Raw genomic sequence first — 72,089 nt, forward strand, 5'->3', positions numbered from 1 at the left:
AAAACTGCACGAGTTGTCGGATGTTCGAGGAGCGGTGTGGTGAATAACTTCAACACGTGGCAAAACCAAGGTGAAATTACATTCAGACGTCATAGGGTTGGACGGCCTCCCCTCATTACAGAGATGGGATGTCATAGGCTTGGGTAGACTGGTAAAACAAAATAGGCTGCGAACTGTGGTCGAACTAACATCAGAATTTAATGCTGGGCGGAGTACAAGCGTGTCTGAGCACGCTGTGCACCGAACACTCCTGACGATGGGCCTCCACAGCCGTAGATCAATTCATGTGCCAATGTTAACACCACGACATCGGCAACTACGACTGAAATGGATCCGTGACCTTCAACACTGGACGTTGGCACAGTGGCAGAGTGTTGCGTGGTCTGATGAATCCCGATACCTTCTTCATCATGCCGATGGGATGCCGCGAATCCGTCGTCTTCCAGAGGAACAGCTCCTTGACACGTGTACTACAGGACGGAGACAAGCTGGCGGCGGGTCCATTATGCTCTGGGAAACATTCACGTGGGCGTCCATAGGTCCTGTGGAACTGATACAAGGCACCGTGAGGGCCAGGAAGTATTTTACACTAGTTGCAGATCACGTACATGACGATCATAGCCCGCATCTCGTGGTCGTGCGGTAGCGTTCTCGCTTCCCACGCCCGGGTTCCCGGGTTCGATTCCCGGCGGGGTCAGGGATTTTCTCTGCCTCGTGATGGCTGGGTGTTGTGTGCTGTCCTTAGGTTAGTTAGGTTTAAGTAGTTCTAAGTTCTAGGGGACTTATGACCACAGCAGTTGAGTCCCATAGTGCTCAGAGCCATTTGAACCATTTTTTGACGATCATATTTCCCAACGGCAGTAGCATTTTTCAACAGTTCAAAGAACTGTGACTGACGCCCGAACAACAGGCACTTCCATGCAATGAGAATAGAAAATAGTGCCTTGGTATGGCTAGCTACTAGCCGAAGTCTGGATTTGATTAATAAAATCTAAGAGAAGGACGACTGATTGCTGCACTCTATAGTTTATAAGTCACACGACAGTCGCTGAGTGCACCCACTTTCCGAATGGAAGGTAACCCGGTTTTTCAACAAGATAATGCGCCGTTTCAAGGCCGGGAGTGTGATGGCGTGGTTCAAGGAACATAGTGGCGAATTCCAATTGATGTGCCGGCCCACGTGCTAGCCAGATCTGAGCCCGATCGATCACATCTGGGATGCGATCGATTGGTCATAATGTTCTGGCTGATTAGTGTATGTGGACGAGAATTGTACAGGTGAAAAATGGCACCTCGACATGAGAGAAAACACATGAGGATACAGACTATCCGTGACACACCGCTGTGTCATGGTAATTCCCATCTATGATCTAAAACTTTCTCGATGGCTCCCCACACAACGTGAGGAACACTGCTATGCCTCCCCAAAACGTTGGAAGAATGGGATCTCTTCCCAGATCGCCTCCGTATTCGCCGACGACAGCCATCCGCCATAGTGCAGAACCGCAGTTCATCAGTAATTCGTGCTTCCCTGTCATGGCACTGCTCATAACGCACCCATTTTTGTGATATTAACAGCAGCTTAAACATAGTATGGTAATTCCTCAGTCCCTATGGTGTGGGATGAAACAGAATATTCAAGGAGTTCATTATTTGTTCGCAGACGGTAGACACAGATATAAAGGAGTTACTGTGGTATCGATAGCTAGCATACCACGGCGTAGCTAGCAGTTAAGCTGGCACTACGAGAGACAACGACAGCGCTCTCTAGCAAGCGCTGTTCAGCTCTACGAGCACCACTGTAGATTCAGCCCATTTGATCAAGAGCAAACGGCCGGGACACTTCGCACCTCATTGCAAAGTTATATAATATGTTTGCATATGTTTATACAATAATAAAGGTGCTTTAACTGTATTTGCAGTACCGACGTGTATTACCGTTTCCTGCTCCCACCCACGCGCCGCCTTCCAGGCGGGATACAAAAGTTACGATGTGCTTGATACAGAATACAGCGATCCTCCGTTGTCGTAATCACACGTGTTCGGCTAGAAGCTTCACAACGAGTGTGCCTGCCATGACCTTCCCACGCAGTCCTAGTACTGGGCCACTGTCAAATCCGAATGCGCAATAGATCAGAATACTCCACGATTAGAGCTGCTGGATAAATGGAGACCCACAACGAGCACCCTTGCAAACTCTCCTAGGTGCAGAAAACGCTGTATCATACGAATATGCGCCAAATTCAACTCCGTAACAGCCATCGTTCAACATCTCACTACGCTCAAATCCGTTTTATGCCCTATGAGGTCTGGTAACAGCACTAAACACGACACTAATGTACTGAAGTCTTTCTACCTGTCAAAGACGTGTAACTCTACAGTAACTAACATACCTGTTGATGGTGTTTACGCGTACGAAGTTACGTTGACATCCGACCATGCGTTCCGGATCCTACATTATTTTTGTTAGCCAGCGTATTTGTATTTCGATTTGATACATTTATACAGTCCTCAACGATTGATAGTTTCCAGAAAGAATTTTCAAAACCGCAGCGGAGTGTGCCCTGCTCTAAAACTTTCTGACATTTTAAAAGCGTGAGTATAAGTTGGGCACGAACCCTGAACCTTGCTTCCATGGACAGTGCTCTTACCGATTGAGCTAGCTAGGCAAGTTTCCATATCCGTGTTCTGTTCGTGTCCCTGTTCGGCACACATTTTTAATCTGTCAGGAAGGTTTATTAATGACAGTCGTTTTTTCCACCAGGAATTCTCTCTGTCAGCATAATGAAATACCGCAACGATAACTATTAATATTATTAATGTTGTCTGTAGCCATTTTACGAATTAAACGGCGAAAAGAGCAATGTGAGAAGCGTACAACAAATTCCACCATCTTACCTTAACGAAGAATGTTGTAGACAAACAGTGAATTCTAGTCCTGTGTAAGTCACTAAGCAGGTCAAAGGCTTCTATCCAGCCACATGTCAGCCAGTCCGGTGCAGCAAGCAAAGACGGGAAAAACGAAGGTTGTAGTTTTAAATTAGGTGTTTAAAATATAGTTCACGTAGGAGGATCATGCAGACATACCATCGTTTATCCGTCGCACAGTCTTCCCAGTCTTCCGTGTGGAGGACATAGAAATACGCATTCCTGGTGTTGGGAAGCAACTGAAAGACTTGAAAACAAACAAGCTGCCACATCCGGATGGGATCCCAATTCCGTCTTACGGAGACTACCATACAGCATTGCACCTTACTTAGCTTGCATTTATCGCGAATCTCTCGCTCAACGCAACATCCCAGGCGACTGGAAAGAACCTCAGGTGCCTCCCATGTATAAGTAAGGTTAAAGAACGAACCAGCAAAATTACAGACCAATATCCTTCACATCGGTATGCTGCAGAATTTTTTAATATACTCTGAGTTCGAATATAATATTCCCTTGAGACAGAAAAGTTTCGGCCGGCCGTTGTAGCCGAGTGGTTCTATGCGCTTCGGTCTGGAACCGCGTGACCGCTACGGTCGCATGTTCGAATCCTGGCTCGAGCATGGATCTGTGTGATGTCCTTAGATTAGTTAGATTTAAGTAGTTCTAAGTTCTAGGGGAATGATGACCTCAGATGTTGAGTCCCATAGTGCTCCGAGTCAGAAAAGCTTCTGTCCATATAACAGCAAGTGTACAGAAAGCATCGATCGTGCAAAACTCCGCTTCCACTTTCCTCACATGATATCCTATCAACCGTGGTTGGAGTGCCACAGGCAGATACCATGTTCCTTGACTTCCGAAAAGTGCGGCATTGCAGACAATTAACGAAGGTACTAGCACACGGAACAGGTTCCCAGATATGTGAGTGGCTCGAAGACTTCTTAAGTAACAGAATCCAGAAAGTTGTCTCCATGCGGGTGTTCACGGTAGTCAAGAGCTTCGTCAGGAGTGCCCAAGAAAGTGAGATCGGAGCGTCCTCGTTCTCTATACACATAAACCAAATGACGGATAGGATGAGCAGCAGCCTGTAGTGAACAGGAAAGTGTCGTTGAGTGACTGTAGGAAGATACAGGATGACTTAGACAAAATTTCTAGTTGGTCTGATGGATGGCAGCATGCTTTAAATGTAGAAAAATTTAAGTTACTTCAGATGAATAGGTAAACAAATCCACAATGTTCGAATACAGCACTAAGAGTGCGCTGCTTGACACAGTCATGTCAAAGTTCTAGACGTGACGTTGCAAAGCGATACGAAATGGAACCAACGCTTAAGGACGGTAGCAGGGCAGGAGAATGGTCGACTTCGATTTCTACTAAGTCGTGAGCGTTTCTCGAGTTTTTATGATCACTACCAGCTCGAATTATAGACATCGAAGCAGTTCAGAGACGGGCTGCTAAATCTGGATTTTCTTTTTTGTGGTAAGGTCTTATGGGGCCAAACTGCTGAGGTCATCGGTCCCTAAGCTTATACGCTACTTAATCTAACTTAAACCAACTTACGCTAAGGACAACACATACACCCATCCCCGAGGGAGGACTCGACGGGGGGAGCCGCGCGGACCGTGACATGACGCCTGAGACTACGCGGCGAGCGGTAGGTTCGATCAGTACACGAATTCAAATGGGAGTCCCTCGAAGGTCGCTAACCTTCTTTTCACGAGACACTATTGAAAAAAATTTAGAGAAGCGGCGTTTGCAGCTGAGTGCGGACCATACCCATTGCCACCATCGTGCATCGCGAAGGCAAAACAAGAGAAATTAGGGCTCGCACGAAGGCAAATCAGCCAGCCGCTGTGGTCTAGCGGTTCTAGGCGCTCAGTCCGGAACCGCGCGACTGCTACGGTCGCAGGTTCGAATCCTGCCTCGGGCATGGGTGTGTTTGATGTCCTTAGGTTAGTTAGGGTTAAGTAGTTCTAAGTTCTAGGGGACTGATGACCTCAGATGTTAAGTCCCATAGTGCTCGGAGCCATTTGAACCATTTTTTTTCGAAGGCATATCGACAATCGTTTATCCTTTGCTCTGTTTGCGAGAGGAACAGGAAATGAAGTGACTAATAGTGGTACAATGTAGCCTCAACGATGCGCTATACAGTGGCTTGCGGAACATGTACACTCATGCTCTTAAATTAAGGATAATTGCAGAACGTGGTGCCACATAACGTGGCACTACACAAAACTGGCGCTAATAGCATAGGCACATAGGGAACACACACGACACAGATGTGTAAGTCCACGGTATTTGTGACAAGTAGCGAAAAACGTCCCGCAACACTTGTGCTACAAAACGCCACTGTTTCCTTCGCATGCACCCCGACACCAATATGGTCTATGATCACCATGCACATGTACACAGGCCGCACAACGGGTTGGCATACTCTGGATAAGGTGGTCGAGCAGCTGCTGGGGTATAGCCTCCCATTCTTGCACCAGTGCCTGTCGGAGCTCCTGAAATGTCCTAGGGGTTTGAAGACGTGCAGCGATACGTTGACCGAGAGTATCCCTGACGTGCTCGATGGGGTTTAGGTCTGAAGAACAGGCAGGCCACTCCATTCGCCCGATATCTTCCGTTTCAAGGTACTCCTCCACGATGGCGGCTCAATGGGGCAGTGCGTTATCATCCATCAGGAGGAAGGTGGGACCCACTGCACGCCCGAAAAGGCGGACATACTGGTGCAAAATGACGTCCCGACACACCTGACCTGTTACAGTTCCTCTGTCAAAGACATGCAGGGGTGTACGTGCACCAATTATAATCTCACCCCACACCATCAAACCACGACCTCCATAGAGGTCCCTTTCAAGGACATTAAGGGGTTGGTATCTGGTTTCTGGTTCACGACAGATGAAAACCCGGCGAGAATCACTGTTCAGACTCGTCCGTGAACATAACCTGGGACCACTGTTCCAATGGGCATGTACTGTGTTCTTGGCACCAGGCTTTATGTGCTCTCCTGTGACGAGGGATCAGCGGAATGCACCTTTCAGGTCTCTGGGCGAATAAACCATGTCTGTTTAGTCGTCTGTAGACTGTGTGTCTGGAGACAACTGTTCCAGTGCCTGCGGTAACGTCCCGATCAAGGCTATCTGCAGTACTCCGTGGCCGTCTGCGGGCACTGATGGTGAGATACCGGTATTCTTGTGGGGTTGCAGCCTGTGGACGTCCCGTACTGTAGCGCCTGGACACGTTTCCTGTCTGCTGGAATTGTTGCCATCATCTTGAGACCACATTTTGTGGCACACGGAGGGCGTGTGCTACAACCTGCTGTGTTTGACCAGCCTTCAGTCGCCCTAGTATTCTACGTCTCGTAACGTCATCAATATGTGTTCTTTGAGCCATTTTCAACACACAGTCACCATTAGCACCTCTTAAAAGGTCTGCACACTTACTCGCTGCACCGTACTCTGACATGCACCAACACACCTCTGCGTATGTGGACTGCTGCCAGCACCATCGTGCGACGACCGCAGTTCAAATGCACCTCTTGGTCATACCCCGAGGTGATTTAAACCAGCAAACCGCCCACTAGAGCGTTGTTTCACCATGTATCAGCGTTATCCTTAGTTTATGAGCACGAGTGTATGTAGATGGATTAACGGATAACAGAGATTAGCACTGCGTTTATTTTCTTGCCGTGGGCCAAGGCACGTCCATGCGCTGCTATCACTGAAATGCAAAATGATTTAACATTCCTGACCCTGTCAAGAAGAAACTATCGACGACAAAAGGGTCTTCTGAAAAAACAAAAGTACAGAGATCACCTAATGAAGAACTTCGTCTGTTGGTTGGTTGGTTGGTTGGTTTGGGGGGAAGAGACCAAACAGCGAGGTCATCGGTCTCATCGGGTTAGGGAAGGACGGAGAAGGAAGTCGGCCGTGCCCTTTCAAAGGAACCATCCCGGCATTTGCCTGGAGTGATTTAGGGAAATCACGGAAAACCTAAATCAGGATGGCCGGACGCGGGATTGAACCGTCGTCCTTCCGAATGCGAGTCCAGTGTGCTAGCCACTGCGCCACCTCGCTCGGTGAACTTCGTCTGTCCCCAACTAAATGGCGAAGTATCAAATTATGGACACAGGGTGAATGCTTCTTTAGTAAGTGAAAAGATGGGTCCAATGTATCATATTTCCCTATTTGAGTGATATTGCGAATCAACCTGACCATAAAAACCTGCGACTACAGTGTTGACAGAGGAAGAAGAATCCCGCTGATGTGTGGTTCCCATCTCCAACAAAGAATTGTAGGCTTTCAGGGCCAGCATTGGTGGTGCCGGTTATCTTGGAACATACGGACATATCAAGAACCGGAAAGTATACAAAGGTGGTAAAAACAACTATGATCTTGAACTTTCAAACAGGAATCCTCGTTAAAATCACAATAAAGTTAGTCTGTCACGCGACTGTCAGATTTCGGAAAGGAAAGCACTGAAGTTCAGAGTAATTTCGATTCATTTAGGTTCCCTAAGAATTCAAGAGGTATCAGGCGAGCCATCACTTGACTGAAGAGAGAAAAATGCATGGTGCTAGGTGACTACAGTCAGTGAAATGAATGATTGGTATTGACAGCTCACACGGCTAGGTGGCAATATTGCCGTACGTGGCTTGCGGCATCCTGTGCCCAGTTCCCACTGTTGTAGCTGAGACGGCGTAAAAAGCTCACTGACAGCTAGCAGCACTTATTGCCAACATTGAATTTCCGCATACGCAAGGTCTTTTGAGGTTTTCCGTGGAAAAATAAACCACGTTAACATTTTGAGGAACCTCTCTTTCAGCCGAGAATTTGGAAGCAAACCATACATAACACAGCATTTCCTCAAATATCGGCACTGATAATTGATCATGCAATATCGAGTGTATTTTAATAGCGTCTTCACGAGAAGCAAATTATCGTTCTTTTTCGATTAAATACGAACGATTTTGAAGACACGGACAAGCATACATTTTCAGTATCACTTTATGAGTTTGGGCGTTTACTAGTCGACAGTTATGAATATTATATTATTTGTGATAATAAAAATTTGTATACTCTTAAATAACATTGTAAATGTAATAAAAGTTCATCCGATTACACGTATTTTTCCCATTATATCAATTATAATACAAATAGTAAAGAATATTACTGTGTTAGAAATTTTTAAAAAACCTGACGTACGGTATTCGATGCAGCGATCCAGCGGCTTGAACGCTACCCACTCGGCTGCCGCCGCTTCATGGTAAAAACGGCCACGCACGGGTATATATTTGACGACCGAAATTATCTTGCGATTTTATAAATAACGCTTGAGAAGTACGAGCTACTGCTTTCACATTTTGTTGTCCTTATGGAGTACTACGAGTGTGCGAAGTTTGCAGTAAATCCGCGTTCCAAACGTCGTGGCCTTCCCTTGTGAGTGATATGGGACATTGTCTGCGACAATAACTGATACCCTTTTGAGATTCGTCATGAGCGAGGTTTCGAAAAACTTCTCAAAAACTACAGAATTTATCACTACGTAGTAATTGCCTGTCTCTTTCTAACGAAACATTAACAGGTAATTTCGTTCAAAACTCTCCAGAGCACTTGTACTTGAAGGAATAATTAACCTTCCTTTCCTAACAGTCACTGGCATTGTGCCCCCGGTGAGTTCAATCACTCTACCTTTTACGTGATGAATGACTGGCATTAACCCAAGTTTCATCACGCTTCACATTCGAATGTCACAGGGGTAATCTTGCGCAGAAATCTGAAACGCCATGCAAAAACGCGTGTCGCTTCCATTAATAATTTACGTCCATTAATAACTGAATGGTTGAAGCCTATGCCTTTGAACACTGTACGTAATGAAACTTCGCTGTCTTTAAAAATATCGTCGTTCTGAAGCAACACGAGCAGCTTCAATAACTCGGGATGTTTCTTTCTCATATACTAGGACTACAACTTCGCTTCCGCCGTTTTCTCTCGAAGTTTATTTTGTGAAAAACGTACAAAAAATTTAATATTCAAAGTATTTACCATCGTTGGTAACTGCTTTCTCCTAGCTTTAGGGCAGTATATGACTCCCGCAGTGTACAAACCGGGCATCTTTTGAGGGGAGCCATGAATCGATTCAATTTTGCACTTGTTCAAATGACCGCAAGTGCTAGTCAGCTAGGTCGGTATCATAGATCGAGGAAGGTGGCAGTCAGAGAGAGGAATATCAGGAGAAAACAGCGGGTGGGTAGACCTTCCCATTTCAACTTTTCCAACTATGTTTGGACGGGGTTTTCGACAAGGGGTCGTGCACTGTCATGCTGAAAAAACCTATTTTCATGTCTATCGCTGTAGCGCGGCCGTTTGTCTTTCAGTGCTCGACTCAAACACATCAGTTGCTTTCGATAACGATCTTCTGTGATTGTTCCTGTCGGTTGTAGTAGCATCGAAAGCTTTCTCTCTTTCACAACCATGCCGGTCTTCAACGTCAAAATCGCCAGTCTTGAAGCATGGAAACAATTTTCTGCGAAGTTCTGTCACTAACAGGCATCTGATCATAGGTCTTACCCAGATTTTTATGAGCCTCCTCCGCAGATTTCTTCATATCAATGCAGAAAATTAAAACCTCCCGCAGATGACGAGAAATGGGCTCATAAGTTCAATCGAGAATAACTTTATGATGCAATCAAAAATCGACTGATATTTTTATGTTATGTTCTTAAATGCCTAAGCTTACTGTATGACACTTACGACGAACGACTTGCACCACTGCTTTCCACTACTGCCGTCTATTGTAAAACGGCGGAAGCAAAGTTGTAAACCTAATATACAACGACGAACAGCGGATTTTTCTTTCTCATATATGTAACGACGAACAGTGTCTTTCTGAATATCGTCCAAACTCGTCACTTGTTTCTTCTCTGTTCGCCCTTTTCTGCATCCTTGTTCTATCCGTCTCATCAAAATCTATACCGTATATTCTTTCCTTATCGTTACACCAGAGATTTTGCTTACTTTCAGGGCTGTTGCAGTCCTCTTTACAAACACGAAATAAGGACTCACTTTTTACTTTTTCTGAATGTAGTGCCTCAGCCAACATACGAATTCGCGGGCTTGGGTGTACAGCACTTACGCTTCTTCCGTTTGACTTCGTATGTTGAGCTTGTACCAACCGTTGCATTGGATACGGGTTCAGAAGAAATAGAAATGAGTAAAGGCTAAACACCAAACACAAAATTAACTACGAACTAGACATCTAGTTCGACGAAATAAGGTGACAGCATCAATTATACATAAAAAACATTGTTAAGTTTCACACAAGCCCGCGTTAGCTCTGCTGCGTGGCAACGTGGCTCGTGCTGCCTGTCATGGCTGGCTTTCTACAGTTGCTAGGAAATCAAATTACGCTGCTGAGCTGTCAGTAACTATGACTCGTGTTCGAGACTATATCTGGTTAATTGGCTACGGCACGTGAGTATGTAGCGCATCTGCCTCTAATCATGCCGTGTCTCGCATCGTTCGGTCGCCAAAATAACACGGCTGTCTCTGGCTATAGCCTATCTGCTGAAAGTACAGCTCTGATCGATAAGTCGAGGAGCCGGCCGAAGTGGCCGTGCGGTTAAAGGCGCTGCAGTCTGGAACCGCAAGACCGCTACGGTCGCAGGTTCGAATCCTGCTTCGGGCATGGATGTTTGTGATGTCCTTAGGTTAGTTAGGTTTAACTAGTTCTAAGTTCTAGGGGACTAATGACCTCAGCAGTTGAGTCCCATAGTGCTCAGAGCCATTTGATAAGTCGAGGATGGCGCATCTGCTTCGCACAGCTATCACGGCTAATACCCTAACGCAATGTTGTATTCGCCGCAAGACCGCTACGGTCGCAGGTTCGAATCCTGCCTCGGGCATGGATGTTTGTGATGTCCTTAGGTTAGTTAGGTTTAACTAGTTCTAAGTTCTAGGGGACTAATGACCTCAGCAGTTGAGTCCCATAGTGCTCAGAGCCATTTGAACCATTTGATGTTGTATTCGTCACTATAGCAACACATTAGTTTTCCCGTAGCTCTATATACAACTTTTAATAACGTGGCTTCTCCACCTCCAGTAGCCTTACCCGCTTCGCAGTTGAAAACAACAGCTCTAACTGCTGCCAGGGGTCTTCTTCCACCGTACGAAGTAGAGCACTGAGTAGCGTGTTACACCTTCTAAAGCAGAGCCGGCCAGAAATTCTGGACGCGTGCGGTGCTCCTGCACATGTGCAACTTCCGGGTCACAGCGTGCACGCCGCAGCCGTCAGCGTTCATGTAGTGCATGTTTCTACGCACAGATGTCGCTTTATCCACTTGCTGGGATACTCTGTACCGGTGCATTCTACGGTTCTTTCCACAGCTTGCAAGCCAACCGTGGGAAGGTATTTCGCGTATTAAACATTTAAAATACTGTCACAGTCTACTCATTGAGACGTCTACTTTTATGTTAACAGCTTAACCCAGTAAGACAAGTAATACAGTTAACAACCATGGGTTTTTATTAAGGCAGCTTGGCACGTAAATACGCGTAATGTTTTTGATCTAGTATTTAAGAAAGAGAGCAGTTAGCGACTTCCAACGCACCTTATTCATGATTTCAAATAACATTAAACTAATGCAAGGTTTCCTATAACTAATTCTCGGTGCCCTCAGTTACACCCACATAATTTCTGCCTCACTGACCTCTGAACAGAATGATCACCTGTTATTTCAATACCATTATTGCTATATCTTTCACCAGTTCCGCCTGAAATCTGCATAATAGCCGTCGATTAGATGAATGTTATGTTTTATCGACTTCAGCTGAGGGTAGCCCTTCACACATTAAAAAAAAACAAATGTAAGTTTACATTGGAACAATCGGTTCAATGACCAATTTTCCTGATAATAATGTAACATGGAGCACAATGAGGCAATAATGCACAGTTAGTAAACAATAATTGATTCAAATGGCTCTGAGCACTATGGGACTTAACATCTATGGTCATCAGTCCCCTAGAACTTAGAACTACTTAAACCTAACTAACCTAAGGACATCACACAACACCCAGCCATCACGAGGCAGAGAAAATCCCTGACCCCGCCGGGAAACAATAATTTTTAATTATGAAAGGAATAAATCCAAACACGTTTATCACTGGTCATGAGTAATGATACAGTTAATATCGGGCACAAAAGCACGCCTCATTGACAAACGCAAGCAATTGCGAAGATTTTCATCACTTATGCTTGATCGAAACCTTGATTTATTCATTTTCATCACCGAGAAAAATCTTTCACAAACATATGTCGACCCGAACATGGACATAACTCTCGCGGCTTCGCGGTACAGGCGTCGAAATTCTTGTTGTGAAAAATTTTCGTAGAATTCTTTTGTACTTCGCACTGTAAAGAACTTGTCCTTCAGTCTTGTATTGCACTGTAGGTCCATCAGTTCCATCTGTAGATCATTCGGAGCATCTTCAACTGACGACGAGAACGGCCGAGCAAAGAGGCGAATGACAGGAGAAAAACTCGTAACATCTGCAAATCGTGCTCAAAATTGTTCCCTAATTTTTACAATTATTGACACGTATTCTTGAAATCTAGCACTTTCATGGACCAGTCCAAAAGTGGGAAATGTGCAGTGTTATCTGTCAGTAGCTGGCTCTCCCAAAGCTCAAATTTCCTTTCAAAGGCATTTACTTTTTCAAACATGTCAGAAATTAAATTATTTTCACCTTGCAAACTGACGTTCAGGCTGTTCATGTGAGATGTAATGTCCACGAGAAATGCAAGGTCTGATACCCAACAAGGGTCTTCCAACATAGGTTCACTTTTTCCCTTCTCATGTAAGAATGTTACTATGACCAAACGTAAATCAAAAAATATTTTCAGCATTATACCTCGACCGAGCCAGCGTACTTCGGTATAGTAAGGTATGTCGCCGTACTCCACTCCTAATTCCTCCAAGAACCACCGAAACTGGCGATGCGTAAGCCCATGTGTCTTCAGATAGTTCACAGTACGCAGAACAATTTGCATGACGTTTGCTAACGTTACTGATTTTGCACAAAGCGCCTCTCAATGCAGAATGCAGTGAATTCCATACAACGTCTTCTCTGTGCGCCCTAGCTTTTTGCGCATCCGTGCTATGAGTCCTCTCTGATGGCCTTGAATTGATGGTGCTGCATCTGTGGTCACTGAGACTAACCGATTCCAGTCCATACCGACACCATCAATCGCTTGCTCGACAGGTTGGAGTAAGTCCGCACCTGTAGTAGTCCCTTTCAAAGTTACTAACTCCAAAACGGCCTCTGTTACACAAAGTGCATTATCGACACCTCGTATGTATACCACAACCTGGGCTGAATCTGTAAGATCTGTTGCTTCATCGAGCGCAACAGAGAAAGCAACAAAGTCTTTATCCTTATTTATTAGCTGCCTGTGCACATCGTCGCCTATAGCACTGATACGTCTTGTCAATGTTTGTTTGGATGGACTGATTTCTTGAAACCTGCTAACGTTCATGGGACACACAAGTTCTGCAGCATCAATCAGACACCCTTACACAACCCTTCGGAAAAGTGTCTCCCAAATGGTGCAATTCTTAATGCGTTTTTAAAACTTGCTCGCAGTGAAGATTTAGTGTGGTTGTCATTCTGGAAAATTGAAAACAGTACATTGTACAGCGTACAGTACAATAGACATAAATGTAACACAAGAAACCAAGAGTTCAAGAAGTATCAGTTACTTTGACGCACAGTAAAATTGAGTTGATGTGTCTCATCCATTTTCTTAAGGACATTTATTTTGCTTGCCGTTCTTCACTGTTGAGTACACTACACTCGTCTTTGTGATATATATTGTAGTGTCTTTAGCCGGCCACGGTGGCCGAGCGGTTCTAGCGCTTCAGTCCGGAACCGCGCGACTGCTACGGTCGCAGGTTCGAATCCTGCCTCGGGCATGGATGTGTGTGTTGTCCTTAGGTTAGTTAGGTTTAAGTAGTTCTACGATCTAGGGGACTGGTGACCTCAGATGTTAAGTCCCATAGTGCTCAGAGCCATTTGAACCATTTCTTGTAGTGTCTTTCAATTGAAAACTTACTCTGGCCGCCTATTATTCGGCGGAACAGCAAACACTGTGAGTTTTCGCCAACGGCTACAAAAAGAATTGCAGTTCCCAGTCATTTTTAAACGACTGAGAACATACATCTCCCGTCCTTCGATTTTCACAGTACCTGCCATTTCTCGGTATTTCTCTGTTACGGTTACGGTCACCAGGGGTAAACGAGACTGGATATGTTGCGCTCTTGCTTGTACCACATAAACAAGGCAGGGGAGCCGCCGCCGTTCATTTAGGACACATGTCTAATAACAGACGTCGCTGTCACTCGCTGTCACACACGTGCGCACATGTGCAGCACTTCCGCACGTCTGCACACTATGCAGCGTTTAGCCGGGCCTGTTCTAAAGATTACGCTGAGGTGACAAAGTCAGGGATGTCTCCTGATATCATGTCGGACTTTCATTTGCCCAGCGTAGTGCAACTCGACGTGGCATGGACTCAACAAATCGTTGGAAGTCCGAAAGTGTTCGGATGCATGATTTTGTGCACGAACTGACCTCTCGATTATGCCCCACTAATATTCGATGGGCTATCTGGGTGCCCAAATCATTCGCTCGAATTGTCCACAATGTTCTTCAAACCAATCGAGAACAATAATCACCTGTTAACGTGTAGCACTACAATCCATAAACATTCCATCGTTGTTTGGGAACATGAAGTCCATGAATGACTGGAGATGGTCTCCAAGTATCTGAACGAAACAATTTCCAGTCAATGATCGGTACAACTGGACGAGAGGATCCGGTCCATTCCAAACAAACACAGCCTACACTATTATGGAGTCACCACCAGCTTGCACAGTGCCTTGTTGACAAATTGTGTGCGTGGCTACGTGAGGTCTGGGCCACTGTTGAACCCTACCATAGCTCTTACCAACAGTAATCGGGATTCATCTGACCAGGCCACAGTTTTCCAGTAGTCTAGGGGCCAACCGATATGTTCACGGACTCAGCAGAGGCGCCACAGCCATATCGTGCTGTTGGAAACGGCATTCGTGTCGGTTGTCTGCTGCCATAGCCCATCTACGTCAAATTTCACTCCACTATCCTAACGGATACGTTCAAATGGTTCAAATGGCTCTGAGCACTATGAGACTTAACTTCTTAGGGCATGTCCCCTAGAACTTAGAACTACTTAAACCTAACTAACCTAAGGACATCATACACATCCATGCCCGAGGCAGGACTCGAACCTGCGACCGTAGCGGTTGTGCGGTTCCATACTTAGCGCCCAGAACCGCTCGGCCGAATACGTTCGTCGTACGTCCCACGCTGATTTCTGTGGTTATTTCATGCAGTGTTCTTTGTCTGTTACCACTGACAACTTTACGCAAACGCCGCTGCTCTCGGTCGGTAAGTGAAAGTCTTCGGCTGCTGCGTTGCCGTGGTGAGAGGTAATGCCTGAAATCTGGCATTCTCACCACACTCTTCACACTGTGGATCTCGCAATACTGAATTCACCAGCGATTTCCGAAATGCAAATCCGATACGTCTAACTCTAACTACCATTCCGCGTTCAAAGTCTGCTAATTATCGTCCGATGGCCACAATCACGCCAGAAACTTTTCACAATAATCACCGGAGTACAAACGACAGCTCCCCACCGTACTTTTATACTTTGTATACGCGATACTACTGACATCTGTCAATGTGTACATTGCTACCCCACGACTTTGTCACTGCAGTGTATGTACAAGGTTGGCCAGTGAGCTGAAGTGCAGAACTTAAAAAGACAGCGAGTGTTTACGACGAGGTAGATGTGTTACGTTTTACTGCCACCCTGCCCAGGGGGTACCATAAAACGGTCTCCCTCAAAAATCAATGCACTGATTCCTTTTAGGTTGTCCTGCTCTTTATTGCTTCACGCACTGAAACATTTCGCAGTAATGTATCCTTTCGCTAAAAACAGACAAGGAGGACGTTTTGAATGAAACAACCATTGTAGGTGTGAATGCAGGCTTTCCCGGTGTATTCTGCTGATGAAATCTTCTTAGGCTTCCCTTCTGGTAGCTGCGTCGAAAATACGCGACGTTTCGATGAGTGACATTCTCATCATCTTCTTCGTCAGAAGAAGTCCGAGAAGATTTCATCAACCATTGTAGGGTTTGGCAGCCATACAAATTAATACACAATTTAATAATCACTGATGGATACCTGTCTGAAATTCTGTACTACAATACCTAGCCATCACTTTAATAACTCCTTTTATTTTCTAAAGAGGTGACAATATACATAAGATTAAAATGAACGGTTATGAAGCAGTGAAAATCGTCTCACACTGAGCAAATGGACTGAGATCGGAAATAAGAAATAAGAAGGCTGAGGGTGTAGCCTGCTGTACACAGTGAAATTCCCACAGGTCATCGAAGTGACAGGGGTATCTTCAAGATCATTCAGTGTGCGACGTTAATGATTTCTAGATACCGGCAGCAGACCCAGTGGCAATAATGCCACAAGTCTAGTCCACAACAAATGGCTTAGAACTGAATGGAGTCTGGCATCCACGTGACGAAGCCATGGTGTCAGCTTTCGTATACCGCCACTCGCTTTTCATGCGTCGCGACTTCACTTGGCCGTCACGCCATTGAGCACCCGCCGAGTGAGACGCAGAAGGAGTGTGGAACTAGCACACGAACAAGAAAAATGGATGTTAGCTACGTCACGCCAGCTGCTGTGACCGAGCGGTTCTAGGCGCTTCAGTCGAGAACTGCTCTAAAGCTACGATCGCAGTTTCGAATTCTGCCTTGGGCATGAATGTGTGTGATGTCTTTAGGTTAGTTAGTTCCAAGTCTAGGGTAGTGATGACCTCAGATGTTAAGTCCCATAGTGCTTAGAGCCAGTTGAACCAGTTGAGCTTAATTTTCACTTGGTAAAACGACCGGTGTAGTACCCTGAAGCATTGGTCAACTGCAAGACGTTCATCATTGACTTTCTGAATGTGAATATTTCATCTACTGGCATATCACTTTATTCTACAATCACTTTATTACAGGCTACCTTTAAGAAATATCCCTTTTAGTGTCGTAAACCAAAGAATGATTGCATTGATACTCAGTGAACGGAAGTTTTCATAACTGAATTACTAGGAGTGGCAACCAAAATGTAATACATAAAAGTTATTGGATGTGCTAGCACCAAGGAATTTGATTATAATTTGAATGTGCTACGTCCAGGAGTTTTAGAAAACTGCAGGCTCATAACGTAATCGAATATTCATTCAGCTGAAGTGAGTGAGAGATAAGACAAGCATGAATCTTCACATACCTCGACGGATATCGCTGAAGATGGCAGATACTGCCTCGCTTAACAATAGACGTGTGCTCGGTACGTACAGGCATGGGGCGATCACTTGAGTGTGCCCACATGCACATAGCTGACTTCTAAATATAAAAAGGGTAAAAGAACTCTGTCTCAACAGGCCTTGGAAGGCCCAACGGACCGACCGGCCGCCGTGTCATTCTCCCAGCCCAGGGGCGTCACTGGATGCGGATATGGAGGTGCATATGGTCAGTACACCGCTCTCCCGGCCGTTGACAGTTTTCGTGATCGGAGTCGCTACTTCTCAGTCAAGTAGTTCCTCAGTTTACCTCACAAGGACTGAGTGCATCCCGCTTGCCAACAGCGCTCGGAAGACCAGATGGTCACCCATCCAAGTGCTAGCCCAGCCCGACAGTGCTTAACTGCGGTGATCTGACGGGAAACGGTGAGGGTAAAAGAACGGACCCACAAAATTCCAGACCGATCTCATTAACATCCATTGGCTGCAGAATTCTTGAACGAATATCATAAATTTCCTTGAGACCGAAATGCTTCTGTTCACGTATAAGCACGGTTGTAGAAGCATCGCTCGTGTGAAATTCAGCCTGCCATTTTATCACCTGATATACTGCCGACTATGGATGAAGAGCAACAGGCAGATTCCATATTTGAAGATTCCCGAAAGGCACTGGACGTGGTGCCACTGAAGTCTGTTAACAAAGGTAAGAGCATATGGAGAAGGTTGCCAGATATGTGAATCACTCGAAGGCTTCTTAAGTAGACCCAGTATGTTGTCCTCGACGGCGAGTGTCTCGTCAAAACTGCCCCAGGGAAGTGCGATAGCACCGCTTTTACATTTTATATGTATAAATGCTCTGACGGATAGCGTGGGCGGCAATCTGCGGTTGTTTGCTGATGATGCTGTAATGAATGAAGATAGTAACTGTTCCGAAAGAACAGATACCAATGATGATCATGCAGCTTCTCTAGAAAGATATGATAATTAATCGAAACCCTCAGCTACCAAGAGGTGTTGTTGATATACCTCAATGGGGACAGGTGAAAATGTGTACCCCGACTGGGACTCGAACCCGGGATCTCCTGCTTACATGGCAGACGTTCTATCCATCTGAGCCACCGAGGGCACGCAAGACAGCGCGACTGCAGGGACTTATCCCTTGCACGCTTCCCGCGCGACCCGAATTCCCAACTGCCCACAACCTACATTCGTGATGTTCCTAATGAATATTTGCCCATTCACTCATTACTCGAGCCAAGTAAGGTGACGATTCCCGTAAGAGTTCGGGCAAAGCGTGCGCATTCGCACAGAAGAAGGTCAACGGCCGGGTAGCCATTTTCAGCTGTCCCCGTTGAGGTATATCAACAACACCTTTTGGCAGCTAAGGGTTTAGATTAATTATCGTTTGTTTTGGTGCTGTAGTGTACGAGACTGTAAGCTAATCGAGTGACTGTAGGAGAATACAAGATGACTTAAATAAAATTCCTAGTCGGTTTGATGAATGGCAGCTGGCTCCAAATGCAGAAAAATGTCAGTTAATATGCATTAGGAAAAAACCGCAATGCTCGGATACAGAATTAGTAGTGTCCTGATTGATGTAGTCACATCGTTTAAATATTTGCGCACAACTTTGCAAAGCGATATGATAAGACACGAGAATGTGAGGATTTTGGTGGGGAAGGCGAATGGTCGACTTCGGCTTATTGGGAAAATTTTGGAACGTGAGGATCATCTGCTCTTTTATTTCCGACATTGCCTCTTCGATGTATAGACTGCACTACATCCCTGTCTTACAACCTTTCTAATCCGAGCACTTCGCCGCGCGAGATTAGCCGAGCGGTCTCAGGCGCTGCAGTCATGGACTGTGCGGCTGGTCCCAGCGGAGGTTCGAGTTCTCCCTCGGGCATGGGTGTGTGTGTTTGTCCTTAGGATAATTTAGGTTAAGTAGTGTGTAAGCTTAAGGACTGATGACCGTAGCATTTAAGTCCCATAAGATTTCACACACAATCCATTCCGAGCACTTCGTTCTTGGTCTTTCACTCTTATTCTTCCCTCTTATTGTTTATTACCCGTCTTTCCCTATGGCATATCTACTTTTCTCAGAATTTCAAACATCTTGCACCATTTGACATTGTCGAATGGTTTTTCCAGGTCGAGAAATCTTATGAACGGGTCTTGATTTTTCTGTAGTCTTCTGCTGTATGTTATTCTTGTCAGCAACTTGGATGTATGATCTGTAATGCTGACTGTGCGATTATTCTCGCACTTGACAGCTCTTGCGTTGGTTGTGCTGGCAAAAAGGGGATTCCTGGCCAAGATAAGTCTAATAGTATTAAATATAGGCCTTAATTTGAGGAAGAAATTTCTTAGAATGTACGTTTGGAGCACGTCGTTATACGATAGTGAAACATGGACTGTGGAAAAACCCGAAGAAAAAAGAATAGAAGCGTTTGATATATGGTGTTACAGAATGTCGGGAAGCAGGTGAGAAATGAGGAAGCTCTCCGCGGAATCGGCGAGGAAAGTAATGTATGGAAAACACTGACAAGAAGGAGGAATAGGATGGTAGGACATCTGTTAAGACATCACGGAATAGTTTCCATGGTAAAAGAGAGAGCGGTAGAGGGTAAAAATTGTAGAGCAAAACAGAGTCTGGAATACACCCATCAAATCACTGAGGACGTACGTTGCAAATGCTACTCTGAGATGAAGAGGTTGGCACATTAGTTATATTCGTGGCTGGGCGCATCAAACCAGTAGGAAGACTGATGACTAAAAAAAAGTCAATATTTTTCTCCTGAGTACCACTCAAGTATTTGGGGTCTATTCAAGTTCGAATTAAATGTAGATATCGAAGCAATTCAGAGGCAGGCTGCAAGATTTGTTACTGGAAAATTGGAGTAACATGCAAGTATTACGTAGATCCTTCGGGAACTCAAATGGGAACCCTTGCAGGAGAGGTGAAGCTCTTTCCGAGGAACTCTACTGGGAAGATTTAGAGAACCAGCGTTTGAAGCTAACTGCAGAGCGTTTCTACTGCCACCAAAATACATTTCGCGTAAGAGTCATGAAGACGACATACGAAAAATTTTGGCTCATATTGAGGCATAGAGACATTAGCTTTCCCCTCGCTCTGTTTGCGAGTGGAACAGGAAAAGAAATGACTAGCAGCGGTGCAGGATACCCTCCTCCAAGCACCGCATGGTGGCTTGTGGACTATGCATGTAGATGTAGACTCCCTAAAGCACGTCATCGCGTGTTCGTCTGCGTCTACAGATTTTTTCCGTGAATGTTGCGTTGGCTCGTGTCATCGTCCGTTATCGCACACTCATATGACCGGTCGCAAGTTGAATTGTAAATGTCTATACGCGCGATATGAAAACACATGTCAAATGTTCGTCATCTGAACTGAGCCTTAGTCAGCACTAGACGTCGCATTGCGTTGTGACGTAGCTTTAAATGGTGCATATAGCTCTAAGCACTATGGGACTTAACATCTGAGGTCATCAGTCCCCTAGACTTAGAATTACTTAAACTTAACTAAGCTAAGGACATCACACACATCCATGCCCGAGGCAGGATTCGAACCTGCGACCGTAGCAGCGGCGCGGTTCCGGACTGAACCGCTCTGTCACAGCTGCCGGCGTGACGTAGCTAACATCAATTTTTCTTGTTCGTGTGCTAGTTCCACACGCTTTCTGCGTCTCACTCGGCGGATACTCAATGGCATGACGTCCACCTGAACTCACGACGCATGAAAAGTGAATGGCGGGGTACAAAAGCTGACACCGCGGCTTTGTCACGTAGATGCAAGACTCCATTCTGTTCTACGCCATTTGTTGTGGGCCAGACCGGTGGCATTATTGCCACTGGGTCTGCTGCCGGTATCTAAAAATCACTAACGTCGCACACTGAATGATCTTGCGGTGACCGTCGCTACTTTACAAAGAGGTAAACTGTACTCTCTCTTCAAACTGCTCGACAGCGATAGCTGCATGTGTGTTAGATACTACATTTCCGATCTGACAGCCTGCATTGATAACCCAAATAGTGGACAAACGCTTAGCTTAAAGCTTGTGATGTCGCTTACTGATCAGCCAAAACATTGTGAGCACTGTCCATCGCGACGTTGGATGCTGCCTCGTGGCGTTGCGGGCACATAACACGGGTACAAAGTTATGTAAGCGGAGCAGACACAGAAGAGGTATCACCCTAGGGAATATATGGTCTGCCAGTGGGGAAATCCATTGAGATAAGCGACTCTGACGAAGGGTAGATTATTATTACGCAGAGCCTGTGAACATCTCGAAAATGGCGAGGCTGGTCAATTGTTCACATGCTACTGTCGTGAGCGTCAATGGAAAGAGGTAGAAGGAGAGTGGAGCTACCACCAGGCCTAAATGGTTGGACGTCAACGACTCATCACAAAAAGTTGGGTTCGGAGGCGTGTCTGATCTGTAAAGTACGATAGACGGTGATCTGCGGTATCTCTGCCGAAACAGCACAGTGCTGGTGCACGCACAAGTATTTCGGAGCACACCGTGCATAGTACTTTGTTGAAAACGGAGCTGTGCAGCAGACCACCCTTAACTGTTTACATGTTGACACAACGACATCGTCAGTTAGGACTACAGTGGGCACGAGACAACAAACTGTCGGATTCCTGATATGCATCATCAGTGATCTATTTTGTTCCTCTAGCGGTTCAGGCGCTCAGTCCGGAACCGCGGGACTGCTACGGTCGCAGGTTCGAATCCTGCCTCGGGCATGGATGTGTGTGATGTCCTTAGGTCAGTTAGGTTTAAGTAGTTCTAAGTTCTACGGAACTGATGACCACAGATGTTAAGTCCCATAGTGCTCAGAGCCATTTGAACCATTTTTTTGTTCCAAAGAAGGACAAACAAGCTATTAAGCAGGTGAACATAATATTTTGGCTCATCAGTGTACATGATATACGCCCTTCCCCACATGTACTGATGGTAATGTGAACAACAATAATTCCATCACGGTAGTTTTATAACTATAGGTTTTCTGGTTTATTTTTGGTATTCAAGGAATGTGTTGTGAGCTCTATTTTTCATTCTATGTGTCTTACTTCATGTTTCTTCTCTGGACATTTTTGAAACAATTGTCTGCAATAATCGATATATTACGCCACAGAGGTTCTAATTACAAGCATCGTGGTCTTTGGCAACCCGTAGTGCTGTCGTTGCAGCAGCATTCCTTAAGATCTAAGAGAGGGATTAGCCGGCCGAAGTGGCCGTGCGGTTAAAGGCGCTGCAGTCTGGAACCGCAAGACCGCTACGGTCGCAGGTTCGAATCCTGCCTCGGGCATGGATGTTTGTGATGTCCTTAGGTTAGTTAGGTTTAACTAGTTCTAAGTTCTAGGGGACTAATGACCTCAGCAGTTGAGTCCCATAGTGCTCAGAGCCATTTTTTTAAGAGAGGGATTCGGGTGCTGCGTACACTACTGTACAGACTGGAAATAGCTTGAAGAGCATAGAGATAAAGATATAGAAAATATTGAATTTCGGAAGTGTGATTTGGTAAAGATTAATTTGAGAAGTGTGAAGATATACAGGTAATATTGTTGCCTGTGACTGATGTAGGATGTGTGTGGAAAACGGAAAGTTATATTGGGCTTTTCGTTATTGATTACGGTTGGTTAGTTTCATTGTTCAGACCTCAATAAGTAAAGTTCTCTATTCACATGGCTTGCACTCACCAGTTAAAGACTTACAGCTTCTTTACCAGACTACTAATTTATTTCATGGTAGTCAAAATTTTTAGAAGTAATTTTTTAAAGATGATTTTAAGCGTTAAGAGAGAAATTAGACTTTCAAAAAGATTTTTAAATGTCATTCACCTTTCAGTGATTTAGTAAACGCAGTATCCTCCATCGCCAAGCCAAGAAAGTTTGGATTTTTAATAGTGTGTCGCCGCATTGTACTCTCCGGAACACGGCGGTCAGAAACGAAGCATGATCTGCTTAGAATGGCTGCATTTCCTTGCATTACACTGCACAGCGCTTTCTTTTCTTTTAAATAGTTTGCTACTCCGCTGTATTTTTGTGTTCGTGATTTTCAGAAGTACCGAGTATCCGTTGCCACAGATAACCCATGAAAATTTGCTAGGGCCAGTTTTACATCACAGTCATGACAATATGATCATTCATAGTTAGGTGTTGCATTTCTAAATTAATATCAGTTTCAGATTAAATAACGTTGAGTTTAAATTACATTTTTTTGTCAGATAATCTCATTTTTGCAGTGCAATGTTACATTTGCGTGTGTATGAGCTAGCGTTCGGAAATTCTTTTACTCAGTTGCGAACACAGAATTATATGGCATGTTTTAGGACAATTCGTTGTGTAATTTTATGAAGCATATTTCTTCAGTTAGTTCTGTGTGTTTAAACTGCAAGTCACGTACTGTGACGTCACGCATTGTAATGCTGTTTGACTGCAGCGCACAATGAAGAATTTTACAGGACCATTTGTTTAATTTACACTTTTATGTTTCTGATCATTTTGGTAAACGTTTATTCAAATACAATTATACAGTTTCAGGTAGTTTTGGCGACTTATTGTATCAGATAACGTTTCGTAATTACATCACTTGCATTCTTTAGCATTACAACACACACACACACAAAGTTAAAGGCAGGAAACTAGTTCAGTCCAGTACAGTTACAGCTTTCAATATGCAACTTACTGTAATATTTATTTATATTCGGAAAAGTTAAATAGCTCGACATACAGTCTCCCCCCCCCCCTCCTCCTCCCACTGAGGCAGCTGCACATCTCACACTTAAGTGGGCCACTGGCTTGTCACATGTCTGATCGCTTCTGTGGCCTGCAAGTTTCTTAGAGACCGACTTCTCGACCATCATGGCGTTTCCCAACTCTAACTTTGTGTGCTGCCTTACTGCAGGTCTTGTCATGGGGTAAACCTCGTCAGAGGGGTCCACCGTAAGAGCGCCTAGGGAAGTGATTCCAGTGGTGGTTTTCCGTTGCCTTCTACTGATGATGAAGAAATGATCATGAGGACAACACAACAGTCCCTGAGCGCAGAAAAATCTCTGACCCAGCAGGGAATCGAACCCTGGCCCCTTGGCGTGACAGACCGCCTCGCTCACCACTCAGCTATCGGGACGGACTTCCCAACTCTAAACCACAATTAAATTAACTTTTCTTTCGGATCATGAACGACCAAATGCGTATGAAGCATAACAGTTTATAAGAGACAAAATGCGTCTTCCGCCGCAAGATGTTAACGGAATTCACTTTTCCATTCTCAGTACTACTGTTTACATAAAGCTGGCGAATGAAGAGCTGTGCGCCGACGTTCCAATGCTCTGAGGGCCATATAGGAACTGTCGTAGTTGATCACGCCGGTTTTGACATCTGAACGCTGAGGACTATCGAACTCCTGTTTGAGGCGCCGTCGGACGTTGTGGTGTCCGCCTTTAAACCTTCCGTCAGCGTCGCCAGTCACGTTGCTGACAGCGACACCTGCCGTGTCCCCCTGGTGTCCGTCAGATAAAAATAAGAAACACGTGCCTTCCTACTTAGTTATTGCCGGCTCCAGGATTGGCGTCATATACGATGACCAGCTGCGCACTTGTTCAGGTTGTGGTAGATTGGTTCAGACGCCGATCGGAGACCTCGCTCCCCCTGCAGTGCCCACTATATCTTATGCGTCCGCGACAGTGCTGCCTGCTGCTCACACTCTGAATCAGACGGCACCGGCGTCGACTCCTCTCAGCAGCGCGATGAAAGTTCTGCCTGTCTCCCATACACTGCCGCCGAAGGCAGTATCAACGTACGATGGCCGTTAGCAGACGCAAGCCGTCTGTTCCGACTTCATGGTTGTTGATCGTGGAGCTATACCGACCTCCGCTTTCCTGCCACCTGGCCGCTTGTCGGTTGACAGCCGCCTACCATCGGACACGGAACCTGTTAGGAAGCAGCAGCTGCTGAGGAAACAAGAGAGGTAACGTATCACCCTTCCTGATGACTGCCACCATCGGATATGTGCACAGGATACGACCCTCCTACTAATAATGCGCTGTCCTCCGACGCCCTGGCACCGTCGACCCGACCTCTCTCCCCACTTCCGTTCAAATGGTTCAAATGGCTCTGAGCACTATGGGACTCAACTGCTGAGGTCATCTGTCCCCTAGAACTTAGAACTACTTAAACCTAACTAACCTAAGGACATCACACACATCCATGCCCGAGGCAGGATTCGAACCTGCGACCGTAGCGGTCGTGCGGTTCCAGACTGTAGCGCCTTTAACCGCTCGGCCACTCCGGCCGGCCCCACTTCAGTCCCCAATGAGCATCCACCTATGGTCACCGACCTTCTCTCGCCTGTTTCTGGTGCGGTTACCTCACTTCTGTGTCTAACTATGGGCTCACCTCTGATAGTGTTCCACGGAACCAACTCAGTAAGACGGATGTCTCCTGGACGGACGACGTCGACGCTGAGGATGAACATTCTGGAGATTTACAAAGCGATGGAACCCACTGGTGGCGTCGGCTCCCTCCCTGTCACAGTGATGTGCCCTTCCACAGGAACCTGACAAGGAGATCACTTATCGCATAGCCGGCTGGGGTGGCCGAGCGGTTCTACGCGCTACAGTCTGGAACCGCGCGACCGCTACGGTCGCAGGTTCGAATCCTGCCTCGGCCATGGGTGTCTATGATGTCCTTAGGTTAGTTAGGTTTAAGTAGTTCTAAGTTCTGGGCGACTGATGACCTCAGATTTTAAGTCCCATAGCGCTCAGAACCATTTGAGGAGTCACGCCTCTCTTCCTGGATTATCAGGATGCACTGATCGTGGGAGGCGACTTCAACTCCAATCAGATGCCCAAAGACCAACTGCTGCATCACTCTCTGTGTGGGATGCTAGCGGCAATGCTCCAGCATCTTAATCTTTTGGACTCTTGGGAGCATGTTCATGGTGATCATTTAGCGATTCTTCCAGTTGCCGCAATCGTGTTTATACCTCCCACGATATTGTCGGTGGGGTGCGGGCTGCTGAAGAGTGGCCCATTGTGTTCTCTGACAATGACACATATATCTGTGCCATCAGTCTCTGCTGCCAAGGAGTGCGGCTCGCTCGGGGAGCACAGGAACTTAACATGGTCCATCTTACTTTACTTGACTGAAGGCAGCCCATTGAGACAACGTGGACAGCTTGTCGTCGACACCATGATGTATATCAGTGTGATTTGTCATGGGCCCTGCCAGTGCAAAGTCTGACCTCCGCTAGGCCTTGATTGGTTACGGAAAAGAGGTGGTAGTATGGTGGTGACGAATCCAGGATTTTTAATTCGATTCTCCGGGAATGTACTACGATACCGTATTTGCCAGAGCCTCGGGCGATAGTGAACCATGCGAAGGCAGAGCTCACATCCATCTCTCGACGTCACTTGAAGGAGCTATGGTCATGGCATGCACACACGACAGGTTAAGCATCTGTGTATATACCACGTGACAGTGGGGTGGCGCAGTCGTCGGAGGACTTCGGTCGATATTCTTGTGAGTAATGACCGACAGCACTTAGATACCCAATGTGATACAGGGTTTGCCCTCCATGAGCAATATGTAATACTGTACTTTACACAGCAAATGGTTGAAATGGCTCTAAGCACTATGGGACTTAACATCTGAGGTCTTCAGTACCCTAGACTTAGAACTACTTTCTACCTTCCGAGGTAGGAGACGAGGTACTGGTAGAAGTAAGGCTGTGAGGAGGGGACGTGAGTCGTGCTTGGGCAGCTCAGTTGGTAGAGCACTTGCCCGAGAAAGGCAAGTATTTCAGTATCCCGCTTCTTTGCATATTGACTCTTCCTAACTAGTCTCTTAAACTTCAGCCTACTCTTCATCACCACTATATTGTGATCTGAGTCTATATTGGCTCCTGGGTACGCCTTACAATCCAGTTTCTGATTTCGTACTCTCTCTGACTGATACAATCTAACTGAAATCTTCCTGAATGAAATTTTCCATGTGTACCTGTTTCTCCTGTGATTGATGACCAGAGCATTCGCTATGACTAACTGTAATTTATTGCAGAACTCAATTAGTCTTCCTCCTTTCCCATTCTTAATACCAGGCCCATATTCTCACGTAACTCTTTCTTGTACTCATTTCAATCCCACATAACTGTTAGATTTTCATCTTCCTTTACGTACTGAATTACCCGTTCTGTATCCTGTTTTCTCTGTCTCTTCATCTTAGGCTTGCGACGTCGGCATGTATACTTGAACCATCGTCGTCGGAGTTAGTCTGGAGTCATTCTGATGAGTACAAATCTATCACCGAAATGTTGATAGTAATTCGCTCTCTGCCCTAGCTTCCTATTCATAACGAATTCTACTCCAGTTATACCATTTTCTGTCGCTGTTGATATTACCCTATCTCATTTGATCAGAAATCTTTTCGTCTTTCTTCTTTCCATTTCCCTTCACTGTCCCCAGATTTAGCCTTACCATTTCTCTTTACAGACCTTCTAGCTTCCCTATCAAGACCTCAGACTTTCCCTCCCCGACTGGTAGAACGTTATCTTCCCGTTGGTTATACTGTCTTTTTCTCATGGTCACCTACCCCTTGGCAGTCCGCTCCCGGATATACGAATTGGGGACGGTCCGAAATCTTTTACTACTGGAAAGATCATGATGACACTTTTTCAGTTACAGGTCACATGTCCTGTAGATACACATGATGTGTCTTTAATGCTCTGGTATCCATTGCCTTCTGCATCCTCACGCCGTCGATAATTGCTGATTCTTCTGCCTTTAGGGACGAATTCCCTCCCCAAGGGCAACAGAATGCCCTGAACTGTTCGCCCCTCCGGCTTCTTTCATAAGGCCGTTGAATGCGGGGAACTTCTTATGCCGGAAGTCTTCGGCCGGCGTTGATGGTTTAAAAATTTAAGCGGTGGCCGGGTCAGAATCCGAGACCGAGGATGCTTTGATTACAAATCAGAAACACTTCCTCCGCACTTTTTTTTTATCTCATTCTTTGTACATCATTCTTCGCTGCATTTGTTCGGAGCGGCCACACAGGGACATCCGTTCACGTTCACCGTTGATCTATGTAGTGTTTCTTATTACAGAGCGCAGCTTACCCTCCGACCGAACACGCTGGCTACCGTGCCGGCTCCGCCGGAACCGCGAGTCTCCGTGCTCTCATTCTCAAACTGGATGAACACAGTGTGGCTATTTGCGCGTCGTGGTCTACGTTTTCTTTTTCACTCCCTCCGCCAACTCGTTCAGAGGTATGTGTTTCTTACCCCACAGTCGTTCTTTCCAGTCAGTAAGTAATATGTACGCCATGTTTGGCTGAAATCTATAGAGTGGTTCACGATGAGATTTGAAAAATATATACATGGATCCACTTTTATAATATGTATGGATTTAGCACAAGGCATGTACACTACTGGCCATTAAACGCGAAATATAACCAACAGAAAGAAGATGCCGTGATATGCAAATGATTAGCTTCTCAGAGCACTCACACAAGGTTGGCGCCTGTGGCAACACCAAGGTGCTGACATCAGGAAAGTTTACAACCGATTTCTCATACAAATACAACAGTTGACCGGCGTTGCCTGGTGAAACGTTGTTGTGATGCCTCGTGTAAGGAGTAGAAATGCGTACCATCACGTTTCCGACTTTGATAAAGGTCGGATTGTAGCCTATCGCGATTGCGGTCTATCGTATCGCGACATTGCTGTCGCGTTGGTCGAGATCCAATGACAGTTAGCAGAATATGGGATCGGTGGGTTCAAGAGGGTAATACGGAACCTTTGTGCTGGATCCCAACGACCTCGTATCACTAGCAGTCGAGATGACAGGCATCTTATCCGCATGGCTGTAACGGATCGTGCAGCCACGTCTCGATCCCTGAGTCAACAGATGGGGACGTTTGCAAGACAACGACCATCTGCACGAACAGTTCGACGACGTTTGCAGCAGCATGGACTATCAGCTCGGATACCATGGCTGTGGTTACCCTTGACGCTGCATCACAGACAATAGCGCCTGCGATGGTGTACTCAACGACGAACCTGGGCGCACGAATGGCAAAACGTCATTTTTTCGGATGAATCCAGGTTCTGTTTACAGCATCATGATGGTCGCATCCGTGTTTGGTGTCATCGCGGTGAACGCACATTGGAAGCGTGTATTCGTCATCGCCATACTGGTGTATCACCCAGCGTGATGGTATGGGATGCCATTGGTTACACGTCTCAGTCACCTCTTGTTCGCATTGACGGCACTTTGAACAGTGGAAGTTACATTTCAGATGTGTTACGACCCGTGGCTCTACCCTTCATTCCCAGCGAAACCCTACATTCCAGCAGGACAATGCACGACCTCTGGTTGCAAGTCGTGTACGGGCCTTTCTGGATACAGAAAATGTTCGACTGCTGCCCTGTCCAGCATATTCTCCAGATGTCTCACCAATTGAAAACGTCTGGTCAATGGTGGCCGAGCAACTGGCTCGTCATAATACGCCAGTCACCACTCTTGATGAACTGTGGTATCGTGTTGAAGCTGCATGGGCAGCTGTACCTGTACACGACATGCAAGCTCTGTTCAACTCAATGCCCAGGCGTATGAAGGCCGTTATTACGGCCAGAGGTGGTTGTTCTGGGTACTGATTTATCAGGATCCATGCAGCCAAATTGCGTGAAAATGTAATCACATGTCAGTTCCAGTATAGTATATTTGTCCAATGAATACCCCCGTTTATCGTCTGCGTTTCTTCTTGGTGTAGCAATTTTAATGATCAGTAGCGTACTTACTAAGGAGAGAAACTATCTAGACGTTAGCCATTTAAAAGACCTAAGAAAACTAATAGAAGCACTCTAAATCTAGGCAATGTATAAACGGTAAAATACAATCTAATGAAATTTTCAATGCCTCAGGATCTTTAAACAAAGATCTTCGAAGAAGCCCTTGCTCACGCAAGCGTTGCAAAGCTGTACAAAGCTGTACAAAGGCTCGAGACTTGATACTTGGAACACTGGATCAGTCAGCTTTCTGCGTGATTGGACAATGACGGCAAAACAACAGAAATTCTCACAGATTCAAAGCCATGTGCGGGAGTCACTTACCCATTCAGATGCTGTTTCGGACACTCGGAGCAATTTCCAAAAGTGTTAGTCCTTCGAAAGTAGTAAATGAAACACTAAATGAATGTTTTTAGCGAATGTACGGGGCTTGTGTTTAAGGCCATCCAGTAGCGACCTTTTAGTTACGAGCACACCAACAGTGAAACTGGCATCTATGTCTCCAGACATGCTTACCCCCCTTGAGGCACATCAGACATACTAATTTGCAAGTGAATCAAAGTATGCTACATCTAACAGAGGTAACTGACTCATTAGGTACTGCACTACGTTGATGTGTTATTAAAACAATAAATTCTTATGAAGAAATGAAATAAATTCTGACATCGGCCGCAATTGGGCTCTTAAAGGAAATTCAAAGGTAACAAGTGAGATTTTATGCCGGACTGGGGCTCTAACCCGGATTTCTCTCTTTAAACGAGCGGTCGAATTAAATGCTTCGGCTATCCGAGCAACTTGCTGCACACTACTTACGTTGCGCACTCTCTGACCACTCTCATTGCTCGCAACCTCGCGCTGATTCCCGCGAGAGTTCTGGAGCAACACTTTATCAGCCTGGAAATGATCTTAAATGCCGTCAAGGCGTATATTTTTATACATCTGTGGTGCATGTTCTTCCGGATATGCCCGAAAGAACTAAAACCACACATATACATTGAGGCGACAAAAACCTTGGGATGGCGATATGCACATATAGAGATGACGCTAGTATGCCGTACACAAGGTATAAAAGGGTAGCATCTACATCTACATCTACATTTATACTCCGCAAGCCATCCAACGGTGTGTGGCGGAGGGCACTTTACGTGCCACTGTCATTACCTCCCTTTCCTGTTCCAGTCGCGTATGGTTCGCGGGAAGAACGACTGTCTGAAAGCCTCCGTGCGCGCTCTAATCTCTCTAATTTCACATTCGTGATCCCCTCGGGAGGTATAAGTAGGGGGAAGCAATATATTCGATACCTCATCCAGAAACGCACCCTCTCGAAACCTAGCGAGCAAGCTACACCGCGATGCAGAGCGCCTCTCTTGCAGAGTCTGCCACTTGAGTTCGTTAAACATCTCCGTAACGCTATCACGGTTACCAAATAACCCTGTGACGAAACGCGCCGCTCTTCTTTGGATCTTCTCTATCTCCTCCGTCAACCCGATCTGGTACGGATCCCACACTGATGAGCAATACTCAAGTATAGGTCGAACGAGTGTTTTGTAAGCCACCTCCTTTGTTGATGGACTACACTTTCTAAGGACTCTCCCAATGAATCTCAACCTGGTACCCGCCTTACCAACAATTAATTTTATATGATCATTCCACTTCAAATCGTTCCGCACGCATACTCCCAGATATTTTACAGAAGTAACTGCGACCAGTGTTTGTTCCGCTATCATATAATCATACAATAAAGGATCCTTCTTTCTATGTATTCACAATACATTACATTTGTCTATGTTAAGGGTCAGTTGCCACTCCCTGCACCAAGTGCCTATCCGCTGCAGATCTTCCTGCATTTCGCTACAATTTTCTAATGCTGCAACTTCTCTGTATACTACGGCATCATCCGCGAAAAGCCGCATGGGACTTCCGACACTATCTACTAGGTCATTTATATGTATTGTGAAAAGCAATGGTCCCATAACACTCCCCTGTGGCACGCCAGAGGTTACTTTAACGTCTGTAGACGTCTCTCCATTGATAATAACATGCTGTGTTCTGTTTGCTAAAAACTCTTCAATCCAGCCACACAGCTAGTCTGATATTCCGTAGGCTCTTACTTTGTTTATCAGGCGACAGTGCGGAACTGTATCGAACGCCTTCCGGAAGTCAAGAAAAATAGCATCTACCTGGGAGCCTGTATCTAATATTGGCGGACATGTCATTTGACTCAAGTAATTCATGTGAATAGGTTTCCTACGTGATTACGGCCACGCAACGCGAAATGATTGTTGGAGGTAGACACATGGGACATTCCATTTCGGAAATCGTTAGGGAATTCAACATTTTGACATCCGTCATTAGTGTGTCGAGAATACCACATTCCAGGCATTACGACGGGCAACGAAGTAACCGACGGACATCTCTTAACGACCGGGAGCAGCGGCGTTCGTATCGAGCTGTCAGTGCTAACACAGAAGAGACACTGCGTAAAATAAGCAAAGAAATCAATGTGGGATGTACGGCGAATGTACCTGTTAGGACAGTGCGGCGAAATTTGGCATTATTGGGCTAGGGCAGCGGACTACCGAGACGAATAACTTTGCTAACATCTCTACACCATCCGTAGCGGCTCTCCTGGGCTCTCTGTTGGGTCCTAGACGACTGAAAAACCATAGCCTGGTGAGACAAGTCTCATATTTTTTTTTTTTTTTTTTTTAGTGGACTGGGTACTCCAACTGAACCGATAATTGACTAGCAGTGGTTATGTTTGGCTACCTGAAAACCATTTGCGGCCATTCATGGACTTCATATTCGCAAAAAACGATGGAATCTTTGTGACTGATAATGCGCGATTTTAACGGGGCACAATTGTTCGCAGTTGGTTTAAAGCACATTTTCGACAATACAATCGAAAGATTTGGCCTCCCAGGCCGCCCAAAATAAATCCCATCGATCAATTTTGGGACTTAATCGAGAGATTAGTTCGTGCACAAAATCCTGTACTGGCACCAGTTTCGCAATTGCGAATGCCTGTAGAGCCACCGTCTAAGCCGGGCTAGAGGAGATCCGACACGATATTAGAAGATATCCCATAACTTTTGTCAATTCAGTGTAGAAGTAGTTCCTAACCTGATGGGTTAAGGAACTGTAGGGATGGTTCAGATGGCTCTGAGCGCTATGGGACTTAACATCTGAGGTCATCAGTCCCCTAGACTTAGAACTACTTAAACCTGACTAACCTAAGGAACCTAAGGACATCACACACATCCATGCCCGAGGCAGGATTCGAACCTGCGACCGTAGCAGCAGCGCGGTTCCAGACTGAAGCGCCTAGAACCGCTCGGCCACAACGGCCGGCGAACTATAGGGACTATTTTACGATCCTTGCGATATATGGAGGTCTCGCATAGCAGACCAGTATGGGATTCGTCTTAGACATAGCCGTTCCGCGCACTTTTTAGCTCTCGGAAAGTCTGCGAAGATTGTTCACAAAAATTCTAGTTACTCCCTGATTTCCCGCGCAAATGACCCACCTATATAATTTTCGGCCACGTTAACTATCGAGCCTTGTAATCGGTGGCGACGTGTGTCCTGCTACACATGATGACCCAGTGTCCAACTGTCTAACTTCACTTCGTGTGCTGCCTCTTACATGAGTACTGTAGTTTCAGCCAGCACCGAGTTATGAAATAATTAATTAAATGGGTTTACCTTAGAGGTGACATTATTTCTTCCCTTTAAATGTATGTGAAGCCATTTGCATTATTATTATTGCCAGAAATTGTTATTGGATTTTAAATAAATTAGAAAGGAGGAGGAGTAGACATTTATACAATGAGTAGTTGCTCCGTTACCAAGGCTTTTTGTATCAGTGGCAGTGGTTTAGGTACGCTTCAGGGGTCAGTCTTGACCATGTTCAGAGTGTCGTGGAAGATGTTGTCAACTGACCCATGACTGATTTTAACTTCCGCCACTATCTGCTCGATTATGCTATGCCGGTTTCCAAGCACGACTCCAGCCCTCTTGTTATTCCCAGTTCTTCACAGACAGATGCTCAGCCACTTCGTTGTTTGTCATTCTGATTTTCCTGACCACACTGGAAGTATCTGCTCCACCTAGTCACATCACTCCACCACATGGTGATTCGTTGTTGCCACACACAGTAACCAACTCCTCACGGACTGTCTTTCCCTTTAAAAAGCAGCAAAGGAATTATCTCACGATACTTGAGTCGATCAGTATCAGCCTCGAAGCAAATATAAATTTACTGCATAATTCCACTTTTTGTTGGTGATGATTGAAACTGTAGCTATTCTCGGATTCTGTCCTTCGATGTAAGTAATACAACACTTCTCTTTCTGAGAGCAGCTTGGTTCTGTTCGGGATTCCAATACACAACGCTAATGGGAGGGCCTGCGCGCCCGTAAGATACCACTCTAATGGTCGACGTCGGAACCAATGTCTTGCTGCATCAATAACGTCCCCAATACCCACGCACTGCTTCCCGTGAGCGCATCCTTCAATGGGACAAACACATGCAAGTTGGAAGGTGCGAGATCCAGGCTGTAAGGTGAAAGAGGAAGAACACTCCACTTAAGTCCTGCGAGCTCCACTCGGGTACGCAGGCTTGGTGAGGATCAGCTTTGTCATGAAGAAGTAGACGTTCATTTGGATTTTTGTGGCGCTGAAGCTGTTTCTTCAATTTTCTTAGGGTAGCGTAATACACTTACGAGTTGATCGTTGCACCATGAGGGAGGACATGTAACAGAACAACCGATTCAAATTCCTAGAAGAGCGCCGCGACGACTTTACCGGCTGAGAAAAAGGCTTTGACTCTTTCCTTCGGGAGAGATGTGGTGTGGCACTTCTCTATGATGATGATGATGATTGGTATTGTTGGGCGCTCAACTGGGCGGTCATCAGCACCCATAAAAAGTCCCAATTTTTCACACAGTCCAATTCCCTTACTCATTCCAATTTAGCTACTTTCAAGAATGGTGGTGATGATGAAATGATGAGGATAACACAAACACCCAGTCCCCGGACAGAGAAAATCCCCAACCGGCCGAGAATCGAACCCGGGACGCGCCTCTCTAGAGATTTCCGTTTTGTTTCCCGTTCGAAGTGATGAACCTATGTTTCTTCGCCTGTGACGATCTTCGACAAAAAATTGCCTCGTAACGTGCAAGCAATTTCGTACAGATGGTCCTTAGTTGTTCTTAATGGTCTTTGGTAAGGTGGTGAGGAGCCCAGGGAGCAGACACTTTTGAGTACTCCAAGTGTTGGGCGATTGTGCCAGCACTACCAACAGAGACGTTCAGTTATGCAGCGAGGCGTTGGTTGTGACTCGTCGGTCAAATGGTTCAAATGGCTCTGAGCACTATGGGACTTAACTTCTAAGGTCATTAGTCCGCTAGAACTTAGAACTACTTAAACCTAACTAACCTAAGGACACCACACACATACATGCCCGAGGCAGGATTCGAACCTGCGACCGTAGCGGTCGCGCGGTTCCAGACTGTAGCGCCTAGAACCGCTCGGCCACGCCGGCCGGCCTCGTCGGTCACCTGGAATGAGTGTCCGCACATAGCAGGAGTCACAGCTGTGCTCAACTGGCCAGCGCGGGAGATCGGACAGGTTTCCGTGAACTTGTGATGATGGCAGATGCCTCGCTCAACGACTCACCGCGCTTTTGTTCACTGCCAAGTCTCCGTAGACATTCTGCTAGCGCCTTTGAATATCTATGATGCTCTGGTTTTCTGCTAAAAGAAACTCAATGACAGCTCTCTGCTTGGAGCGCACCTCCGTTACAGACACCATTTTGAGGGTGTCTCTCCCAGATTCGTGAAACTGTAGGGGTTGAACCAGGAATATTCCACGATGTCTCACAACAAATTCCGCATTTTTTCAAGCAAAATCGGCCGAGAAGAAATGTGTAGCATTAGTTATTGGTCGCCCCTCGTAAAAGGGAGATATGTCACGGGTCCGTTACAGCAGCAGGCAGCCACCTGAAGCGCTCTGGAGTTGCCGGAGCCGAAAAATTCGCTGCCCTCTCCTGGCAGTCGGCGGGCCGCATCAGTGTCGGTGCGCTGGGCTGAGAAATACGAGCGCCCAGAATAAACACGGGGCGGCAGGTGGCGGGGGCGCAGGGCGCAGGGCGTGGCGAGGCCCTCAAAGGGCGGCACGGCGGGCCGCGGGACGCGTTAGCGGCCGGGGCACAAAGTGCCCGCTGCCACACGCCCGCTATTTCTGACGGCCGCCACGCGCTCGATACGCTACAGCGGCGCCGCGGGCTCACAACTCCTCGAGTGCCGTCGCCCGTCGCTTCACTGGTACTGCATTAACGTATGGCACGCCGAACCAGAGTAATTAAACTGCCCTGAAACTCTGGGCTAGCCCTAGCTACAATAGTTTACTAGCGCAATGCCCCGTCGCAGCTGCCCTGGGAAGCAAGTCCTATACTTCATGTCCCATCTCATTTCTGAGAATCCTAATGTACCAATGTCTGAACAGGACCAGCTAATTAATAACAGATCGCTGCACGACTGTGCACGGTACCAACACACTGGGATGTCAAAAGTGTGGGGATAGCAATATGGGCAAGTACACGCAGCGCTTATGTCGCTTGCACGAAGTATTAAACGGCAGCGCATTGGCGCAGCTGTCATTTGTACTCAGGTGATCCATGTGAAAAAATTTTCGGCTTGATTCTGCTCGGGAATTAACAGACTTTGAACACTGGCTGGTAGTTGGAGCTAGACACACAGGACATTCCATTTGGGAAACGATATTCCGAGATCCACAGTATCGAGAGTGTGCCGATAATACCAAATTTCGGGCATTACCTCTCACCAAGGACAATGCAGTGGCCGACGGCCTTCACTCAAACATTATGGAGAGTGGTAAGTGCTAGCAGACAAGCAACATAGCGTGAAATAACCTCAGAAATCAATATGGGACCTACGACTAACGTATGTATTAGGACACTGCGGCGAAATTTGGCATTAATGGGAGGTTTACTATATTTTGGTTCAACAAATCGATTTTTTAAAAATTTCATTTTTGGATCCATAAAAGTGTTTAGAATCCACCCCTGAAACGGTTTTTCCGAATACGGAATCCAAATGTTTGTTATTCGCAGTTGAACAAAAATTGCACCTGTTTTTATTATTATTATTATTATTATTATTATTATTATTATTTCGGAGGACGAGTTATTGTACCGTTGCTTGCGAGGAAACACACAAAATTCAGATGAAAGTTTGAACGCGTGTGTTTGGAAGTTAGCCCTCAAGGATTTGCATTCTTATGCGAAGACTGTGGAGATGGCGACTTTCCTGGCAGTGAGCAGCTTCAACGAAGGGTATTCAGCAGTTCTGAAGACCATGACAACGATGGACGTCACTCTGGGACTCTATTCGACGCAGTTTGCCAAGCATTCGGACGACCACCTGATTCAAGCGGCCGAAAACCGCTTGTCACCGGCCCTACGACCGGCTCTGGAGCAGCGCAGGATGGGCCAGTTCGAGCAGAACGCGCTCTTTGAGGACCTGGAATAGCAGATTGAACGTGGATTGCATAATATTCAAACGCGTTTTTCTCGAAATGTCATTCTTTTTATCGAGCGGTATGGTAACTTCAAATCTACTGAACCGATTGGCATAATTCTTTGTTTACGACGAAGCTAACTAAATTGTTTAGAAGTTTTACCACTTTTATTCCGATCCATCAACTATAAATATTTTTATTTGGGCGACTAAGTCGAAAAATCGATGAAAAAACCCTATTTTCTTCAAATGACCGCTATTTTGTTTCCTATGGTCCAAATAACTTAAGCGAGGTACAACTCCTAAAGAATTTTATATACTTCGCTACCGTAAACTTAATTTTGATTTCAGAAGAGCCGGATGACCTGTGGCATACCACGCGCGAAGGTCTACATCGAAATTTTGTTTCGTTCCGACGGCACTTCCGCCTTTGCTCTTCGACATTACCGGTCGAAAATATTCCAGTTTGTAGAGGGAATATCAATAAACATTTTGACCAAATTCGACATTGATGTATATAACACACCACGAGAAACAAATTCTCAAAGAACATGCTTTTTTCGGGCCAAAGATAATAAACCTCTTCTTCATCGTCTGTGGCAGCAGTCGACCGACGCGAGTGCCTTTGCTTACAGTATGACATCGCCTGCAGCGCCTCTCCTGGGCTGGTGACCTTGTCTGTTGAGCTGTAGAAGACTGGAAAACCGTTGTCTGGTCAGATGAGTCCCGATGTCAGTTGGTAAAAGCTGATGGTAGGATTCGAGTGTGATGCACACCCGATGAAGCCATGGACTCTGGTTGTCAACAAGGATTTGTGCAAGCTGGTAGCGATCCTCTGGTCCGACTGAACCGATCATTGGCTGGAAATTGTTAAGCTCGGCTACGTGGAGACCATTTGCAGTTTCTCATGGGCTTCATCTTCCCAGACTACGATGTCATGTCACTCTGTCACAATTGTTCGCAATTACATTCTGGAGAATTAGAGTAAATGATTTCGCCACCCAGATCGCCTTACATGAATCCCATCGAACACTTGAGGGACATAATTGAGAAGTCAGTTCGTGTACTACATCATGCACCGGCAACGCTTTTGCAATTATGGGCGCCTACGGAGGCAGTGTGGCTCAATGTTTCTGCAGGGGACTTCGAGTTGTTGAGTCTATTCCATCGAGTTGTTGCACTACGCCGGGGAAAAGAAGATCCAAGACGATAGGAGGAGGTATCCAGTGACTTTTGACACCTCAGTGTAGAGTGTTCTGTATTAAAAGAATTCGAATATTTTTGCATGCCAATATGCCAGTTTCCTTTTTTTTTTTTTTTTTTTTTTAAAAAAAAGAGGAACACATCCACCTTTTCGTGCTCCAACGGGAGAATTTTTCCGCTAGTCGTAATTTATGCCTAAAACTGATGTGACTGAAAGTATACACTGATAGAAGAAAAAACATACCAGCCTTCCAATGAGCCATTTGCGAGACAATCTGTCGCTAGAAACCGCCCCTGACTTTAGCATAAAACATTTTCCGTGTTAGCATTTGAGATGAAAACATTTAGATTAAGGCTGAATCTAAAAGCGCTCAAATTTCACCTACGCCTATAAAATGACTTTTATCTTAATAAGATGAATATTTATATATGTGTTTGGAGAGAGAGAGAGAGAGAGAGAGAGAGAGAGAGAGAGAGAGACATTGATTTTTGATTGAATTTTGGTTGCTGCCTCCTTGAATGACCAGCTTCTGTACCAGTCGGTGACGTATTACAATTTGGAGGAAGTTATTGTTCTTTAAGGTTTAAAATACGGCTTTGTTAGTTTCTTGGCCGTATTGCGGATATCTTTGAGCCCAAGTTTTCGTAGCTTTTCATACCTAAGGGACCACTGTTGTAAGTAAATAAGATCAAACAGCAATCTGCTTTTAGTGAGAAAAGGAGATTGCTTGGCACACAAACTTCCTTCAAACTACACGTCCTGCTACATCAGAATTGGTCAGTGGAGCTCAGCACCATACTATTGTACAAGATTACTGTAATTAAGAAATTATGAGAGGTTGTACTTATTGAATGAAAACTATAGAGAATGCATTTACTTTTCTGAATTTTAGTGAACTTTGTACACTTACAATTCTGTCGATTGATAGACGGCGACGACAATGAAGTTCACCTCCTTTTCCAAAAACAAGATATTTCTATTCCTCACTTCCAGAAAATTTGTATACATAAATGTTTGGCAACTCACACATACATTACTCGGTTTTATCACTAAAATATCAAGTTTCGCCCGCATCTCGTGGTCGTGCGGTAGCGTTCTCGCTTCCCATGCCCGGGTTCCCGGGTTCGATTCCCGGCGGGGTCAGGGATTTTCTCTGCCTCGTGATGGCTGGGTGTTGTGTGCTGTCCTTAGGTTAGTTAGGTTTAAGTAGTTCTAAGTTCTAGGGAACTGACGACCATAGACGTTAAGTCCCATAGTGCTCAGAGCCATTTGAACCATCAATTTTCATTAAATGTAACAATACATTCTGAGCGACGGCCTAGCAACACGTCCTCTTTCCACAAGATACAGATTAACAGTCCTATTTTTTTTAATAAATCGATAGTCTTTTTGCTTTTATAGTGCATACTCAAAGATTCACAACTACTATCGTTGCGAGGATTGCGCGCTAAAGCGTTTCTTGCTGTCCAGCTGCGCTGCGCTTCACTTCACTTCAAGTACTTTTTGAATCACATTTACATTTACGGTATTTACATACATTTCTGAGATTCTCACAATAAAATCAGGCCCAAATGAGTTAAAAAAGCAGTGAGGCACGCACTACATTACACGCCCTTGCTTGACATGAAATAAAATACTGCTTCAGCAGCAAAAATGAAACTACTTACTGTACAGCCGTGCCTGTTAAGGATATTCATTATGCCCATCTCAGATTTACATGCAATACATTAATCATCTGTGCAGTGGTTTAAGAATTCTTCCAGACACCACAGAACCATCTCATAAATCTTAGCAAAACTGCGAAATTCACTGCTCCAGTTCTTCAGTTATGACAACGGGAGTATGTGCAAATCATTTTTAGATGATTCTACACAGAAAGATTCAGAGGATTCAAATCACCTGCCATCGTGGAACGTACTGGCATCTTGGTAACCAAATGTGTCAGTATCCTATCGTCTATGTACCATATTCCGCAACTACAGGTTTTGGTCAAATTTGAGCCCAAGTATATGACACTCGTTTGTGACCCATGTTTACTGGAACCATTCCGCTAAAATTACCGTATACATTCATCCGATCCGTGTTAAGTCGCACTATTAATTACGAGACACACCCTAAAACATGGGGGAAGTGGAATGGATGACTATTATCCTGCGTAGTGGATGGGCAAGAAGCTAAGAAGAATGTGTCGCCCTGTAGTGGGGTGAGCAAATCGTCTACCACACAGAGATTCTGCTGAGATCCGCGAGTGACAAAGGGTTCGATTACATCACACAGATTTATTTGGAGGTCTGATTTTTTATTTCCACAAACGTTTTGTGTGTTTACTGCAAATGACTGCAACAAAACAAACTCTTATGTTTAGAACCTAAAAAGAGATTAAGATCAATACTAGGAGGGCTTTTGAGCAGTTAGAGCACTGAAACTGTAAATCTCATGCAGATAGCTTTTCCTGTATAAGGTGTGATCAAAAAGTTTCTTTTTGAGAGTGTTACTGCAGTGTATACGCAACGTAGCGCGAGTCTGGTGTGGTCATATATACTCATGCTCATAAATTAAGGATAATTGCAGAATGTGGTTGAAATGAAATGGCTCTAACCACTATGGGACTTAACTTCTGAGGTCATGAGTCCCCTAGACTTAGAACTACTTAAACCTAACTAACCTAAGGACATCACACGCATCCATGCCCCAGGCAGGATTCGAACCTGCGACCGTAGCAGCAGCGCGGTTCCGGACAGAAGCGCCTAGAACCGCTCGGCCACCACGGCCGGCCAGAATGTGGTGCCACAAAACGTGACACTACACAAAAAAGGCGCTAATAGCATAGGCACATAGGGAACACACGACACAGATCCGTAAGTCCACAGTATTGGTGATAAGTTGAGAAAACCGCCGCGAAACACATGTGCTAGAAAATGCCACTATTTCCTGCGCATGTACCCCGACATCAGTATGGGAAATGATCACCATGCACACGAACACAGGCCGCACAACGGGTTGGCATACTCTGGATCAGGTGGTCGAGCAGCTGCTGGGGTATAGCCTCCCATTCTTGCACCAGTGCCTGTCGGAGCTGTTGAAGTGTCGTAAGGGTTTGAAGGCGTGCAGCGATACGTCGACCGACAGCATCCCAGACGTGCTCGATGGGGTTTAGGTCTGGAGAACAGGCAGGCCACTCCATTCGCCTGATATCTTCTGTTTCAAGTTACTCCTCCACGACTGGTGCAAAATGGCGTCACGATACACCTGACTTGTTACAGTTCCTCTGTCAAAGACATGCAGGGGTGTACGTCCACCAATCATAATCCCACCCCACACCATCAAACCACGACCTCCAAACAGTTTCCCTTTCAAGGACATTAAGGGTTGGTATCAGGTTCCTGGTTCACGCCAGATGAAAACCCGGCGATAATCACTGTTCAGACAATACCTGGACTCGCCCGTGAACATATCCTGGGACCACTGTTCCAATGAACATGTACTGTGTTCTTGACACCAGGTTTTACGGTCTCTCCTGTGACCAGGGGTCTGTGGAATGCACCTCGCAGGTTGCCGGGCGAATAAACCATGTCTGTTCAGTCGTCTGTAGACTGTGTCTGGAGACAGCTGTTCCAGTGGCTGCTGTAAGGTCCCGAGCAAGGCTACCTGCAGCACTCCGTGGGCGTTTGCGGTCACCGATGGTGACGGGCGTAAACAGGGACACATATAGTTTTCAGAAAAACGGCACGTACTGAAGATGGCTGACACTGACAAGTGCGCATTTCGACAGGGCATAGAATTTTTGGTTACTAGAGAAAGTGTAATTAAAGATAAGGCTAGAATATTCTCAGACAGGCATTTCCTGTGCATTTCCCATCGATATTTGGGACTCAATCAGAGTCTCGATCGGCACAGTTTCCGGACATAGTGATGCCGAGTGTTTTTGGGATTGCCATTGAGTGGTCCTAATATGTATACGGGCTATTAGGGATAGGCAGCGTTAGTAGTTTTTTCTCTGCGTCTAACAGTCTTCCCAAAAACACATAACATAATTTACTACCTGATGTTTTCCACGCGGTCGTAACAATGCCGCAAAGTGGACTATGCCTGTCAGTATAGGCTGTCCATTTTGCGTCCACGTGTCCACAGTACAGTACCTGTCGTGCTGCCCAGAGGAAAATAAACATTAATGGCATACTCGAGCCACACGTTCTGGTAGATATTAATCAACCTAAAAACATGCTACTCGCAATTACTGTAATTATTATTAGTTTTCCAATGAAGTAAATACTGACGTAATGTTGTTCAGCATACTGCTGTCAGTTATGAACAGAAATATATGTACTTATACCCGCAACACACTGTATTCCGGTAGTAAGGGACAAACCATCACAGGAGCATACTGCCCAAATCTCCTGTCAAGATAAAGCGCTGTGGAAAGCCGTCCAAGGGCGTGCTACCATTCTTCTTGGATGAAGACACCACTGCTTGGTAGGCATTTCCAGAATCAAAACGAGGTAACCTTCGAGGTGGATCGTTTCTTGAACCGCGAAAGTGCGGACCCCTTCAACTAATTATACCGGGATGGTTTCTTTGACAGGGTACCGCCGAATTCCTACCCCATCTTTGAAGCAATCCGAACTAGTGCCCCATCCCTAATAACCTTGGTGTCTATGGGACGTTAGACTCTAATTCTCTGCGGCTGGTCCCGGCGGAGGTTCGAGTCCTCCATCGGGCATGGGTGTGTGTGTGTGTGTTTGCCCTAAGGATAATTTAGGTTAAGTAGTGTGTAAGCTTAGGGACTGATAACCTTAGCAGTTAAGTCCCATTGGATTTCACACACACACACACACACACACACACACACACACACACACTCTAATCCCCCTTCCTCTTTACAACCAATTCTCCGCCAAGCCAGCCATAGTTTGAAAAATTTGTTGCATTATCCTCTTCAATCCCGGTGGCAAAATAAGTAAAGAAAATGTGCAGTCCTAAAGTATCAAATGCACGCCGACCAGCATAGACCCGCGAAACGGCATCAAGAAGACGCTGACCCGCGCGCCAATGGAAAGAGCGGGCAGCGCCACAAATTCAGGAAGAGAGAGTTCAGCGCCCCCTGTCAACGCTGATTTAACCAGCTGCCCATCGCTGGTCGGTGCTAGTTCGGCCGCAGACTTCGAGATCATCAGTACTGAGTAATATCAAGACGACACTTAGCCTGCGTCCTGCGAATAGTTATAAAATACAGGGTGATTCAAAAAGAATACCACAACTTTAAAAATGTGTATTTAATGAAAGAAACATAATATAACCTTCTGTTATACATCATTACATAGAGTATTTAAAAAGGTTTTTTTTCACTCAAAAACAAGTTCAGAGATGTTCAATATGGCCCCCTCCAGACATTCGAGCAATATCAACCCGATACTCCAACTCGTTCCACACTCTCTGTAGCATATCAGGCGTAACAGTTTGGATAGCTGCTGTTATTTCTCGTTTCAAATCATCAGTGGTGGCTCGGAGAGGTGGCCGAAACACCATATCCTTAACATACCCCCATAAGAAAAAATCGCAGGGGGTAAGATCAGGGCTTCTTGGAGGCCATCCAGAACTTTTCCCTTTGCACAAACACCCATTCTCTGTAAACTGTTTATACCAACGTTTAATACACCACCTATCAGGAGGTTTAACACCATACTTCGTTCGAAATGCACGCTGAACAACTGTCGTCGATTCACTTCTGCCGTACTCAATAACACAAAAAGCTTTCTGTTGAGCGGTCGCCATCTTAGCATCAACTGACGCTGACGCCTAGTCAACAGCGCCTCAAGCGAACAAATGTACAACTAAATGAAACTTTATAGCTCCCTTAATTCGCCGACAGATAGTGCTTAGCTCTACCTTTTGTCGTTGCAGAGTTTTAAATTCCTAAAGTTGTGGTATTCTTTTTGAATCACACTGTACTTGTATGTCGGAGGTATATGAAGCACAGAAAGTTAAGTTTCTTTCCTTAGTAGAAATAAAGGATCCAGTCAATCTTCAAGTGTTCTGTACAGATGATTTTGGGATTCCTGCAACCAGCCATTGCAAATTCTCTGCTTCCCTGTTTGTGTCGGTGCTGACTCCCATAGTTGCCGACACAACAGAAAATGGTTTTCATCTTGTCCTTTTTTGTTGATACATATAGTTGCACACTAAATTACAGTGTTTTAATTTATATTTTTCGTAATTTCCGAAATATTTAAGGTAACAAATGTATACTTGAGGTCTTAACTAGTAGAACAAAAATTATTTTATAACGCGTATTAAAAATTTTGTTAATCGAATATTAAAAAAAAGTTTTCTGAAAACTTCGTAACGACACTTAAAGGCATTTTTCGCCTCTATGTAGAGAGCAAGTGATCAGCCTAATCATATTGGCTTGGATTTCATTGAGTGCAACATTTCTTCGTATGTTATCAACCGATCCAGAGGTGTCAGATCTCTCCCGTTCATTCCTCTGGAGAGCCGTAAGGAACTTTTCATATGAGAACATTTCATTAGCTCATTAGCGAAGTACAATATTAAATTTATTAGGGACTATCTGTTAAGTTTTGGTACTCCTTCCTTTGTACAAGATTTTTGGTACATAATCCAAAAATTAATAATAGCTAAATCAGTACAATGGTTAAACAATTTAACTAGACAATTTTTTGTTGCGGTATTGAAGTTGTATTTTTTTTTTTTTTTTTCGAGCAGTTGACCGCCACTTATAAGTACCCTCTGGCTCATTTGCAACACAGATGAACAACAGAAAGAGAGAGCGAAATCACAATCTTCCAGCAAGCGAAGTATTATTCCATGGTTGATAACTGAAAATAGTGACTTTAATTAAGGACTTACTTTATAACAAGCAAGTTTCGTGCGACCGAAGCATAGTACAATCGCAAGATTTTCCTCGTTCAAAATAAAAGGTACTATTTACACCATATAGGAAATAAAGAGAAAGCTTTGAGGATGGAACCCTTAGGTACGAGAATGTGTACCTCGAATTTCGAAGCCGGCCGCGGTGGCCGAGCGGTTCTGGACTCTTCAGTCCGGAACCGTGCGACTGCTACGGTCGCAGGTTCGAATCCAGTCTTGGGCATGGATGTGTGTGATGTCAGAAATGTTTCAAATGGCACTGAGCACTATGAGACTTAACTTCTGAAGTCATCAGTCCCCTAGAACTTAGAACTACTTAAACCTAACTAACCTAAGGACATCACACACATCCATGTCCAAGGCAGGATTCGAACCTGCGACCGTAGCGGTTTCGTGGTTCCAGACTGTAGCGCCTAGAACCGCTCGGCCACTCCGGCCGGCTGCGTGATGTCCTTAGGTTTGTTAGATTTAAGTAATTCTAAGTTCTAGGGGGCTGATGACCTCAGATGTTATGGCACATAGTGCTCAGAGCCATTTGAACCATTCGAATTTCGACGTGTACCGTAGGCAACATAAAAAATAAATCTACCATAAACATATGCTAATAAAAATGTGACTCTCTTCCCCTGCTGAAGGCAACATATAAACTACACATAATGTGGTGTCACCGCCAGACACCACACTTGCTAGGTGGTAGCCTTTAAATCGGCCGCGGTCCGTTAGTATACGTCGGACCCGCGTGTCGCCACTATCAGTGATTGCAGACCGAGCGCCGCCACACGGCAGGTCTAGAGAGACTTCCTAGCACTCACCCCAGTTGTACAGCCGACTTTGCTAGCGATGGTTCACTGACAAATTACGCTCTCATTTGCCGAGACGATAGTTAGCGTAGCCTTCAGCTACGTCATTTGCTACGACCTAGCAAGGCGCCATTACCAGTTACTATTGATGCTGTAAAACATGTACCGTCAAGACCGATTTTCACCAATTATGGATTAAAGTTAAGTATTCCAGCAGCTACGTACGTTTTTTGTTAGTCTCATTTCCTTGACCTGTTCCAGACCTCACGCCAGCCTGCGCGAGCTAAAACGCGTGCCTTTCGGCTTCCTCTCATAGTGGGTTGGCTGTCTTGCCAATCCACAACACATAATGTGCAGAATAAGGTATTATTTCGAAATACCTTTAGAGCGCTAGCTGTGGTCAGCCGTTCTACTGAGTCGTATCTTCAAAACATGGTGGGTGGCACTGCAAACGGAGTATGATGCTATCGAGGACCAGAAAATGAAACTGCGCAACCCACACGAACGTCACATACAGGGCGTGAATTAGTAAAAAACCAAATATTAATTTTACAAAGTGAAAACTCAAAGTACACATACATGTACTCACGGAATGAAGAGGTTAATGAGTAAATGGCTAATACTGTCAGGAAGTGTCCTGGTCGTCAACTGAGTTTTTCGAGGTGAGAAGTAAGACAGTATTACAACCCATCACGCCGTGTTAACCTGCCCAGCAGTCTTCCAGTAGTCGCCTAGGCAGCGGTGACTCTGAGCAGGTGGAAGCCTTTTGCGCAAGAGCCTACAGCTGCAGTCAATCAATCAGGCGGGCGCGCTATACGAATAAACAAGAGCCTCCAAGAGCCGCGAGCGGAGAGCCGGTAAGTTGGGATCTGACCGCCGTCTGCAGCGGCCACCGGTCTGCCACTCGCCTTCTCCGACTTTGCAGCGCCGTGTCTCGGAAGGTTCTCGCGTGTCCGCGGTCTTCATCAAGCCAGGGCGAAGGGTCTAGCTCTGCCTGCAAGCTGGGCGTCAAACATCACACGGTAAGTGCGTACACGGTCAGTCAACTCACCCCATTACCAGGTTTTCAGCCATCCACCTGTTACAGTCTAAGGTCAAAAGGCACTGCTCCCTTATTGTTCTGAAGCTAACCATGCCAACATTCAACTTGTCAGAGAAACAGATGAAGAGTACTGTTTAATCTATCAATAGACTACTGCAGTAGTGCCCAAAGATAGTAAACGGTCATAAACAATGGCCCCAGTTATGAATGTAGCAGCTGATTATGAACAGTGAAGATGACTGTAAGGCTTACTGATGAGGCAGAAGGAGTAAAGTATCTTTTACAACCTCGGGATATTCCGCAACACGTGCAACTCCCCTAAAAAAATTTTTCACACTTTCTTCTAGTACAAAATCTTGATATGTGTACTTGATGGGGATGTTCATATTTATTTATCAGCTTGAAAAAATGAAGTTACGTAATTACTTTTTTGTTGTTTGTAGGTATGTGTCTTTAGCCCTGGTACAGGCGAGAGCTTCATCGTGTACCAGAACTGCAGACACTTACCTGCAAACAAAAAATCAAATGGCTCTGAGCACTATGGGACTTAACATATGAGGTCATCAGTCCCCTAGAACTTAGAACTACTTAAACCTAACTAACCTAAGGACATCACACACATACCCGAGGCAGGATTCGATTTTGCGACCGTAGTGTCACGCGGTTCCAGACTGAAGCGCCTAGAACCGCTCGGCCACACATGCCGGCGCCTGCAAATAAACGAAATTTATTACATAACTTGAAGTTTGTCGAGGTGGTAAATTAAACATTATTGCAAGATAATTACCCAAATTAGGAATTCGGTGAGTATGCAGACTGTAGATAACAGTACGGAGTACTTAATAAACGTACAGAAAGAAGGAAAAGAATGTATCAGTCACATGCTTGTGTCTTATCTGCCGCTGCAGCTCTTGTAAAATTGTTTGACACAGTTTCTGCTAAGACAATAAATTCGTCGACACACTATACACGGGACTAAAGGTTGTATAAAAACCACAAACTACTCTTAATATTACCTGTAGCTTGGAAAATTCTCAAACTTCGACATTCCACACTGCTAAAACCACATATTTCCAGAATAATTTCTCTCTCCTTATCTCGGTCTACTGGGACTGTTGTTTTCATGAATTTACAAATTTATTTTTTAGCTTTGTGGCCGCTCCATATTCCTGTCGTCATTATCTTCAGGCAGTGAGATAAGTCGTTTTCGTCACCTGTGAATTACATAAGCTTTGTTCGCTGCGTCATCGTATAGACTGGCGACAAGTCTACCATTTGCCTAGACGACCTTAGAAAACCGCCTGAAAACTGCAAGAAAACAGGCCGGTGTATTAGACGGCCTTTAACTCCACCTTAGATTCGACCCGGATCTGGCCCGTCCTGACATGTAGTTTATCACGCCGCGCGTTAAGCTACACGAATAAAGCAAGTCAGTTTCAAGTATTCCACTTGAAAAATGACTGGTTTGCTGTCCTGAAAATCACACCACCCGCTGTCCATGCAGCATACTACAAGTGGTCGAGAATTTGGTATATTTTCTTTATTTTGCTATGTCCTTCCTTTGGTTTATATTTTTAAAAGTTAGATCCTGTGAGTTCAGCTGAGACTGACGCATTTGATTGTCAGTGCTTTTTTTCTACGTCTTGTAAGGGACGATCAAAAAGTTTCCGCTCTAAAGCCACACTAACACGTTGCCTACATGTGGGTACTTACATACCCACATTGGAGTCGAACTGGGTTGCATATACGCCACTACGTACTCAAACGGAAAATTTTTGATCACTCCTTACATATACACTACCTGACGAAAACTGTCTATTGGTAGCTTTCGTCGTGTGCGCATGCAGTGACACTAACAAGCAGTGCTAGTCATTGCCACCATTGCAGGAGCCGCAGGTCAACCCAAACGTTGCAGACACACTCCACCAGTGCTTGCAAGAGGCTGCTCTTCTCTGGGGCGTAGCATGGATATCCGAAAACGTAATGCGGAATTCACCACTAGATATCATAAGAGGTGGACCTGTCATTATAAAAGACCCGCCAGGGTAGCCGAGCGCGCTAACGCGCTGCTTCCTGGACTCGGGTAGGCGCGCCGACCCCGGGTCAAATGCGCCCGGCAGATTAACGACGAGGGCCGGTGTGCCGGCCATCCTGGATGTGGTTTATAGGCGGTTTTCCACATCCCGCTAGGTGAATACCGTGCTGGTCCCCACGTTCCGCCTCAGTTACACGGGTCGCAGACATTTGAAACACGTCCGCACTATTTCACGGTTTACACTAGACGCAGACAGTTGGGGTACACTGACTCTTTCCTTGGGGGGGGGGGGGGGGGGATACGGGGTGGCGGCAGGAAGGGCATCCGGCCATTCCTAACACTAAACCTGCCAAATCCGTTGTAACCACGCCGATCGTGCGATCGCTGCGGGAATATGGTGTAAGCGAAAGAAAGGAGCTGTCATCATAAAAGGAATGGAAAGTATTGTGTTGTCAGTAGAGAAGCACTAGCAGCAGAAAGGGTCGTGGCTTCGAACGGGGACTAGTCGTTTTATGTCACCTGAGTAAAAAATTCATCAGGGACATTCCAACCAATCTAAAGCTGTCTAGGTCAACTGCTGGTGACGTGGCTATGAAGTGGGTACGCAAAAAGAACAGTCACAGCTTAAAAAATTCCTGGCATACTTTATGTACTGACGTGCAGGGGCCCGCAGCTAGTGGTCTAGTGGTTAGCGTTGCTGCTTCGGGACCAGGGGTCCCGGGTTCGATTCCTGACCAGGTTGGAGATTTTCTCCTCCCAGAGATTGGGTGTTAGTGATGTCCCCATCATTTCATTATCATTCACGAACTGGCTAGACTAGAAAGAGCAAAAATTGGGAATTGGTATGGGAGCTGATAACCACGCCGTTGAGTGCTTCACAAACCAAAAGCATCGTCATCGTCATCATCATCATCTGAAGAACAGGAGCCGTCGAGCATTGCATGAAATCTGTGGAAGGGCTCACTCATGAGTTCCAGAGTGCTACCAGCAGTCCAACTAGCACAATGACTGTGGCTACACAGTTAAAAGAGTGTGCTACAATGGTCGAGCAACTACTTGTAACCACACGGTTATCTAGTCGATCCTACGGGGCACTTGAGGCGGTGTACAGACTGACGCCGTTGGAAAGTGGATGGCTGAAAATCAGCAATTTGGAGTGATGAATCCCGCTATGCCCTGTGGGAATCCGATAGATGGGTTTGAGTTAGGAGAATGCCTGGGGCACGTTACCTGCCATCATGTGCAGTGCCAACAATGAAGTACAAAGGAGGGGTGTCTTTCGTGTTCAGGATGTGGTCTCCTTATTGCTAAATGTCCTCTCTCACAACATTGTGTACCGCGTACAGTGGGGGAACGGTTTGGAGAAGACGACTGTATTAGCAAGACCATGCAGCCTGTCGTAATGCGGCACCTTTGGGACAATGTCTTGTCGATACTAACATTCCTGAAATGGACTGGCCTGTCCAGAGTCACGACTTGAATTCTATCGAACATCTTTCAGATCAGTTAGGATGACCAATCCCAGCGACCAACATCGCTATCTTCTTTAGTTTCGGCACTTTAAGAAGATCGAGCTGCCATTTCTCAACAATCACAAGCGTCATCCAAAGTGTCCCCACCAGAGTTAAAGCCGTCATAAAGGCGAAGGGTCGATAATAGACATCAGAAGCGGAGCAAGCACGAATCTAACATTGCGTGTTACATACTTAACAAATCAATGCGATGCAGTTACATCAGTGCAATTGGCCTTCCTCCGTTCCCGCTGTAGTTCCGCGATGATGACGCGCCTGAGAATTATGGCGCTGCGGTCGTTACATATTCGTCGACTCGTTCTCTCTTACTGAAGCATAAAGGAGTAGAAGGCTACTCGTGACATTATTATTGTAAGTACGTAAGATGAATACACAAACTTGCTACTGCAAAGGTGACGTGAACGACTGCAGGGATGAGATGACCTTTAACGAAGTTCTCTTGTGAGACTGTGGAGGGAGTAAGACAAAAATTAATTGATGCGATGATAACAAAAAAATGGTTCAAATGGCCCTGAGCACTATGGGACTCAACTGCTGTGGTCATAAGTCCCCTAGAACTTCGAACTACTTAAACCTAACTAACCTAAGGACATCACACACATTCATGCCCGAGGCAGGATTCGAACCTGCGACCGTAGCGGTCGTGCGGTTCCGGACTGTAGCGCCTTTAACCGCTCGGCCACTTCGGCCGGCTGATGCGATGTTAACAACTGCAAATGTGTTCCATTATCGGAGGACCTACATCTGGAATAAATCTCATACTATAATCGATGCTTCCGACTTACAAATTTCGTACAGTGCAAACAAAATGGTTGTATTCTTGTTTATTCTATCTTCATCGCGAGAAAACGTGTGCGCTGCGTCAAGCGAAAACTAGGCACAGAGCAACGACACTGATATATCCTGTGACAAAAAAAGCGTGCTATTTTTGTATTCATTTGCTCACAGCAACTTGATTTATTTGCTAATAACAAGATGTGTAGCTTATCAATCATTTCTATAATTTATTTTAATAACTGATTATCATTTAGAGATTGCACTTCATCCTCGTGTCATGTTTCCTGGTACCGTCATTAGAGACTCGGCGACGCTTTGGAAGTTCCGAATGTCAATGAGACTGTTAGATATTCTCTTAATACATAGTAAGTATTAAAATAAATTTACAGCAATCTTCAAAAAAGTTTCATCGAACCGTTCAATCATTATGTTAGTATATAGTAATCGTCATGCTCGATAGTCGCTTCTGTGACTTAGGCAGGTCGGACATTTGGTGACATTTTAGCTTGCACTTGAAAATGGCTGTGAAGGTGAACTCATATTGTATGAAATAAATGCATAGTAATTTACAGTTTAATGGCGGGAATTTCTGTCCATAGGGTTTCTCATGTAACGGGAATGCCGCACGTCCACAGTTGCACTTGCGAACTCGTGTACTCGCTGTACTTCTGAGCCAGTCGAGTCCCTTATACCCGACAACAGACTCAAGTGACGAGTGGGCTTTGGTAGCGACTCACGAATCGAGTCTACGGGCACACGGAGACGGCGAGTTCGGAAATGACGTCACAGATTACAAATCAACGCCCCCATCATTAGAAACGGATTATAAGGTCGGGTTGGGGTAGAATGGAGAGGAAATCGGCTGAATCGTCTGGGGATCTCGACGATAAAGACGTCAAGAAAATTTTCAGTGTTCCTCGGAATCTTACGAAAATATCTTAAAAATTACAGCCATTTGCTGTGATTAGCCGTCTTGGAATCCGCGGCTCGTGTTTGGTACCCAAAAACCATGTTGTGTGGTGTTTCTCGAAAACAGATAAAGATTTTTGAAAACGGAAATATGGCACTTATACATACATGCCTAGAGAGTATACCGTTAAAATTTGAGCAATTTTCTGCTGTTAGTTATTTAGATATCAGCTGCTGGCCCCCAAAACATGGTAAAGAAATTTTCACCGGGTTTTCTCAGAAACCGCCCTTCAACTAAATGGTGCGTCCATAAGCCTGTTAAGGTGCACAATAGACCACATCTAATGCGAAAGGAGCCAACCGATTTGCTTCACTTGCCTAAGCTGTAGGAAGTGTATAATGATCAAAATTTATCCTGTACTGTACGATACTGACAGTAAGACGACACTTCTGTTGTGTACGTAAGTGGTCCCTGGCCCAAGTGTTATCCAAAGCACTTGATCTTGCCTTCCTATCATCAATAGAACCAGAAGAATGAGCCCCGGAAGAACCCCCTTCTTCATCTACATCTACATCTACATTTATACTCCGCAAGCCACCCAACGGCGTGTGGCGGAGGGCACTTTACGTGCCACTGTCATTACCTCCCTTTCCTGTTCCAGTCGCGTATGGGTCGGGGGAAGAACGACTGCCGGAAAGCCTCCGTGCGCGCTCGGATCTCTCTAATTTTACATTCGTGATCTCCACGGGAGGTAAAAAAGGGGGAAGCAATATATTCGATACCTCATCCAGAAACGCACCCTCTCGAAACCTGGACAACAAGCTACACCGCGATGCAGAGCGCCTGTCTTGCAGAGTCTGCCACTTGAGTTTGCTAAACATCTCCGTAACGCTATCACGCTTACCAAATAACCCTGTGACGAAACGCGCCGCTCTTCTTTAGATCTTCTCGATCTCCTCTGTCAACCCTACCTGGTACGGATCCCACACTGATGAGCAATACTCAAGTACAGGTCGAACGAGTGTTTTGTAAGCCACATCCTTTGTTGATGGACTACATTTTCTAAGGACGGTCCCAATGAATCTCAACCAGGCACTCGCCTTCCCAACAATTAATTTTATATGATCATTCCACTTCAAATCGTTCCGCACGCACACTCCCAGATTTTTACAGAAGTAACTGCGACCAGTGTTTGTTCCGCTATCATATAATCATACAATAAAGGATTCTTCTTTCTATGTCCCCCCCCCCCCCCCCCCAATGAACCATGGACCTTGCCGTTGGTGGGGAGGCTTGCGTGCCTCAGCGATACAGATAGCCGTACCGTAGGTGCAACTACAACGGAGGGGTATCTGTTGAGAGGCCAGACAAACGTGTGGTTCCTGAAGAGGGGCAGCAGCCTTTTCAGTAGTTGCAAGGGCAACAGTCTGGATGATTGACTGATATGGCCTTGTAACAATAACCAAAACGGCCTTGCTGTGCTGATACTGCGAACGGCTGAAAGCAAGGGGAAACTACAGCCGTAATTTTTCCCGAGAGCATGCAGCTTTACTGTATGATTAAATGATGATGGCGTCCTCTTGGGTAAAATATTCCGGAGGTAAAATAGTCCCCCATTCGGATCTCCGGGCGGGGACTACTCAAGAGAATGTCGTTATCAGGAGACTGGCGTTCTACGGATCGGAGCGTGGAATATCAGATCCCTTAATCGGGCAGGTAGGTTAGAAAATTTAAAAAGGGAAATGGATAGGTTGAAGTTAGATATAGTGGGAATTAGTGAAGTTCGGTGGCAGGAGGAACAAGACTTCTGGTCAGGTGACTACAGGGTTATAAACACAAAATCAAATAGGGGTAATGCAGGAGTAGGTTTAATACTGAATAGGAAAATAGGAACGCGGGTAAGCTACTATAAACAACATAGTGCACGCATTATTGTGGCCAAGATAGATACGAAGCCCACACCTACTACAGTAGTACAAGTTTATATGCCAACTAGCTCTGCAGATGACGAAGAAATTAAAGAAATGTATGATGAAATAAAAGAAATTATTCAGATAGTGAAGGGAGACGAAAATTTAATAGTCATGGGTGACTGGAATTCGAGTGTAGGAAAAGGGAGAGAAGGAAACATAGTAGGTGAATATGGATTGGGGCTAAGAAATGAAAGAGGAAGCCGCCTGGTAGAATTTTGCACAGAGCACAGCATAATCATAGGTAACACTTGGTTTAAGAATCATGAAAGAAGGTTGTATACATGGAAGAACCCTGGAGATACTAAAAGGTATCAGATTATATAATGGTAAGACAGAGATTTAGGAACCAGGTTTTAAATTGTAAGACATTTCCAGGGGCAGACGTGGACTCTGACCACAATCTATTGGTTATGAACTGTAGATTAAAACTGAAGAAACTGCAAAAAGGTGGGAATTTAAGGAGATGGGACCTGGATAAACTGAAAGAACCAGAGGTTGTACAGAGTTTCAGGGAGAGCATAAGGGAACACCTGACAGGAATGGGGGAAAGAAACACAGTAGAAGAAGAATGGGTAGCTTTGAGGTATGAAGTAGCGAAGGCAGCAGAGGATCAAGTAGGTAAAAAGACGAGGGCTAGTAGAAATCCTTGGGTAACAGAAGAAATATTGAATTTAATTGATGAAATGAGAAAATATAAAAATGCAGTAAATGAAACAGGCAAAAAGGAATACAAACGTCTCAAAAATGTGATCGACAGGAAGTGCAAAATGGCTAAGCAAGGATGGCTAGAGGACAAATGTAAGGATGTAGAGGCCTATCTCACTAGGGGTAAGATAGATACTGCCTACAGGAAAATTAGAGAGACCTTTGGAGATAAGAGAACGACTTGTATGAATATCAAGAGCTCAGATGGAAACCCAGTTCTAAGCAAAGAAGGGAAAGCAGAAAGGTGGAAGGGGTATATAGAGGGACTATACAAGGGCGATGTACTTGAGGAAAATATTATGGAAATGGAAGAGGATGTAGATGAAGATGAAATGGGAGATACTGCGTGAAGAGTTTGACAGAGCACTGAAAGACCTGAGTCGAAACAAGGCCCCCGGAGTAGACATCATTCCACTGGAACTACTGACGGTCTTGGGAGAGCCAGTCCTCACAAAACTCTACCATCTGGTGAGCAAGATGTATGAAACAGGCGAAATACCCTCAGACTCCAAGAGGAATATAATAATTCCAATCCCAAAGAAAGCAGGTGTTGACAGATGTGAAAATTACCGAACTATCAGATTAATAAGTCACAGCTGCAAAATACTAACGCGAATTCTTTACAGACGAATGGAAAAACTAGTAGAAGCCGACCTCGGGGAAGATCAGATTGGATTCCGTGGAAACACTGGAACACGTGAGGCAATACTGACCCTACGACTACTCTTAGAAGAAAGATTAAGGAAAGGCAAACCTACGTTTCTAGCATTTGTAGACTTAGAGAAAGCTTTTGACAATGTTGACTGGAATACTCTCTTTCAAATTCTAAAGGTGGCAGGGGTAAAATACAGGGAGCGAAAGGCTATTTACAATTTGTACAGAAACCAGATGGCAGTTATAAGAGTTGAGGGACATGAAAGGGAAGCAGTGGTTGGGAAGGGAGTAAGACAGGGTTGTAACCTCTCCCCGATGTTGTTCAATCTGTATATTGAGCAAGCAGTAAAGGAAACAAAAGAAAAATTTGGAGTAGGTATTAAAATTCATGGAGAAGAAATAAAAACTTTGAGGTTCGCCGATGACATTGTAATTCTGTCAGAGACAGCAAAGGACTTGGAAGAGCAGTTGAATGGAATGGACAGTGTCTTGAAAGGAGGATATAAGATGAACATCAACAAAAGCAAAACAAGGATAATGGAATGTAATCTAATTAAGTCGGGTGATGTTGAGGGAATTAGATTAGGAAATGAGACACTTAAAGTAGTAAAGGAGTTTTGCTATTTGGGGAGCAAAATAACTGATGATGGTCGAAGAAGAGAGGATATAAAATGTAGACTGGCAATGGCAAGGAAAGCGTTTCTGAAGAAGAGAAATTTGTTAACATCGAGTATAGATTTAAGTGTCAGGAAGTCATTTCTGAAAGTATTTGTATGGAGTGTAGCCATGTATGGAAGTGAAACATGGACGATAAATAGTTTGGACAAGAAGAGAATAGAAGCTTTCGAAATGTGGTGCTACAGAAGAATGCTGAAGATTAGATGGGTAGATCACATAACTAATGAGGAAATATTGAATAGGACTGGGGAGGAGAGAAGTTTGTGGCACAACTTGACCAGAAGAAGGGATCGGTTGGTAGGACATGTACTGAGGCATCAAGGGATCACCAATTTAGTATTGGAGGGCTGCGTGGAGGGTAAAAATCGTAGAGGGAGACCAAGAGATGAATACACTAAGCAGATTCAGAAGGATGTAGGTTGCAGTAGGTACTGGGAGATGAAAAAGCTTGCACAGGATAGAGTAGCATGGAGAGCTGCATCAAACCAGTCTAAGGACTGAAGACCACAACAACAACAACTTTCTATGTATTCGCAATACATTACATTTGTCTGTGTTAAGGGTCAGTTGCCACTCCCTGCCTATCCGCTGTAGATCTTCCTGCATTTCACTGCAATTTTCTAATGCTGCAACTTATCTGTATACTACAGCATCCGCGAAAAGCCGCAGAGAACTTCCGACACTATCTACTATGTCATTTATATATATTGTGAAAAGCAATGGTCCCATAACACTCCCCTGTGGCACGCCAGAAGTTACTTTAACGTCTGTAGACGTCTCTCCGTTGAGAACAACATGCAGTGTCCTGTTTGCTAAAAACTCTTCAATCCAGCCACACAGCTGGTCTGATATTCCGTAGGCTATTACTTTGTTTATCGGGCGACAGTGCGGAACTGTATCGAACGCCTTCCGGAAGGCAAGGAAAATGGCATCTACCTGGGGGCCTGTATCTAATATTTTCTGGGTCTCATGAACAAATAGAGCGAGTTGGGTCTCACACGATCGCTGTTTCCGGAATTCATGTTGATTCCTTTAGAGTAGATTCTGGTTTTCCAGAAGCGACATGACACGCGAGCAAAAAACATGTTCTAAAATCCTACAACAAATCGACGTCAGAGATATACGTCTCTAGTTTTGCGTCCCATTCTTGAAGACTGGGACATTTTCAAGCATATTTGTAGTGCATGCTATCGCGTGCTTATTGATTCGCCATACTTCAGGAAAGATAAAAACAGATTTCACCCTCGTTGTATCAGAACTTAATGGAAACACTTTTGCAGGAGGTTAAGAGGTTAGGTATCAATATGAGTTCATACTCTATACTAGTTGAATGGCTGGTGTCTCTGAAAGGAATAAGAAGGGATGTCTTGACACTTTGGCCAGGTACCGGGGCTACCGAATATGATGACCTCTATAGGAGGACGAAGTACTGTTCAGCCATCGTTCAATTATCCACTGCCGTACCACTTACTCTAGTCCGTGCATTCTGCTAATTAAAATACACTAATGGCAATTAAAATTGCTACACCAAGAAGAAATGCAAATGATAAACGGGTATTTATTGGACAAATATATTATACTAGAACTGACATGTGATTACATTTTCACGCAATTTGGGTACATAGATCCTGAGAAATCAGAACCCAGAACAACCACCTCTGGTCGTAACAACGGCCTTGATACGACTGGACATTGAGTCAAACAGAGCTTGGATGGCGTGCACAGGTACAGCTGCCCATGCAGCTTCAACACGATACCACAGTTCATCAAGAGTAGTGACTGGCGTATTGTGACGAGCCAGTTGCTCGGCCACCATTGACCATCATGATGCTGTAAACAAAACCTGGAATCATCCGAAAAAATGACGTTTTGCCATTCGTGCACCCAGGTTCGTCATTGAGTACACCATCGCACGCGCTCCCGTCTGTAATGCAGCGCCGAGCGTAACCGCAGCCATGGTCTCCGAGCTGATAGTCCATGCTGCTGCAAACGTCGTCGAACTGTTCGTGCAGATGGTTGTTGTCTTGCAAACGTCCCAACCGGTTGACTCAGGGATCGAGACGTGGCTGCACGATCCATTACAGCCATGCCGATAAGATGCCTGTCATCTCGACTGCTAGTGATACGAGGCCGTTGGGATCCAGCACGGTGTTCCGTATTACCCTTCTAAACCCACCGATTCCATATTCTGTTAACAGTCATTGGATCTCGACCAACGCGAGCAGCAATGTCGCGATACGATAAACCGCAATCGTGATAGGCTTCAATGCGACCTTTATCAAAGTCGGAAACGTGATGGTACGCATTTCTCCTCCTTACACGAGGCATCACAACAACGTTTCACCAGGCAACGCCGGTCAACTGCTGTTTGTGTATGAGAAATCGGTTGGAAACTTTCCTCATGTCAGCACGTTGTAGGTGTCGCCACCGGCCCCAACCTCGTATGAATGCTCTGAAAAGCTAATCGTTTGCATATCACAGCATCTTCTTCCTGTCGGTTAAATTTCGCGTCTGTAGCACGTCATCTTCGTGGTGCAGCAGTTTTAATGGCCAGTAGTGTACACTGCTGGAATAGAAATTAGAAAGACGACTTCGATTTTGATGTGATGACGGCATATGTCACCTGTGGGATAGCAGATATACTGATGATGGTTTCAGCGTCGTCGGCCAACAGGCAACGTCGTAGCACAGCTATCAGAGCGCCATCTGTGTCTACCCTTTAATACGGAATGCGCACAGGCAGAAGGCTAGGTGTCATACGCTGCTCGACTCGCTGCGGCTCACTACGTTCTCGTCGATGCCAACATGAGTAACGTAGAAGTAAATATCCTCGGAGTAGTGAAGCAACTCAACTCACTTAATAAAAGGCAAGTCTTCTGGTCCAGACTGTATACCAATTAGATTCCTTTCGGAGTATGCGATGCATTAGCTCCATACTCAACAATCATATAGAACCGTTCGCTCGACGACAGATCCGTACCTAAAGACTGGGAAGTTGCACAGATCACACCAGCTCGTTGCTGTCCATCGCCAGCCTCAACAGCTGCGGGCTCTGCGGAAGTCCTCTGCCCCTGTTCCCGTCCCTACATCTACATTCATATACAATAAAGAATGCTTCATTCTATGTATTCGCAATACATTATATTTGTCTATGTTAAACGTCAGTTGCCACTCCCTGCACCAAGTGCCTATCCGCTGCAGATCTTCCTGCATTTCGCTGCAATTTTCTAATGCTGCAACTTCTCTATATACTACAGCATCCGCGAAAAGCCGGTTGGAACTTCCGACATTATCTACTAGGTCATTTATATATATTGCGAAAAGCAATGGTCCTATAACACCTCCCTGTGGCACGCCAGAGGTCGCTTTAACGTCTGTAGATGTCTCTCCATTGAGAACAACACGCTGTGTTCTGTTTGCTAAAAACTGTTCAATCCAGCCACACAGCTGTTCTGATATTCCGTAGGCTCTTACTTTGTTTACCAGGCGACAGTGCGGAGCTGTATCTAACGCCTTCCGGAAATCAATGCGAGCCAATGTGAGGCGGCCAGTGGGGGTGGACGCCTCTACCCAGGCGGACCACGACCTGCCACCCGCTGTCGCGGGGGGGGGGGGGGGGGGGGGCGGAGGCGAGGCTCCGTCAACATTGCTGGCTATGGATACGTCTGCTCCCCCTCCTGATGGGGAGGCTGGCCAGCAGACTCATGTCGTCGAGGCGCCCACGACGACGCCTCCTCTTTCTGAGGCGGTGTCTCCGCCCATTCTGCTTGACGCACAGCCACTCCCCGAAGAGCGCATCCTTCAACCAGTATTACAGATGGTTGCTGCGTCTCTCCGCGATGGGTCCCACCCCCATGCGGATAATCCGTATCATTTTACCCCTCCCGGGCAGACTAAGCTCCTTGCTCCGCGGCAGCCGTATGATCCAGTCAGGCATGATCGAATCTTGCGCTCCTTAGTGTCGAGGAAGGACCTGAAGCTCGTTAATAGTCGCCCTGCCTTCACGCCCTCTGACTGGGAACACATTTTTGTGGTCTCAGCCAGGTGCGTGTCAGCAGGGGAGTCCCGTTCTGGTCGGTGCGAATTAGAGATTGGTCGTTCGCGAACTAACGGGTCCAAAGGAGCGATTCACCAAGATGAACGGAACGAGCGACGAACGAATTCTAAGGAACGGTCTTTGATAGTTCACTTCGGCTGCGGCTTTCTGATTGTAGTTCCCGGGAACAGGAAACGGTCGGTCTCGTTCACGAACGGCACGTCGGCCGGTCTCGTTCCCGTCTGTCTCGGTCTCGGTCTCGCTCGGCCGGACTCGTCCTTCTTCGCGTGGCCACTCGTCCCAGTCCCACTGCCGACTGCTCATAGTTAGTTTAGTATCGAGTTGTTGTTCGTTTCGTTCGCTTCGCACGTCCATTCTAGATCTGTTTCAAACCTTTTCTGAACTCTGAACTTCCGGTTCTTTTTGTGGTGTCACCGCCAGACACCACACTTGCTAGGTGGTAGCCTTTAAATCGGCCGCGGTCCGTTAGTATACGTCGGACCCGCGTGTCGCCACTATCAGTGATTGCAGACCGAGCGCCGCCACACGGCAGGTCTAGAGAGACTTCCTAGCACTGGCCCCAGTTGTACAGCCGACTTTGCTAGCGATGGTTCACTGACAAATTACGCTCTCATTTGCCGAGACGATAGTTAGCATAGCCTTCAGCTACGTCATTTGCTACGACCTAGCAAGGCGCCATTATCAGTTACTATTGATGCTGTAAAACATGTACCGTCACGAGCGATGTTCACCAATTGTGGATTAAAGTTAAGCATTCCAGCAGCTACGTACGTTATTGGCTATATTAATTACCTTGTCCTGTTCCAGACCTCACGCCAGCCTGCGTGAGCTTAAACGCGTGCCTTTCGGATTCCTCATAGTGGCTTGGCTGTCTTGCCAAGCCACAACACTTTTCGCATTCTATTCAGCGTCCACGACCGATAATTAAAATGTATTTTATAATTACGTAAATTACATAAAAATTACGTGGTATGTAATACATACATCTTTTCAAGTAAGAAAACGGCGTATCACCTTACTTCACTATTTCGATAAACAGCAGAAGAAATACTTGTAAAAAGTAAGATTTTTTTCTTGTTACACATGTAATGGAAGGCAGACCGACTTACAACCGAATGAAGCTCGCGCTTCGTCATCGAGTGTATGGTGTCACATTCTGTAAAGAGAATACCATAACTACCACAATATTATTCCAGTGGTACAGGGTGGCGTACGAAAAATCAGCCCCGAGTATTAGACAGCTCATTGTCGCTTACCAATCGTCATCTATTGTTTCGAAGTTGTTTGCATTAGCTTATTTGTTATTTCTTCACTGCCTAATTATTACATGTTTACCTATTGTGCTCGTAGCGGTCAACAAATCGTGCGTAATTGGCGAGCAGTTTGTACTCGGGGCCGGTTTTTCGTGCGCCACCTTGTATTATTTCACTGCGATCAGCCACATAACGCTACAGTTGGCTAAACGAGATGTTCTGCGGCATCATGAAGATCACAAGTGTGTGAGAATTCTGTTATGAATAAAAACTCTGTACTCCAGGGGGGGAGGAGGGGAGGCAAGGGTCCCCTCTTGGCGCCTTCCATCTTCAGTCACCTATCCTACTAATTTTCAATTTTTCATAAGAACCATACACCAAGGACAATGAACGGTGAACGAGTAAAAATGAGGAGTTGCCAAAACAGAGTGATCATCAGTGAACAAGTTCCCAAGAATGAACGACTTTGCCCATCTCTAGTGCGAACCACCTCCGCACGACCCACCCCCACTACCGGGTTCCGACCTTCTCCCCGAGGCTATGGGCGCAGTCCTCCGTCACTAGCCCTACATCAACTTAGACGAATACCGTCTGCCCAGTCAGTCCTATCCGTGAGGTCCCCCCCCCCCCCCTGTCACATCTTTTAGGCCCTGCAGACACAGCACGCCAGTGCTTATCGTGGCCCCAAACGTGCCTTGGGTCGGCACGTTAGCCAGCCAGCCAGCCAGCCAGGAGGCCCAGTGTGGTGAAAACGTGTGAAGCAAGCAAGTAACCATGCCACGTAGTTGCATTCGTGCTTCCTACAGCCATCTGAGTGTGTTTGAAGGGGATCAGATTGTGACCTTCCGACTAGCGGGATGTTCCTTTCGGAGATGTGCAGCGATGCTGGTAGCAGTGGTCACGTGGACATTCTCACACCCGTGGACGAGGTTCTGGACGTCGACGCAGCACAGATGCGCGACAGGACCGTCGTATTTTAAGGGCAGCAGTGGCAGATCGTACAGCTACCACACTACAGATAAGAGTGCTTGTGAGCCCAGACGTGTCAACACGAACTGTTTCAAACCGGTTATTAGCAGTGGGACTTTGGGCACGCACGTCTCTAGCACGTCTTTCACTGACGCCACAGCATCGACGTGTGCGCTCTACTGTTGACGTCAGAGGATCGCTTGGAAGATGGAATGGCGTGCCATGGTCTTCAGCGATAAAAGCAGATTCTGCCTGCACGCAAGTGATGATCGTTTGAGCGTACGACGTAGACCTGGTAAGTGCTGTATCGTAGATTGCATTCGTCCAAGACACAATTGCCCCACCTCAGCTCTTACGGTCTGGGCTGAGATAAGATGCGATGCTAGCAGAATGTTGTTAGACCTGCTCTTTTTTCGTTCCTGCAAGAGGAAGGTACGTGTTGTTCCGACAGGATAATGCTCACCCACACGCTACCCACGAAATTCACTGTGTCCCCCCAGATGTGCAGCAAGTTTCTTGACCAACACGATCTTCAGACTTTTCTCCAATCGAGCACATGTGGGATATGATAGGACAAAAACTAACTCGTGTAGGGCTAACTAGTCAGGCAACAACTCTTACAGAACTACGTGAAAAGGTCGAGCAAGCGTTGAATAACGTATCCCAGGACAGTATTCCCTACCTGTACGATTGCCTGGATGCCAGAACAGCGCCTGCGTTGCCTCCTGTCGAGGCTATACCACATACTAATATGGGTGTTTCACATGGGTCGATACCTGGTACCTCAGACCCGTTTGTGCTATTGATTTGTAAATACAATCATTTCAATATACTCAATGTGCACTGTTGCGATAATAAATGTTAAGTGATCTTATAATTAAATGTTTCCCTGAGACATTTAAGTCTCTTTCTATTATCTACGATAACGATCGAAGCAGACGAAAGGAATTAAAATTTATGCTACGGCCGGGACTCGAACCCGGGTCATGTTGCTTGGCAGAAATGCTAACCCTTACACTACCACAGCACGATGGTCAACATTGCTGCACGAACAATATATAAGGGAAAAATCAACTGAAGTTTGTGTTGGGGAGGGCACTCAGCTTAGGTAGTTCGTGCAACAGTGTTGAACATCCTGCTATGGTAGTGTAAGGGTTAGCATTTAAGCCTAGAAGGCAAGACGATCCGGGTTCGAGTCCTGGCCGGAGCACAAGTTTTAATTCATTTCGTCTGCTTCGATCATAACCTTAAGTGAATTGGAAATTTCTAAAATAGTGTGTCCATTTTTTCCGGCAGCGTATGTACACAGTATAACAGTGTTAGCTAGTTTATTACTTACTAACTAACCTGTATTTAAAGCACATGGGGCCGACCGAAGGGTATAAGGGCCTCTCTTATTGTGTGGCGATGCATAACAAGAACACACTAGGGAAGTTATCTCCCTCCTTAATAAGAGTGCTCTGACCCTCTAAAATGACTAAGTGCGTTGAACGTGACGTCAGGCCGGCTGGTGACGTAGGAGCCAGAAAAGTATACAGCGGAGTAGAATCAGACGCCCTGCTGACCACCTGGCCGTGTTTTCCTTGGCGGGCGTCTCACACTCTCTGGAGGAGCACCTCGGCGGTCGATTCCAAATAATCTCATTACGCAATACTACCGATGGTTAAATTCCAAGGATTCAACCGCTACTTTACGTACGAAGCATGTAGTCAATAATGCTCCGGTCCCAATGCGATTGTACTACAACTGAAATTCGCATCAAGCAAGACAGCACACTTTTCCATTTTAACGTGCGTACTGTGTGGTTGGTTTCTCGTAATAGAAAAATACCCTTGATCGGCATGAAATTTCCTACCTAAACTGTAGGAAGCAACCGAATTTCAAATCTCTAAATCAATTAATGTTCCCTTCTTCGATGTTCCTGAAATAACAAACAGATTAGTTACGGCCGGTGGACTACACGCGTTCCAAGCTGTATTCCAACATGGGTCGTAATAAGGCCAGTGAATGGAGACTGAAGAGGGTCGAATGTGGGAAATAAATCATGTAGTCGCAAATTTTTGTACAATTATAGGAGCTAGTGCCATGAAAACATACTAGGTTTGTAGGGACTGACAGTACGTTTGAAGGTCACTTCTGTGCGATTTGTTTGATTAACTCGAAAACGACAGCGAAAACGTATCCCATTAAAAAATTTATCTGTTACATTAGCCGGCCGGTGTGGCAGAGCGGTTCTAGGCACTTCAGTCTGGAACCGCGCGACCGCTACGGTCGCAGGTTCGAATCCAGCCTGGGGCATGGATGTGTGTGATGTCCTTAGGTTAGGTTTAAGTATTTCTAAGTTCTAGGGGACTGATGACCACAAATGTTAAGTCCCATAGTGCTCAGAGCCATTTTGAACTAATCGTTTCCTCTTAGCGAGCGAGAGAATATGAAAACCTTGTGCATGGGTTTTGAAGGCCAAATATAACATTGCAGGTTGCGTAAAACGACATCGGCAGCAGCAGCTGAATCACTTTGTACAAACAGGACTAGAATTTCCTTAGTTTGGGGGAAACACTCAAGCCACAAGTTGCCTTATGTTGCCAGGAACTCCGACTTCCAGAATGAGATTTTCACTCTGCAGCGGAGTGTGCGCTGATATGAAACTTCCTGGCAGATAAAAACTGTGTGCCGGACCGAGGTCCCGAGTTCGAGTCTCGGTCCGGCACACAGTTTTAATCTGCCAGGAAGTTTCAACTCCGACTTCCTTACTGCTAGCGTCAATGTGCTAGCTGGGGCTACAGTGGACAGTCGCGTCGGTGGTCGCTATCGCCAGTTGCGATAAGTATCACGTGAAGTGTTCTAGGCGAATTTGGTGGAGGCAGCCATACTGATCGGTCGTGTGTGGCTAGCCACGGTGTACAAATTGATAATTGTTCTAAAACAGTATTAATTGTTCATCAATGAGATATCGGGCTGACGGACAAAAGTAAACGATTGTGATGACAATAATCATTTGCCATGTAAAATCACGTCTTTAAACGTATTGTGATCGGACGCAACTGTTAGACGGTTTTGGATTAATGTACGAACAACTGGTAGGTAAGACTTTAGTCAAAGAGTGCAGAAATAATTTTGTTTGAACACAATACTATGCCAAAACTTAGTGCCCGTAATAAAACATGGCATTCCTTGAAATACATTACGTGCTCTTTGTAGAAGATTAGGTGCTCACCTTCCGACAGTTCAACTTATTAACAGGCCACGAACAGGTGCTATCATCTGTTGCGATAGGCAGATTTTTGGACGATACCAGTCAGATGTTCTATAGAGAAACTTCGAGAGGTGAGACGGATTTGCACGTCTCCAACCATAACCATTGCCTACACCATTTTCCCAGTTAGAACCAGACGTCGAGGCACGTAACTTAGTAACACAAACAGCGTTTCCCATAATCAGTTTTTCTTGCAATGTGAATCATTTCGTTCACCGCTTCGAACGGAGTAAAAGACGAAATATCAGTTTGACAGGAAGCATCTAGTTTTCTGACAATTCTTCAACTATACATGTGGCCAGTTATGCTACACCTTTATAAGAAATTACATCCGTTTCCATTAATAATTTCCGGTTTTCACGCAAAATAAGCATTTACGTTTTATGACTTTTGCTTAAACCAGTACAACTACCGAAACAGTACAAGTATAAGAAGAAAAATTGCAAAAAGTTGGTTAGAGAGAAAACTCCTGTAGTGAAATGATTGTTAACATTCCACTGTCACAAAATCTTCATCATTCATCGAGTTTTACGTCTGAGATGACTGGGTGTTGTGTGATGTCCTTAGGTTAGTTAGGTTTAAGTAGTTCTAAGTTCTAGGGGACTGATGACCATAGATGTTAAGTCCCATAGTGCTCAGAGCCATTCGAACCATTTTTTTTTTTACATCTGGGAACCAACATGATCCTAACTTTTAAAATATGTGTTCCTGTGGAAAGAAATATTATTTGCTTTCCCATATCTTTTAGTGCTACCAAAAACCGTATAAAATTTCACTGAAATAAAGAAACTGTATTTAAGATAAAGATAAACTTAACAGTATTCTATAAGCACCCTCAAAATGAACGCTGCCGCTAGAAAGCTGAAAGATGTTGGTTTCAATACAGTGGTGTCATACACAGCCTGTATCCTGTACAGTCTAAGGTACTGCCGCACCCACCACATAGGAGAATCTTCAACCCCCATTGGTAAGTTACGCAAATGTCTTTGAGATATTTTCGGCACCTCTTCCTTGTTGTTTAATCTCTTTCAAAGACATGGCCACCTCATTATTTCAGCTGTAAATTGGGGAATATATCTTCAGGATCTTGTATCTCAGACTAGATTTTGGAATAATGTCGCAGTTGTTTTCTAAATTGTTTAGTACTTTGAGATCGTTGTCTATTGTAACACTGTATCCTATTTTATTTATATGTTTCGCTATAGCTGATTTATTCGGTATAGCGAAACATATAAATGGTACAGGACACAGTGTTGCAGTAGACAATGATCTCAAAGTACTACACAATTTGAAAAAGAGCAGGAAAATTGACATCTTGGAAGAAATGGAAATATTCATCCATGGCCACATGGGGAGTAACGAGATCCTGAATGAAATGACTTCAAAAATTCACATTTATTTTCCAATTTCACCACAGTACATGACAGTCGTTTGACTCTAGCCCCAGCAGTAGCTTGCAAATACGTAAAATAAATAGTTTATATAGTGATTTGTACAAAAATATTGTAACAGGCGCTCAATTTGCAATTTATACATCTGTAATACCGTAACAAGATATTCGGAAGACATGTAAATATCTGACACCACATAGATCGACAGATCGATGGTCAAATTGAAACCAGTTGTATTTCGTTCGCCATCTTGTCCACTGCACTACAGATTTGTTTTTGTGATCGTGTTTCCATGTTACTGTTACGTTAGTGAAAATTTGTGAACGGTGATCAAGAAAGCCAAGAGAGCCACGGGAATGGAAACAAGTCAGCTCATCACAACGACACTGCCACGCCAGAACAACAAAGTGAGTGATCGTTGCAAAACATTTTCATGCAAACATCAGTCCAGTTTCCAAAGTGACATCGCCTCTTACTAAGTTTTCTCTTCTTCCACAGGATAACCACAGCATTTATGAAAATACGATGTAACATCAGTATGACCTTATTGTAAAATTGTATTTGTAATGCCATTTAGCCTGAAGATGAGGTACTCCCTCCAAACGTGTCGCTAAATAAATAAATAATACAACAGTTAACAAAGTTTTTGACTGGTAGCGGTAATTTAAAAACCCTTACATATTTCTTGAGATAGCCATGGCCGAAAAATAGTCAAAATGGCTTCAAAGTCTGAAAGGTCCTTGATCGATATTTTTATTACGTGACAACTAGTACACATTCGTGGTCACTGAGCTCTCTTGACTGTCGCATTCTGCTGCTTCTGCTCCTCTACTTACAACACAATAATGCCTTCCTCCTTTTATATTGGCGTGTCTGCCGCTCGTGGCATTTAGCCGTCAATTTTTTGGTCGTTAATGTGGCATTTCATTGGGATGTCTGGATGGTTTTGGTCGATAGTGAAGTTGCCGAGGTATTGTCAATTATTACGGCGTTCCGGCCTCTGCCATCATCATTAACAACTTTGAACTCGTATAACAAAGTTCAGTGTCAGTTGTCCAAAGGGTCAGTAAACCAGTCTCCTTGCCGTTGTCAGCCTGTTGACTGTGGACCTGGAAGTTCTCCATCAGGTGACTTCCTAATTACTGTCGTGAGACTGATATAGTACCCCACATTACGGACCGGATGTGGAGGTGGAAAGCGATGCTAGCGATAACATTCCCCACGTTTGCCTCAGCTATCTGCTTGCCAGCACTAGGATCCGAGGCTCCATCACCGCCGGCGCTTACGGAGGGTCATTTAATCCCAGGGAAGGACCAGTCAAATCGCAGACACCGAAGATAAATAAACCGGTTCCGCTGAGTTCAGGCAGTGACCTGTGTGTTCTGAATGTGCTACGCGTCATCTCTACCCGGTGGATTGTTCATTTAGGTTATGGCTGCGAAGCTGCTTCAGAGGTACGATCCAGTTGACGCTGAATCAAGTACACTACCATGACTTGGCAGGTCTCCATCCACTTCATAACACTGAATGCGTCTAATTCCATTCACCTCAACAAGAAAAATCCGTGATAGCAAGACGTTTTGAAAATACAGATTGCCAGTTTGCCAATTTTTTTAATTTGCCTCTACAGACATCTCAGCAATGGATTGTCAGTTATGACTGATCAAACATAAGTACAATGCAACACCCAGTCCCAGGGTGGAGAAAAGCTCCGACCCGACCGGTAATCGAACCCGGGCACCTTCTGTTACCAATTCGCAGCGCTATTCACGCAGCCACCGAGCGAAACGTCTGGCAACGTTGTTCTCCTCGGTGCTTTCATAAATGTGCTGCACACAGAACCGGGACTTATCTGAAAATCGGAGTTCACGCCACTTCTGAGCTCAGTGTTGTCACTGGTCTTGCCACTGCTGCCACGTCAAACGCAACCGCAACGATTTTCGCCGTGCTGACAGTCGGTTGTGCTCCAGGCACCATCCACGTGTCCGCATTGATTTTTGTCCTTCAACAAATAAGCCAGTTTACTGGGTCGCGCTGAGGGTCGTGCCTGTACAGCCCTGCAAAGCTGAGCGAACAACATGTACACCCTCTCGAACGCTCGTCAGATTGATCCAGTGAGATCCTGCGTGACCTTGAATACAGACCTCCTGAACCTTGTAGCACGCCACTTCGATGTCGTCTGTGCTGTGACATGTCCACTCAATGGACTTTTGTCATTTTACTGAAAGAATTGTCATGACCAATGGCATGTCCACTTTCCTAAAATATAAATCTTTTACATATGTTTTGAGTGGGGTCCGACATTAGTAAAACACAATTTTGTTTTTTGTACCAGACATGTTTCACTGCAGTTGCAGCATCACCAGTGTTTTTTTTATTATTGTAGCTGTTCAAAATGGTTCAAATGGCTCTGAGCACTATGGGACTCAACTGCTGTGGTCATAAGTCCCCTAGAACTTAGAACTACTTAAACCTAACTAACCTAAGGACAGCACACAACACCCAGCCATCACGAGGCAGAGAAAATCCCTGACCCCGCCGGGAATCGAACCCGGGAACCCGGGCGTGGGAAGCAAGAACGCTACCGCACGACCACGAGATGCGGGCATTGTAGCTGTAACATAAGGAATTTTCTTTACTGTTTAAATACATATAAATATTAGTTTCTAAATCATAATTACAGGTTTTTGAAGAGCATATAAAATTGTGTATTCATACCTTCTTACCACATGGTGTGGTTTTCCTGCTGTATTACTTTTATACAGTGACTATTTTTCTGTACAGTTTGTCACCTGCAACTATATACAACTTAATTAACAACATTTACTCAAAAATTACGATTTATAAACTCTTATGGCTATCCCTGAGATTAATAATTCATGTGAAATGTGTGTGTGTGTGTGTGTGTGTGTGTGTGTGTGTGTGTGTGAGTGTGTGTGTGTGGCTGTGTGTACAGGGGGGGTGGGGGGGGGAGTTCTATGGGGTGGTTTTATCTAATAATTTCTTAAGGGCAGAGGGCAGAGTTCCATTGCAGAGAGCTGTGCTTTCCTTCAACTATGGCTTTTTGTATTTGATAATTGTATTCAGTTATTAGTTTTTATGAGGGGCTGTAGCTGCATTTGAGAATTTTCAAATGAGTGTTGATGTGTGTTGGGCTATGTTTATTGTCCATAAGGTGTTCCGCAAATATGGAATGACAGCTGTTACTTTTTAATGCTCTTCTGTGTTCTGTGTATCTGCTACTAAAGTTTCTGCTTGTTTGTCCTATATAAACTGATTTGCAGTCCCGGCAGTCCCGACACGTTAGTTGGTAAATACCACATATGTTGTGGTACTGGCAAATACAACATATGTTGTCTTTGTCTGTGCTTGTGTTGGTTGTCCTAAGTTTCCTCTGTGTTGAGTTGTCTGTCCTGTAGCCTATTTTTAACACTTGTTTCTTGAGTATCTTGTTATTACACCTGGTAAACAGTGACAGTGACAACTCAATACATAGAACTTGACAATGAAGAAGATGACGAAAAAAGAAACCGTAAGTGAAATACAATGTAAATTGATACACACACACACACACACACACACACACACACACACACACACACACACACACACACACACGCCTTTCCCTTGAATTGTTAACCTCAGGCATAGCCATAACAGTTTAGAAATCGTAATTCTTGCGTAATTGTTTTGCCTACATTAAGTTGTTTGCAGCTGCAGGTGAGAAACTATAAAAAAAACAGTCACTGTAAAAACGTAATACAGCAGGAAAACCACACCATGTGGTAAGAAGGTATGAATACATGTTTTTATGTGCACTTCAAAAACCTGTAATTACTATTTAGAAACTAATATGTATGCGTATTTAAACAGTAAAGAAAATTCCTCATGTTTAACATCCATAATAATAATTTTAAAAAAAAACTGATGATGCTGCAACTGCAGTGAACATGACTGGGACAAAAAACAAAATTGTGTTATGCTAAAAGCGGACCCCATTCAAAACATATGTTATCGTTACCAGGGGCTCCGGAAAGGCTCAAAAATCATGAAAAGTTCAATTTTTACTTTTTTGCGTTTTCTGAATCTGCAGACTATTACCTTTTAATAGATATATAATTTATTCAATTCCGAAGACTACAACTATTTTTAAATTTTTTTTGAAATGTGTTCTACATGGGCGTGACCCACTGTGGCGCTGTTAAACTGCTGTCAAATGGTGTTATTATTAACGTCCGTGTTCATCAGGTACATTTTAGTGATGTGAGATAAAGCATGTG

The sequence above is a fragment of the Schistocerca americana genome, chromosome 3 (assembly GCF_021461395.2).
Source record: "Schistocerca americana isolate TAMUIC-IGC-003095 chromosome 3, iqSchAmer2.1, whole genome shotgun sequence".
NCBI lineage: Eukaryota > Metazoa > Arthropoda > Insecta > Orthoptera > Acrididae > Schistocerca > Schistocerca americana.